We start from the raw sequence: 60,948 nt of genomic DNA, 5'->3' as shown, positions 1-60,948 counted from the left end.
CTCAGCTGATGTTACTGGTCTAGACTGACAAAAAAAGGGATCGAAATCAGTCATTACTGTAATAATATGATAAATCCTTTTTGTAGCGTTTCTCATACAAATAAATGTTTAAATTTGACGCTTCCGAAGCGGTTTTCCAGATTTGCATCCATTTAGGTCTATCAATACTACATTGAAAAATTACTTTTTTAAAGACAAAATCATATGAGGCTTTATTTGCATTAGGAGTTGGAACCTTAGTGTTTTAGCAGACTACAAGAACGCATAGTTACAGGAAATTCACGATACTGCACAAACAAAAATGGGGAATTTATAAACGCTTTTCAAATTTCTTACTTATTATAAATTGATTGGGTTTTACAAATATTAACAATTTTCACGCGTATTATTCAAATATGGGAATATATGTCTATTTAATTGATTGCTAATCACCTCCGTCGCCCATGACACTGGTTGATTCACTTTCATGACCTTGAAACTTACTTAAACAGATACCACCAAAATTGAAAGCATTATCAAATCATTGTAACATATATAACCTTAGAAGCAGGAGGTACCAGATTAACTTTAACAACTAATAATATATAAGATATGATCACTACATGTATGATCATAAAAATCATCTTAAAACGTAAAATTTGTTATTTCTCTATGTACATATATATATATAGTTTTTATATGACTGGATGAATAAAACATTTTTTAATACGAATCAAGATCCTGTTTCTTTGTGACTTGTGATTTATTAGATCACGCATACAATCAGATATAATTTAGATAACGACAGGATTATTCCATTCTCAATCTGATTCTGATTCGATTTGTATCTTTCGAAGGGTCCAAATTCCCCCTTACGACTGAACAGCGAACCAACACAGCAAATTATAACGATTTTGATTTGATAGAACAGAATCTGTTATAAGATAGTTGCGTTTGTAATCCAAAAAGACAAAACTATCCGGTGAATTTCCAAAATACAAAGAACGAAGTGATATACAGACATGTGGAGCAGGATCTGCTTACCCTTTCGGTGCACCTGAGATCACCTGTTTGTCTATTTGTCGTTTTCATTTTTAGCCATGGCGTTGTCAGTTTATTTTCGATTTATGAGTTTGACTGTCCCTTTGGTATCTTTTGTCCTTCTTTTTCCAGATCAAGATTTCTGAGAAACTGCACCGTATTATATCAAATTAATATGATTTTAATTGTTGGGGATGTTCCAGGCAAAACTGAGCTATAAGAAATGAAAAAACTTTCAAGTGTGATCAAGTAAGCTTTTTTTGATAAATATGCAGAGTCTGTAACATCGAAAAACTCGGTTTTAAATCACACCATCACTCCCTATATAATGTATTTCCCTCTTTCAAAATATGTCTGATCAAACATTTACGTGCAATAAGTTCCTATTTCTGGACCATTTCTATCTGCATTAAATGTAAGCTTACCTCAAGTAGCAAAAAAAAAAGGTGAAGTTTGTATCCTTTTATTCAAATTTTGAATTCCCTTGTGGCGACATTTGTCTTACATGTGTATTTTATATGTGTCTTTTCGATAAAAAATCATTTAATTATTTTTTCTTTTATATATCTGAACACATTTCATTTTATCTTTTATCCATGAAATAAAAACCGGTCATTTTATCCTTTTTTTAATCTGTACAATTTAAACAATCAACCATAGTTTTATAAGATATGATACAACTCTTTAGGCCAAGTGACCATAAATCGGTGATGTCAAAGAGTTTGATCAAATTTCACTTTCACTGTGGTATTTTAAATTTGAATAGAAATCGAAAAAATGATGACATATTGCTGAATAAATTCTTTCAAATGGGTACATTTGTACAGAAAGCACGTAAAAGCTGTTCATGGGGTACTTAAGGTAAGGGAAAATAAGAAACAACAAATACGTTTTGAATTCAATTCATCATGAAATCAGTGTAAATTATTCTTAGAGGTAATATAAAACTACAAATCGTCAGATCGACGCAATCTATAAATTTTAAATAAATAAGTGGGTCTAACATCCCATAGTTATTGATGAAAGGGTGGAAAAAATTTCGACATATATCACAGTCTTTAACGTTTGTATATGTAATAGTAAACGGTATTGCGAGGATTCACGGAATAACATTAAACGATAGGGTGACAGTTATTATATCAAATTATATGCGATGTACATAACGACCTTTTTTTTTTCTTTTTTTTTTTTTTTTTTTTTTTTTTTTTTTTTCAAAGTATTCAAAATTTGGTTGTGTCTGTTTCCCTGTAAACACATTTTTTGAGATTATACAGAGTAACATTTACTGAAGGAGACGAATTCAATCGGTAAAATCTTGGTAGTCGCCCTCAGGTGAAGTTACAGCTTTAGACTGAAAAGAAAATGGTTCGAAAGCAGTATTGCTGTAATAATATGATAAGTCAATTTTTCAGCTTTTCTCATACAAATAAATGTTTAAATTTAACGCTTCTGAAGCGGTTTTCCAGATTTGCATCAATTTAGGCCTATCAATACTACAATAATTTGTTCAAAGCCAAAACCATCTGAGGCTTTAATTGCCTTAGGAGTTGGAACCTTAGTGTGTTAGCAGACTACCAGAACGCATAATTTCAGGAAATTTACGATACTACACAAACAAAAATGTGGAATTCGTAAACGCTTTTTTGAAATTCTTACTTCTTAGAAATTAAATGTGTCTTACCAATTGTTACAATTTCTACGCGTATTATTCAATTGAAATATGTGAATATATGACTATTTAATTGAATGTTAATCTCCATCGTCGCCCATGACACTGGTTAATTCACTTTCATGACCTTGAAACTTACTTAAACAGATACCACCAAATTTGATAGCAATATCATATCATTGTAACATATACACCTTTAGAAGCAGGAGCTACCATATTGAATTTTTAAACATCTTATAATAGATAAGATATGATCATTACATGTACGATGATAAAAACCATCTTAAAACGTAAATTTTGTTATTTCTCTATATACATGAATAGGTGCACTTTATTATCATTCAAATAAGATCCTGTTATATTGAATTTTGTGAACTGTGACGAGGTCCAGTCAATGATAAACTAACCAATCACTCGGGAATTATGAATGTGATGCAAACATTGACATTGTACATACGTTTACAGTAACATCCGTTTAACTGGGACGTTAAGACATATGTCATGTTCTTATTAATGTTCATTTCACTTTTGTTGTCATGTTCAGGTCAGTAATATAATTCTATTTAACAAATGAATTAACATGATGAGAAAATATATATGTATATGTATATGTGTGCCTTTTAGTCAGCTTGAAACGTCTCACTTGTTTAAAAGTATGTTTTTGTAGACGAAACGCGCGTCTGGCGTAAATACAAAATTTAATCCTGGCTTCTATGATGAGTTTTGTTTACAACCAATCAATGCCACTGCTGGTGGAGTTTTAATTTCCCGATATATCACCAGCCCAGTAGTCAGCACAGAAGTGATGACATGAATTATTATTTATATGGTCATATTTATAAATTCACTGTTTACAAAACTTTTGAATTTTTGAAATACTAATGCTTTTCTACATTAAGAATAAATTACCGTAGCTGCATTTGGCAAAACATTTAGGAATTTGATTTCTCAATGCTCTTCAACTTCGTAATTTGTTTGCCATTTTCAACTTTTTGGATTTGAGCGTCACTGATAAGTCTTTTGTAGACGAAACGCGCGTCTGGCGTAAATACAAAAGTCTATCTAGGTGTCTATAATGAGATTATTTAGGTTCCCAAAATCAACATACAAATGCAATTTGTATATTATAATTTAAACTTTCTTTATTTTAAACAAGCATTTTTTCAGACTAATATGAAAAGGATACCATAATTATCAATACCTGACTTATAGTTATTTTCTGTGTCATTTTGGTCATAGTTAGAAAGACAAACAAGTACAGATTTGAACAGCACTGGGGACTCAAAATTCCCTAAAGGTGATCTACGTCTGGGATAAGAAAATCCTTAGTAATTCGAATAATTCCAGCTTTGTCAAACAGTAAATTTATAAAAATTACCATATAATTGATATGCTTGTCAACACCGAAGGGTGGACTGTTGGTGATAACTTCGGGAACGAAACATGAACCAGCAGAGGCATCGACCCACTGGTGTAAGTATTTAAAAAAGGTACCAAGCTTATTATTTGATACGCCAGACGCGGGTTTTGTCTACATAAGACTCAGCAGTGAGGGTCATATTAAAATAATAAGTACAATGTTGAAGAGCATTGAGGTCCCAAAATTCCAAAACGTCGTGCCAAATACGGCTAAGGTAATCATTGCCTGGGATAAGAAAATTCTCAATGTTTCGAATAATTCTCACTTTTGCAAATAGTAAATTTATAAAAACGACAATATAATTGATATTTATGTCAACACTGAAGTGTCACAAAAACGGGCTTTCTTTCTTTTTTATCATGCTTATTATTGGGTTGATAAACAGTAGATGTTATATCGGTTTTGAGGTGATTTTCATTGTTTCCTGTTTTTAACTCTTATGTTCATGTTACTCACCAGTAAGGTTAAAATTGGTTCTTCTATCATAATGCAATGCTTTTTTAACTGATAGTAATAGCAAAAGTGTAAAATTAATCATGACATAACTTGAGTAACTTAAGTATACATTGCATACAAAGAAATTAACAGTATGGCCATTGTCAATATTAATTAAACCTGTGATTCTGCTACCCTATGAATAAACTATTTTAGCCGTAATTGACAAAAGACTATCGGGATATTTGAAATGTTTAAGTTATATTATATCCGAGCGTCACTGGTGAGTCTTGATAGTACTTATTTGTTTAGTATTTTAAGATGATTACTTAATAAACAATGATATTACAAAGCGATGTGAACTTACAATTGAAAGATGTCTTTATTCCTTTATTTTATATACACTGTCGGTATAAAAGGACATGTTGTTATAAGCTTTAATCGGCCTAATTCTTCATTGAATTATTTTATTACATGTATGTCCATTATGATGTTTTTAAGTTTTGTTAGTATATACAAAATTGATAATCAACAAAATGCCAATTATATTTAGTGTTCTAAAAAAGGCAGATAATCAATTTTTAGATCCCCGAAAGCCAATGTACCGAAATGTCATTTTCTTAACACTTCTTTAAAAAAAATCCAAAGAAAGTCTGCATAATGCAATCCAGATCATGTTACGCATGTCTTAATATCTCTTAGCGCAAAGCGGTATGGCCCGATTTCTACAAGTAGACAAAACAATTATTTCAACTAGATTTAATTTGTATCAAGACCTTGATAGGACCATTCCCATTAAACAATTTTCAAATAAAAAAAGGATCCTGTTTTTGTGGTTACAATCACGCTTACAATCAGATTTTATTCAGATAACGACCGGATTATTCCATGCTCATGCTGTTTCTGATTCGATTTGTATCTTTCGAAGGCTCTCTATTCCTCTGCATACGACCCAACAATGAACCGCCACAAGAAATTACAACGATTTATCTGCTTCAATATAATCTGTTATAAGATAGTTGCGTTTGTAATCCAACAGACAAAACAACTCGCTGAATTTTCAGAATACCACAGAACGAAGTGCTTTACCGAACAGGTAATTCCTGATGCAGAGGACATTTAAAAAAAACCAACCGTTTAGACGCTAACAGAACATTAGAGATTTTGTATTGAGGACATTAGTCCTGCTTTTACACTTTTCCCTCTTCGTGATGTAGCACAGTTTGATTTCATATGATATTCAAAATCCGGAGATATGTGTGAATTTCTATTTCTATCAGAAGATATTTGAATTCCTTTAGTAATCGCAATATACTGAACGTAATACAATATTCTAATTTGTTTTGTAATTGTTAGAGTCAACATTATTTTGAGATCAACCTTATAATTTACCTGTAAGATAGGTAGTCTTTATTCGTATTCTGATTTAGAGTCCGGCGGTTATAGAAAATCTTTTGTTAATATCTTTTGAGGATGAAAATCTGTTCACATGGATTTGGTATTAAGCTTCATAGTCTATCGATGATGTTATTAACGTGTATGTTATTTCTACTGTCTTTATCGTCAGGTCAGTAACACATTTTACAAATGATTTATGTTGAACATGCTTGTAAATGTACATTGCTTTCCTTTTTCATATGCATGTTTCCGGTCAAACAATATCTGATTAAAATAGACATCTTTTTACTTCTCAGGCTTCATTTTGTATATTGTGTTATTGAGTACTGTTTTGTTTGTCCTTCGGTAATTGATTTTATGCAATTGTCAGACTAATGAGATTGAATATCCCTTTCGTATCTTTTGCCTTACTTTGATGAAAAACGTCTTTTTATTTCCATATAGATGTTAGAAGGACATTCACAAGTCGAAAAAAAAACTGACAACGCCATTTCTAAAAAAAGAAAAAAAACAACAACAGGCAAACTATAGGAAACAAAACATAACATGGAAAACTAAAGTCTGAGCAACACGAAGCCCCCCAAAAAAAAACTGAGCGGGGGGAGTTGGGGGGTTGGGGGGATGTGATCCGGAAGAGTAAACAGATCTTTTTCTGCATTTGGCACCCGTTGTTTTGCCTCATGTTAGTATTCTGTGTGTCATATTCGAGAAAACGGGATGGAATAGTAGTAAAGAACTATTCGTTATCTTCTGTAAAATGGATATTCCATAACTGCCAACCAACTCATGATGGCGTCCGTAAAACTAAAAAAAGGGATGTCCACAAGAACTTCTGGGTTAACCATATAGAGAAAATGTTAAGACGCACAAATTGTACAAAGTATGATTGTAATTTTTTAAGTATCCAACAAAACACATATACAAATTTTTACATATAAGACAAATCTTGATAATAATAATCTGTCTGTGAGGTCCTTAAACTTAAGGAAAATTTTAAGAATACTTTCGCAAATTACTAGAATTTAAAATGAGTTGGTTGATGGAATTAAACAGCACAAAGTATTGTTTTCCAGAGAAGAAATCAACATAATAATGATTCAAACTGGATTTAAATTTGTATCAAATCTCAAATACACATACAGATTTTTTCCGCGAAGTATAATCGCCTCAACACTCCGCAGAAATCAGAATTTTACCAAAACACATTGAAGTTTAAGTAAGAGTCAGGAGAATTTTGAACCTTACCGAATTCTAATATATACTGTTACAGTTAAATTAATTAGTGTAAACATTATTTTGAAATCCCCCTTATAGTTTATTTGTATGATTGTAGTAGCTAGTTTTGTATTAAAGTCCGGTGGTAATAGTAAATAATTCTTATATGATTTGTATATTAGGGAATACTTTGATATGATTGGTCGAGAGGACTTCCGGTTGTTGATCTTGACGTTGTTTATTTTTCGATAGACGATGTTGACCGAACTTCTTTTCGTAACCAATGAAATCAGGTGGCGGCGATAATAACACCTACGTTAACCGTTCAATGAAATAATAAACATAAAAAAATTGTTTGAATGATAATAAGAGTTTTTGTAGGTTTTTTTCACATAGCATATTTCATTGAGTACATATGTTTGTGTTAACTAACAAATATATTCCTGGCCAGGCCTATTCAATGACATAAATATATAATTTACGTGTGATAGAGGTTACGGGTGTTGAAAAATATATTTCATAGATCTAATTTTAAAGAATTATAAGGATTAAACGCCTATTTAACGGAATTTCTTGGTGTATAAGCTGTACCAAGTCACTCACACACATATCATAAGAGTCCTGTGCATTTTTTTTTGTGTGAATGAATTTGTATACTTTATACATCAATAAATTCTTTTAAACAGGCGTTTAATCCTATAATATCTACTTGAACGTTTCGAATATATTAACATCCTTTAGTAACCTTGAAGGCTTAAAATCAGTTCAAATACATATGGTTATACGCTCCATTGTCTAACGATGTTGTTATTAATGTGCATATCAATTCTTATGTCTTTTTCGTCAGGTCAGTAACACATTTGACGAATGATTTATGTTGAACATGCTTGTAAATATACATTTGTTTCCATTTCACGTGCATGTTTCCGGTAAAAAATTATTTAATTTGAATATGAGTCTTATTTTATTAATATCAGTCGGTATTTTCAATGTTGAAATTTTTTTAGTGGTTTTTTTTGTCGACTGTTGTTGCATTACCTTTGTTTTTGACATGTAAGCGAAATAAAGGCAACAGTAGTATACCGCTGTTCGAAATTCATTAATCGATTGAGAAAAAAAATCCGTGTTACAAACTAAAACTGAGGGGAACGCATCAAATATAAGAGAACTATGACACAACAGAAACACAACATTAAAATGTAAAACCCACATAAACGAACTAATATAACTATGGCCATTTTCCTGACTTGGTACAGGACATTTCAAGAAAAAAAAGGTGGGTTGAACCTGGTTTTGTGGCAGGCCAAACCTCCCGCTTTAATGGCAAGGTTACATATAATATTAAAATGACAACATTACATGACAGGACATTTCAAATAAATGGAAGAAAATATAGTACAGAGAAACACACGAATAATAGCTAACAAAAGGTACCAGGTTTAAAATTTCATACGCCAGACGCGCGTTTCGTCCACCCAAGACTTACCAGTGACACTAAATTCATTACAAAAGAAAATCGACATGGAATAACGTTATTATTATTATCTTTTAGCAGGGGGAAAAGACGGCAGATAAAACATGTTTTATATTCTCAAATTGTCTTTTTTAAAGTTTTTCACCTTTGCTCTAATTACAATACAATTTAAAATTTACCTGAAGGTTAGAAGTCGAAATTCATAAACATAAACGCTAAAGACTTTACTTTAAGCAAAAAATTATGCCCTAGGAAAAACGTTACATAAAATTTTATCAAAGACATTTATAATTTATTTATTTTAAATAAAGATCACTTGAATTAAGCATTAACATTAGGAACTTCAACTTATAAATAAAGGCAACAGTAGTATACCGCTGTTCAAAACTCATAAATCCATGGACAAAATCGGGGTAACAAACTAAAACCGAGGGAAACGCATTAAATATAAGAGGAGAACAACGACATAACACCGAAACGTAACACACACAGAAACGGACCAAGCATCAGACAAAACACCACGAGAATAACAAATATAACATGAAAACCAAATACATGAATTTGGGATAGACAAGTACCGTGCCACGTCTTATCTCAATTTCTCAAAAATAAGAGAAAACACAAACGACTCAACGTTAAAATGCAACACACACAGAAACGAACAATAATATAACAATGGCCATCTTCCTGACTTGGTACAGTACACTTTTAAAGGGGAATAAAAGTGGTGGGTTGAACCTGGTTTTGTGGCAAGCCAAACCTCGCACTTTAATGGCAAAGTTAAATATAACATTGAAATGACAACATAATATTACAGGACTACAATACAAATTAATAGAACATATTAGACAAAGAAAAACATGATTAATAGATAACAAAAAGCATCAGGTTTAAAATTCAATACGCCAAAAACGCGCCTTGTCCACACAAGACTTACAAGTGACGCCCAGATATAAAAGATCGAAAGTGAAAAAAGTACAAAGTTGTACAACACTGAAGATCAAAAGTTGAAAAGGTTTCGCCAAATACGGCATTGTTTTAATGCCCGGGATAAGAACATTCTTATTATATAGAACAATTCATGCTATTACAAACAGTAAATTTTATCAAATGAATATGAAAGAGATATACATAAAGAAACTGAAGTATTTACTAATTACAGAAAACTAAACCCGAATACATAACGCCCAGATATAAAAGATCGAAAGTGAAAAAGGTACAAAGTTGTACAGCACTGAAGATAAAAAGTTGAAAAGGTTTTGCCAAATACGGCATTGTTTTTATGCCCGGGATAAGAACATCCTTATTATATAGAACAATTCATGCTATTGCAAACAGTAAATTTTAACAAATGAATATGAAAGAGATATACATAATGAAACTGAAGTATTAACTAATTACAGAAAACTAAACCCGAATACATAATGCTATTAAAGTTTAACACAGAATAGACACACCCGAATCAGTCCAGGCGTCAACGTAATTAAAAAAATGTGACGTCACATACGATGGCGAAAAGGCACAAACGTTATGCCACATTTGAATTTATGAAATTTAGAAACAGCATGACGTCACATATGAAAAACTATCAAAGTGAGATAGAATTAGGATTGATTTAAGATTATATTAGAACTAAATACTGATAATTCATTTAAACAAAATGCATATTGCAATACTTATTAATAACAATTAACAATAAACCATTCGTTCTTTATGTCAATGTGTGTAGTGATGTAATAGATTTTAACAAACGTAATCAATTGCATCACTGGTAATTTATGAAGTCAGGGATTTTCCTTACCAAAAACTTTTACTAAATTCTTTACTAGATACAAACATTTGATGAGTAAATTTGAGTGTACCAAGAAAACTGATTAAAAGCAGTATTTTACCATTCTAACTTTTACGGTAACATTGTAATAAAACCGCGGGAATTACTATGTGATCCGTGCAAAGTCATCAAGCCATTAAACAAACTTATTATAAAAAAGAAGATGTGGTATGCTTGCCAATGAGACCACTCTCAACAAGAGACAAAATGACACAGACCTTATTAGCAACTATAGGTCACCGTAAGTCCTCCAGCACTGACCAAAGCCAATACTGCATTGTCTTAAACAACTTAAAACCTAACTAAATTTGGATTCTTTTCGAATGATATTTTGAGATGTATCAATATACATCCACTTTTAATTACTCTATAGAATTTGCTTTATCTATGTATACCATTATACATGTATATAGAACTTGACAAGATAAAACTCTACTTACGCCAAGTAATTTATTATTTAAAACAAAGATAAATTGTTACGCCAGAAGCGCGTTTCGTCTACATATGACTCTTCAGTGACGCTCGAATAAGACAATTTGATTGTATTGAAATAAAAGACAGAACTGTTTTACATAAAAGAGTAGGGTTTAAAATAAAGCCTAGTAAAAAGGTAAATCTAATTCAGAAAAAAAGGATACTTATTTTATGGGATACTTTATTTCGCGTTAAACACTTTCTATTCCTTTTCGTGGCGATTTAACATAACAATTTTCAAAATCGCTGGAATTGGTTAAATAATGAATGATCTCAGTTTTACATGTTCGCTTTATTTTTCTACTCGGGAAAATAGATCGCTCGCGAAAATAAGTGGGTTTACAGTTATTCAAATGATCGACATATTAACCCGGATTTTATTTCAATTTCCGGGCTCTGTAGACAACAGTTCCGTAAAACAATGATGTGTTATCCCGTCTTAAGAAAGTTTTCTACTGGTAGATCCAAACTTCCACATAAGTTTTCCCTACATGGAAGATTTAGGTTAAGTAAGTCATTTGTGATAACGAAATCTCTAACTTTATAATTAATCAGGAATACATATATATTACGTTCATTGAAAATAAAAGTACAGACACTGTCATAGCAAAAGGTTTGGGATATATAAACATGACAAAACTTTGTTTTTAAACGTAACGCTAACGATCAAAATGGTCATAAATATGGATAAGATAATAGTTCTAGTACAGCACTCATTTTAAAAGACTAAAATATGGATATTAAATAAGTAAATGTGTTTTTTTTTTATTTCCCGAAAAGCTTGTGATAATGAATCAGTGATGCAAATATTGTATATATTTTTTCTCGATATCTGAATTTGACATGTTTGGAATTGAACAAGAAATTTGAAATGAAGACAGCTATATACAATTCCTGTGTAGTGAGAGAAAACATATACGCCAAGGCAAATGCAATGACATTTGATAAACATTATTTTATTGAAGTACACAAACAATTTTTTTTCTCAATGTAGCCACAGACTGGAACAAGATTGCAAAAGACAGCCTCAAATCAGCAATAAAACGTGATATCAACACCAATGTTGCCAAAAATATCATCCTGTTTATCGGAGATGGTATGGGTATGTCTACCATAACTGCATCTAGAATATACAAAGGCCAAAAACAAGGACGTCCTGGGGAAGAAACCGTTCTAAAATTTGAAGAATTTCCACATGTTGCGTTGTCTAAGGTAAAAACTAAATTATGAAATATACTATAAAAGGATTTTAGGTAAAATATCAAAATAATTGCAATTAATTCTAACACTATTCGACAAAACAATGAAGTTGACATGAACACAATGTATTAGGTTGATGTTTAATAAAATGAGACTCACAAATAGCTATGATCGTCTTTGACAATATTAATACCAATATCAGATACTACATGTATGTAAATATGGCAAGTTTTGAAAGCAGATATTTGAACATGGGTTAAAATTTACCTAAATAAAGGCGTTTTCGTTTCCTAATGAATACTCAAGTTCAATATTTAGGTACTGATATATTGCTTTATCTTGATCTCAGAGCAAACCACATGTTAAACAAAATCAAACCTGGCGTGATTAATTCAACTATCGAGCTGAAAAACTATATTAAAACGATGAGGTGATGAATGATAATTACATTAATATCTGTATATTTCTAAATTTTTCTATTTGAAAATTAAAATTGAACAAACTTATAGCTCCTGTTGCCCGTCTGTATTTGTCATTCGATGTTCCCGTTCTTCGTTGTTTATAATCTTTTACATATTATTGATAGGTTTTTGATATTGATCGACAAGTGTGTATATGTCATTTCATGTTAACGTTTTTAATTGTTCTTAATCTTTTACATGTTGTTCTTAGGTTTGTGGTGTTGATCGACAAGTCTGTATATGTCATTTTATGTTCACGTTGTTCGTTGTTGCTCATCTTTTACATATTGTTCGTAGGTTAATGGAATTGATCGACAAGTCTGTATATGTCATTTTATGTTCACGTTTTTCGTTGTTGCTAATCTTTTACATATTGTTCTTAGGTTTATGGAGTTGATCGACAAGTCTGTGTATGTCATTTTAGGTTCACGTTTTTCGTTGTTACTAATCTTTTACATATTGTTCTTAGGTTTATGGTGTTGATCGACAAGTTCCAGATTCTGCACAGACAGCTACAGCGTTGATGGGCGGGGTGAAGACAAACGTTAAAGTGCTTGGATATACTGAAGATGTGAAAACTGACAACTGTTCCACGGAATCGATATCTAAAAGGGTGTATACTATTTTAGATCACTTCCAAAATGCAGGTATACATATATACCAATTGTAAATGAGTTTGAACGTGTTTGGTTTTTTTCTTCAAATAATACTGTAATTTGTATTGACTAATAATCGATAGTTTCTAACACTCAACATATACTAGTATACAATATTAGGTCAATGTCAGAAAAATATAAACTTTTTTGTATGAGGCTGGGAAACTTGGGAAGGGCGAGGTTCTACCGAGCCCTTCACAGTTTTGTGCCGAGTGCAAACAAGTCAGTCATATTTTTATGACATTGACCTAATATTGTTTTTTATACTGCAACTTAAATCAATACATTGATAGCTATTTAAATTGAAACACAAATTTCAAACTTAAATTCATCCCTTAATGAACCCCTGGCTGTGGAAAAAGTGTTCCATGATGAAATTGACATTGCACAAAATATAGCTGTGTTACAATGTTTAGGAACTATTTGCAGTATAAATATAATTTACTTTGTTATCTTAATATTGTACGTTTTCTCAAGATCTAAATTTAGTTTTTAAAGTATTAACTTTAACTTTTCATTATATACCAGTGTACGTTCTTGGGTTCACGTTCAACTCCACATCACGTACTTGAACGTAATGATACTGTTATGATGTATGTAAATTTTGTAAATGTAAGAATGACTATATCTTTACAGAATTTTAATAAGTGGTTTTAAGTTAGTAGGATATTGTAAATGTTTGAAAAATAATGAAAAGAAAAGGTAGTTTCCCCAAAAATTTAGAAGGGAAACATGTATTAACAGTTGTTGTTATAACATAAACTCATCATAGATATCAGGATTAAATCTCGCTAGATGTGCGTTTCGTCTACAAAAAACTCATCAGAGACGCTCGAATCCACAAAAGTTAAAAATGCCAAATAAAGTACGAGGTTAAAGAGTATTGAGGACAAATATTCCTAAATGTTTTGCCAAATACAGCTAAGGTAATCTATTCACCTGTATAAACTTTTAAAGGAAGAGGAACGGGGATAGTGACAACAGCTAGACTGACTCATGCTACACCTGCTGCAGCATATGCCCACACCTCACAGAGAAACTGGGAGAATGATAACGACATGATTAAGGCAGGAGTGATAGGGGATTGTACCGACATTGCTTATCAACTTGTCAATGATAATTATGATATACAGGTGAGATTAAGGCGGGAGTGACAGGGGATTGTACCGACATTGCTTATCAACTTGTCAACGACAAATACAATATACAGGTGAGATTAAGGCGGGAGTAATAGGGGATTGTACCGACATTGCTTTTCAACTTGTCAACGGTATTTATGATATACAGGTGAGATTAAGGCGGGAGTAATAGGGGATTGTACCGACATTGCTTATCAACTTGTCAACAATAATAATGATATACAGGTGAGATTAAGGCGGGAGTAACAGGGGATTGTACCGACATTGCTTATCAACTTTTCAACGATAGTTACAATATACAGTATCTTTCGTCCCTCTTTTATTGAAGTCGTTGTTCCTCATTACCCTATTTGAGTAGTTTTTGCGTTATTAACTCACAACACCCTATTACTAATCAGTGATCTGATCAAGACATCAATTTGTCACTTTGAACAAACTTTTTTAAACCCCTCAGTGAATGTTACATGTAATTTGTAACAAAAATAGGTAATGAAAACATGTAAAACAAATACATATCGTTATGACATCGTTCAGCAAATACGTCATCAAATGTATGTTGTGTTGTTTAAAGATGTGGCGAGGATTGAGTCATACAGTTGAAGAGGGAAAACCGCATTAAAAAACAAGCATCTTAAATCTGTATTTTTTATTCATAGTTTTTTTTAAATTGAACATTTCAAATTGAATTGTGTTATCAATTTAAATTATGTATATAAAAAAAAAGTTGATTGTTGGAATCAGCTCGACCACGCAATTAAGAACTGCTACTATTTGATATATACTGAAAGGTAAGGAAGAACGTATTATACATTTTGTATCAAGAAATTGTCCTAAAGAAAACTTAAATAAATCATGTAAATAGAGAAAATGCTAAAAGATATTGTATTTAAACATTGTGATCTATAACTAGATATATCTTACTAGTGTGGTCTATAACTTGATATATTTTAATATTGTGGTCTATAACTTGATATATTTTAATATTGTGGTCTATAACTTGATATATTTTAATGTTGTGGTCTATAACTTGATATACTTTTATATTGTGGTATTTAACTTAATGTATTTTTAAATTGTGGTCTATAACTTGATATATTTTGATATTGTGGTCTATAACCTGATATATTTTAATGTTGTGGTCTATAACTTCTTCAATTTGATTTCTATCAGGTAGCAATGGGAGGTGGAAGACGAAACTTTCTACCGAACACAACATTCGACCCGGAGTATGATAGACTGGGTACACGACAGGACGGGATTGACCTTATTGAGGTATGGTCCTTTTATTTTGATAATTATATATTTTTTTCTCTATTCTATTTTCAATTGACCCATATTTATTCTTTGGAGGTTTTATAACAATCCATCATATTTAGAAAAAAGCAGTTAGGAATTAAAAGAGGGACGAAAGATACCAAAGGGACAGTCAAACTCATAAATCTAAAACAAACTGACAACGCCATGGCTAAAAATGAAAAAGACAAACAGAAAAACAATAGTACACACGACACAACATAGAAAACTAAAGAATAAACAACACGAACCCCACCAAAAACTAGGGGTGATCTCAGGTGCTCCGGAAGGGTAAGCAGATCCTGCTCCACATGTGGCACCCGTTAACTTAATTAAGTAACACCAATCAAAACAGTACTACAATACATTAGTCTTCATATCAATTATATTTTCACACGAAAAATTATTATACTTGTCATGACCTCAGACTATAATTGTTGTATTAGTAGTAGTATTAGTAGTAGTAGCAGTATTAGTATTATTAGTCTGAAAATTGTTTGATAGACAGAATATTACTTTTATAGTTACATGTTTAGTTTTTCAGGTTGTTTCAGTTCAAAGTAACCATTGCAGTCAAAAATATATTTACTAGTTTATAGATATTTATACATGTATTCATCTATTTATCCATTTTTAAATATTGTCGACTTTATTTTCGATTTATAGATCTAATTTTCCTTGTACGCTTATCTATAATTTTAAAGAAATAATATATGACTAAATATAGTTCCAATTTGTAATCAGATGTCTTGCCTAGGAATATAACACCAATCCTGCACTTTTTTTTTATCATTTGCTCGGGGGGAACCGTTAAGGTAAGTATCGATATTGTAATGAGAAAGTGCTCTAATCATTCTGATCTTTTATGTCTTATGCTCTCGAAAATATGTCAAGCACCGCTCATGATTGAGGGTAGTCCAGACACAAGTACTGTTGAACATACTGAAATGAAATTGTTTTTTTTTATGACTATTATTAAAGAGATGGAAAGAAATGCAATCGGCAAGAAATCGAAGTCACCGATACGTGTGGAACAATCAACAATTTGATAGCATAAACCCAAAGACTACTGATTATGTACTAGGTATGTATGAAAACTGAAAATATATCGATACATTTTTATCATGAGTGTGTAACACGTTGGTGGTATTAGAATTTTGTACTGTATTCTAACATGGACAGGTTAATGTTTATGTTTTTTTTTTTTTTTTTTTATTATATTTTCTTTCGGTGGAGTTTAGGGGTGATAGGGGATGGAGGGTGGACGTTCATAAAGACAATCGTCAAAGTCAAAAGTTGGCATCATTAAAATTTCAAATGAAAAAAAGAAACTCAAAATACTATATGCGAAATAATCACAGTCCTATAAAATGTAGACAACGATGGTATACATGTAATTGGTTTATATTGTAACTAGTCATCATTGATGAATAGCACAACAATGTTCATGAGTACCAGACAACCAAAAGGGATAGAGCCAGTGTCAAAAACAAGTGAAATCCATACTGTTATATATAGTTTGCTCGCTGATTAGTTTCAAGATAAGGAGAATATTGTTGTTTGCATTAATCTCATTCAACGAGAATCGGCTGAGACCTTTAATTCCCGACAAAAGAGAATACTTAAACTTTGCCAATTGCGATTTTCCATTTAATTAATTTCTAATAAGATCCATTCGCATATATCTTTTCTTTATTGAATCAATAAATATAATCGGTGAACGCATATTTCCAATCAAGCAAACCTTTGTTCTACTGCATTATTTATTTGAACTTACGGAATACCATTACGCATTCTCTTTCAGGATACCATTCATGGGAACGTCTTATTTTATGAATTCCTTATGTTTTTGTTTTATTGTGGTATGTCATACACCTTTTTGTATAAATTTAAGATTTCTGAAGGATTATATTTTAATACTTTCATAGGTTTGTTTGAAAATTCACACATGCAGTATGAGGTAGATCGTAATAGAAGTTTAAATGGGGAACCAAGTATATCTGAAATGACAGGAAAGGCTATAAATATACTAAAGAGAAACACGAATGGATTCTTCTTAATGGTTGAGGGTAAGTTAAAATAATACATTATATTTTAAAAAAAAATTGAAAATATTATCACAATCGGTTAAATGATTGAACGTTTCAAAGTTGATATCAAGAAAATGCCTGGTTTTGAAATAGTAATCCGACTTTAAAATAAGTTTATTGAACAATGAAATAACAGTTGTCCATTAATATTGTAAATCAAAACTTTTTTTGTTCAGGTGGTCGAATTGATCACGCACATCATGACACAAAAGGAGCTCTAGCACTAGAGGAAACCTTAGCTTTTGAGGAGGCAATATCAACAGCTTTAGAAATGACTGACAAGAGAGAGACGTTAATCATTGTAACAGCTGACCATTCACACGTCTTCACGATTGGTGGATACAATAACAGAGGCAATGATATTCTAGGTATGATATTATAGAATTATTGACCGTTGATTACTCACATGTGTTCACGATTGGTGGATACACTAACAGAGGTAATGATATCCTAGGTATGATATTATAGAATTATTGACTGTTGATTACTCACATGTGTTCACGATTGGTGGATACACTAACAGAGGTAATGATATCCTAGGTATGATATTATAGAATTATTGACTGTTGATTACTCACATGTGTTCACGATTGGTGTTTCACCAACGGAGGCAATGATATTCTAGGTATGATATTATAGAATTATTGACTGTTGATTACTCACATGTGTTCACGATTGGTGGATACACCAACGGAGGCAATGATGTTCTAGGTATGATATTATAGAATTATTTATTGTTGATTACTCACATGTGTTCACGATTGGCGGATACACCAACAGAGGCAATGATATTCTAGGTATGATATTATAGAATTATAATTGACCGTTGATTACTCACATGTGCTCACGATTGGTGGATACACCAACAGAGGCATTGATATTCTAGGTATGATATTATAGAATTATTGACCGTTGATTACTCACATGTGTTCACGATTGGTGGATACACCAACAGAGGCATTGATATTCTAGGTACGATATTATACAATTATTGGCCGTTGATGAGGTTGAATAATAAATGTATCAACTGATGTCAAGTCAATAATTGTTTTATTATATGGCTTCAGGACCAATACCAAATTTTCTTACATTTCTTGAAATAGTTGAACACCTTGCTTTTATACTTAATACGCCATTTGCATCTGTAGTTTGATATAGCTATGATGGATTTTATGGACCAGATATATTTGAAGTCTATTACACCAAATTAGAATCGTGGATTCAATTGTTACCAAATATCTTGATAAATATAGTAAAGCTAAACGACATGTCAGGCGCCACATGTGGAGCAGCATATCCTTACCCTTCCGTAGCATATAAGATTACCCTGGACTATGGTTGGTGTTGATCAGTCTCTTGTTTTCTATGTTGTGTTTTTCTATACTCTTGTGTTTAAAACAGAAGATGTGGTATGATTGCCAATGAGACAACTGTGTCTGTTTCTCCTTTTTCTTTTCCCCATGGTGTGTATAGTTTGTCTTTGATTTGTGATTTGAATGTCCCTTCTGCGTCTCATATAAAACAGGATAATAATTATATTTCTTGTGATCTTATAGAGCCAATTATTTAAAGTTGTATGTAAAATTGAGAAAGGAAATGGGGAATGTGTCAAAACGACAACAACCCGACCATAGAGCAGACAACAGCCGAAGACGACCAATGGGTCTTCAATGTAGCGAGAATTCCCGCACCCGTAGGTGTCCTTCAGCTGGCCCCTAAAAATATGTATACTAGTACAGTGATAATGGACGTCATACTAAACTCCGAATTATACACAAGAAACTAAATATAAAAATTATACAAGACTAACAAAGGTCCTGACTTGGGACAGGCGCAAAATTGCGGCGGGGTTAAACATGTTTATGAGATCTCAACCCTTACATTTTAAAACAAATCTACACTTTATATTTAACATTCTTTTCTTTAGGACTAGTGGACCCATTTGATGCCGAGCCTACTCTGGACGGAATGCCATATACGACTTTATCATACGGTAATGGTCCAGGAACTAATTTTACAGCAGGCCGACAAAATCTAAGTGATATCGATACAAGTAAGTTCGAAACTATTGTTCTTATATAACATCTATTTTTTTTTATTCAAATAGCCAAAGCAATATTTAGAATAACTTGCATAATATGACGCCAAGCTCTATATTGCGACGAGCTTAAACTAAAAATGAAATGAATAGAGTTCGTAGAATTGATGATATATCACTACCAACACCAGGAAAAGTTTTGCAACAACCAATTGTCAATTTAATATACACACCCGCGTGCTTATCCTGAGTCCTCGAGGTTGTCTGATGGTATTTAAATGGGTTTTTTTTTTGTTAAAAAAAATATATGATGGCTTAACTTTGATTCATTGTGTCTGTTTTATTCATTTTTAACATTTTAGACTATTGACTTTTAATGGCTGATTGTATTGTACAGACACCTGTATATCTCTAGATGTTTCTGGTGATATGTGATCGCCTTTGATTCATGCTAGAACATTTAGATTGTATATGACACTCATGCTAGTGCTCCTTAGGTCTTACCATTATCTTTTGGCTCCAAAAAGGTTGGACTTTTTTTTTTATCCTGCATATGCGGTCTCATATTTTTTTCAACCATAGAAATTTTATTCTAGAAGCTTTTTATCAACAGAACCAAAATAAAAAATATACGAAGATATGGTTTTATTGTTAATGATATCTGTTCTTCTAACTATCCACTAGAGATATGTATCTCCTCGTAAGCACTTCAGCATTGAGCAAAACAATGCCGAATAGCAAGCAATGAAAGGCAAGATCATTGATCTAGGCTTTCAAGTGTTACTGTATAACTCAAATATCTATGTTCGAAGTAGCTTAGAATATTTAAAAACGAATAAAAGAGGGGCGAAAGATACCAGAGGGACAGTCAAACTCATAGATCGAAAATAAACTGACAACGCCATGGCTAAAAAAGAAAAATAATACAACCAGATATATGATAGTACTCAAGACACAACATAGAAAACTAAAGACCAAGCAACACAGATACCATCAAAAACTGGAGGAGATCGCAGGTGCTTCGGAAGGGTAAGCAGATCCTGCTCCACATATGACACCCGTCGTGTTGCTCATGTTATGAATAAATCGCACGAAATAAAATGAGAAGATGAATAATATCAAAGAATTGTGTAAAAACATCCGTTTTTGCTCCTTTGCGATATTGTAATCCATTCTAACAGTCGGGTTACAGTTTTATATGTAATGCCAATTATCTCAAAATGATGAGAACATGAATGAAAGTATGCTGCATACATACCCTTGTCTTACAATTTCGTTCCAATAATTTTATTGGGTTTTTTTTGTTGTTTTTTTTTATAGAATCGTTTGATTACATCCAACAAAGTGCTGTGCCATTGAAATACGAAACTCACAGTGGAGAAGATGTTCCAATATTTGCTTCCGGTCCTGTTTCGTACTTAATTCATGGCGTCCAAGAACAACATTACGTGGCTCACGTTATGCAGTATGCTGCTTGCGTTGGCGATTATGCTAATGACTGTGATAGACAAATTGAAACTGTTCAAACTTGTGCCGCTTTTCATATATCTTACAAAAATAGTATTTTATTTATATCGTTTCTGATTTTTTTAGTCGTTTCGTGATTTTAATATATAGAGGCTAATAAGATCTATGAAAATCAGTGAGGTATGGATTTTCCCCGTCGAAATACAATTTCATCATTTGTGATTAACATATGCTCAAGTTGTCATTAGTTGCCATTTTTTTTTAGTATTATATTCACGTTGTTCAATATTCACTTCTATTGGTTTCAAATATTCGGCTTTGCTTCGGACGCATGAAATTAATTAAGTGTTGTTTCATTTTTGTTTTTGTATGCTTAAAAGATAAAAAAAAAAAAAACCACATTGATTTCAATAATGAATAAGTTAATCAGTTTGATAATATCAACGACTATTCAATTGACCGCATATTTATGTATTTTGGCAAACTGATATTCCAAATCGGGAAACTAATGGGTACTTATTGTCCACTGAAAGCAACCAATTATTTTCTGAAATAAATGGAAGTAGTAGAATTAACATAAATACATATAACATACAGGGAGAGAAGTTTTATTTTTTTTCAAAGATTCATAAATATCGTATTACATTGTTGTTGTTATTAAAATTGTTATTAAATTTGATGACTGTCTTTTGCTTTATGAACAAGGCAATATACTAGACCTTAACATCGTTCGCGACCGAGAGTTAAAATCATTCCTCAGTAAAGGACCTAAATATCGTCCCCCGTCAACTATTAACTGGAATGAGTGTCGTAATATCATCAACGACTCACTCCGCGCCTACTGTTTGAAATGGGTAAAACGGGAAAAAGCTGACAAAAAATCTTTGGACTCTTTTATTAATTCAGTAATGAAGATAGTTGATATTCGAATACAACATTTTAAAGAACATTTTACCCTCAACAAAAACTATAAAAACCCTATTTCGCGTATCAAAAATAAACTAACAGAACTAGCCAAGGAATTTGTTTTTGTCCCGGCTGATAAAGCTGCTAATAATATCATTATTGTTTGACGTAAATTTTATATAGAGGTTCTGCAAAAGGAAATCACGAATTCACCAACATTCCAACTGACTTCATTTTCAGAAAACGACATCTGTAACAAACATAAACTTTTAGCGACTTCTTTACAAGCAGAACCAAACACAATGAAAGTCCCAACTATGTACTGGCTTCCGAAGCTGCACAAAAAACCTTACAAATATAGATTTATTTCATCTTCCAGCCATTGTTCAACTACTAAATTGTCTGTTTTACTTACTAGTACACTTGGTACAATAAAAAACCTGATAATAAATTGTTCAAATAAGGCCTTTGAAAATAGTGGAATTAATTACTTTTGGAGTGTCAAAAACTCGTTGGAAGTACTTGATAAATTGCATGCATATATTGGTGATTTTGAATCTGTTCAAAGTTTTGATTTTTCTACCCTATATACCACTTTGCCTCATATTCTTATTAAGAAAAAATTCACATCCCTAATTAACTGGGCATTTAAAAAGTCGGAATGCGAGTACATATGTTCAAACTCTTTTAGATAATTTTAGTAGCAATAAACAAAAGAACTATGTCAATTGGACATGCTTTGATACTATTTATGCACTTGAATTTTTACTTGATAACATTTTTGTTCGCTTTGGAGATTCCGTATATCGTCAAGTTATTGGAATTCCAATGGGGACTAACTGTGCACCACTTATTGCGGACCTGTTTTTGTATTGTTATGAGTTACAATTTATGACTAAAATTAGCAAAGACCCATCAAAACAACATTTGATACACAAATTTAACAATACTTTTAGATATTTGGATGATATATTGGCTCTAAATAATGACGACTTCAGTATGTATACTAAAGAAATTTATCCTGTAGAACTTACTTTAAATAAAGCTAATGATAACAATGACCACTGCCCTTTCCTCGATCTTGATATCTATATCATAAACGGGAAGCTTAATACAAAAATTTATGATAAAAGAGATGATTTTTCATTTCCTATTGTTAATTATCCATTTTTAGATGGTGACGTTCCCTTGTCACCATCTTATGGTGTTTATATATTTCAACTTGTACGATTCGCTCGTGTATGTAACAATGTATTAGATTTTAGCGAGAGAAATTTATGTATTACTGAAAAATTATTACACCAGGGTTTTCGATATCACAAACTGGTCAAAACATTTACTAAATTTTATCACCGGTATAAGGAAATAATTCGTAAATATAACTCAACATGCAGACATCTTATACGTTCAGGTATTTCACATCCAAAATTTTATGGAAATATTCTTTATAAAGCACAAAAATGTCAGTATTCTCCTCAGAAACTAACAAAACCTTTAAATAGACTTATTAAAAGGGGATATAGTTACGATACTGTTGTCAGGTCATTAAAGATTGCATATTTTGGCTTTAACATTGATTCACTGATAGGGTCTTTGCATCGGAACTAAACACATTTACTTCTAAAAAAACAGTTGTTGACATGACACGGGTTATGTTCTTCTCATATATTTTATGATAGTATGATACTAAACCCCTAACGGGAGGGATTGTACCTGATATTCATATGATGAAGACATAATCTTTCAATCATTTTAATTGAGGTCTGGAGCTGGCATGTCAGTTAACTGCTAGTAGTCTGTTGTTATTTATGTATTATTGTCATTTTATTTATTTTCTTTTGTTACATCTTTTGACATCAGACTCGGACTTCTCTTGAACTGAATTTTAATGTGCGTATTGTTATTCTTTTACTTTTCTACATTGGCTAGAGGTATAGGGGGAGGGTTGAGATCTCATAAACATGTTTAACCCCGCCGCAATTTTGCGCCTGTCCCAAGTCAGGAGCCTCTGGCCTTTGTTAGTCTTGTATGATTTTAAATTTTAGTTTCTTGTGTATAATTCGGAGTTTAGTATGACGTCCATTATCACTGTACTATTATGCATATTTTAGGGGCCAGCTGAAGGACACCTACGGGTGCGGGAATTCTCGCTACATTGAAGACCCATTGGTTGCCTTCGGCTGTTGTTTGCTCTATGGTCGGGTGGTTGTCGCTTTGACATATTCACCATTTCCTTTCTCAATTTTAACTCTAATACAACATATATTATAGGTTCAAACCGTTGCACGTGCTTGCCACCTTAATTCCATTTGCAGCGTTATCGAAGTTGAAAGACTATCGAGAATACAATTAACATTTCTATGAGAGGGGCTTGTCGTGAAATAACATGCCAAGCAAGCCTTATTTAAAATTATTAAACGGTTGATTTTCCAGAAATATTCGGTAGAATTTAAAGTCATATGAAACCTCAAATTAAAAAAAAAATATGCACATGTTTTTTTATAACTAAATGGATAGTTTTCATAATAAAACCTATGCAAATATACTTTTTTCTGAAGAAAATTCTTTGATTTGTCCACATTTAGATAAAGTTTCCTTTTATTTTAATTAGTGCTTTTAAGCAATTCACCTACATATTTTCCGTATGCAAAGTGACCTTAGCGTGACTCGTCTCATAAAAATCCGGTGATCGCAATACGCATGGATCTCTCATTGAAATAAACTATTATCTGATTGTACATGTTGTACACGTGCTCAATATCCATGCGTCTTTGTTGATTGCTTAGTATACGGTGACAATCGGTAAACTTCGGCTTCAAAACACGACAAATAATTAGCCGCCATATTTTCACATCTTAACAGAGAGAGAGAGAAAATAACGCTTATACAATATATTTGCGTTAAAAATGACAAAATCGTGCACAGAAGACTAAGTTTATGAGGAATATATGCATTGGTTTCCGAATTGAATGAACATTATTTTTCACCAGTCACTCGTTTCATATTACTTTAATCTAGATGATGAATTCTGAATGTGCCATACTGCTTCTAACGAAAACGAAGTTTTAAATTTCCCCTTTTGAATCGAATTAAAAAAAAATGTTCGAATTTAAATTAAATATAAACTCAACAACTGGAACTAAAATCTCTAATGTTCAATGTTACAGACACTTATCTACTGTAGAATCATTAATATTCGTTAGATACTAATTGTCGTGGGTTTCGTAGGTACATGTGAACCCCGAATTCAAATGTTCGACGAAGAACATAGTTTCAATAGGCTTTGTATACAGAGATTAGCAAAACTATGAAATCAAATACCCACGAATATGCTAACCCGAATAATGTCAATCGTTATATTCCGCTGATCTCCGTCTAATCTCCGATTGCTACACTAACCTCGATAGGCTATAGGCCGCTAGAGGGCGCAGAATTATTCGAGTTACGAATATGCAAGTTTTCAGCAATCCACGAAAATTGATACACACAAATATAAATGAACCCACAGTATTAAATAAACTGTACTAACTCCTACCGCGAATTTTAATGTTTTAGTTATGTGATTAGTGTGTCTATGAGTTCAAATGTTCATCTGTCTGCCCTAGCTTTGACCCTTTTTACACGTTTGTTTTAATATTTCACACAGTAGTCTTCATACTTTGTTTGTACTTTGACAGATAGGCGACCATCTCTTTCTTTTGTGATAATGTTCCGTTCTCTCCTCATTGCTTATATAAGAATAACAAGATGTGGTAAATTGTCAAGGAAACAACTCTGCACAACAGATCAAATGACATAGTAATTAACAACTAGAATATATCACCGAACGGCTTTAACAATTAAAGCCAAACCCATACCGTTACCTATAAAAAGGCCCAAAAATAACAAAATGTAAAACGAATGGCTGATCTATTTGCAACATAATGAACGAAAAACAAATATGATATAGAGCAACGAACGACAACTTTGGAAAATAAAATAATTAGCCAATATACAATAATGATTACAGAAATGGACGATGTACAGAATAAAAAATCATCCACTAACAAAAAAATAAAGAATACAGAAATTATAGACCCTCATTAAGACCCTCATACATGTACTATCAATGATTATAATATACAGATATATTTGATGTTTTTTTACTGATTTAAATGCACAAAAATAGATATATTTACATGCACTTGGTGATAAACTTGACATTTAAATTTATTAACTTCTATTCTATGTAAAGTAAAGGTTATTATATAATCATCAATCATTTTCATATCTTCTCCTCCACGGCTGAATAACTCTTTCCACAACCTGTTTGTGACCACTTAGAATAGCACGCTAGTGAAAAGTAATAAATAGGCCATTGGCTGTCATATCATATTTCATTAGCCTTGTATATATGATGAGGTTGCTTTCAATACATGATCACCTATGTCAATTCAACATGGTATCTCTTGTGGCTCTTCTGTTGCTGTCAATAGTACATGCAGGTAAGGGTTATACGATAAACTTACACATAATGGACTCAAATAACATGTTAACCTAATAGATCACTTTCGAGTTCATCCGTCACCGGAAAAAACTCGTCAATTATACGCGCCTTTATCATCGTCATTTGTGCGTTTGGGGGCGTCGTCACTTCCTTCCAATGTTGAGCGAGTGGTTGGAAAACTATAATTCTATATTGTACGAATTATTCGGCAAATTGAATTCTCAAAATTGACAATCAACACTGCTGTCATTAGGGAAATGTCAGTAAGTACCTACAGAGCAACCATTATTTCTAGTTTATCCTGCACAAAGACGATCACTAAGACGCTTGATGAACGTAAATAGTGCAGGGATACAGGCGAGCCCCTCTATCTGGTAAATGACGTCATAAAGGCGTGTATAATTGACGAGTTTTTGCCGGTGACGGATGAACTCGAAAGTGGTCTATTGAATTAGAATTAGAATAGGCTTCTGTATAAAATTCTTCTGATATAAAAAGTAACGGTCTTTTTTCAGCTATAAGATATACAATGTGTTAGCAATTAAAAACTTGACTGGTTACCTTTAAACTTGTATCTAAAGTGAGAAGCGAGTTACTTTCAAACAGATGCTGAGATGTAGTATGATTGCCAAAAGACAACTAGAAGGTTCAGTATAAGGGTTTCTTATATTATATGCACTTTAAGTGGTGGTACAAATAAATTATGGATGTCTGTGAAAAAATGAACCTACAGGAAATCCAGAAATTTAGAACACCGATGTATTTATACCAAGTCTTACCCGTGATAAATAGATAAAAAACGCCAGTTATTTAGCAATTGTCTCAATTCCGAGATGAGTATAAATATTTTTACCAAAGTACATTACCCCAAAAGAAAAGAAAAAGAAGAAAACTGAATAATTCCAACACACAACATAATCTTCAACAGTGATTGTTTTATAAAGCCGAAATACTCCAAATGTACTAATCTTTTCAGGAAAATATTTGAGAGATTTATTTCCACTTTTGATTCAGATATTTAAATAATTATGCAGTTAGAATGCATGTTTCTAACCAATTTTATTTGCTAATTGAAAATTAAGCTGATTAAAAAACAAATAGCAGACAGGATAATTCTTCATTAATTGTGTATTACTAAGACTTAAATATAGAGTGAGCTATTTATACTGTAAATGTATGATGTTAAGACTCTAGTCTGACCAAAGGGTAAGAGTTGACCTACTAAATTAAATGCTAAATTGTTGAAATTTTATAACATGCTTTACGTACAGAGAAATTTCACCTATGGCAAGTCCATGATTGGATTACATCTTTCTTATTGGTAAATGATCTTGCGGGGTCAGCAACAGTTCACGTGTAAGTGTGTTGTGGTCACGATTCCAAATCTTGCAACATCTAAATATAATTCAGCACTGGTTGTAAATTACTCCTTTTCCCACCACTTTGGATACTGAATAGCGTTTTGGTCTTCGCAATCTTAGTTCAATTTAAGATTATCATTAGGTTGGTCCCCTCCGTAAAACATTCAGTATGCCTTCGGAATATACAAGTATTGTCAAGAATTTCAATAACGGCCGGGAAACAGACTAATTAAAGACGGACCATAACTCGAGATTCTGAAATAAGTATCTGCTTCTTTTCCAATATCTAATAAAGAATATGAGCAAACTTACACTAGTCGCCTCGGCGATAAATCTGAGTAATTGACAACATTTGATTTTTTCGTAATTCATCTCCTTGATCTTGCATTTGTGTAACTTTAAAGATACCCTGAATATCATAGTAATAAATACCGCAGGACAATAAATCATTCATTCATGTTTTAAATCAATCTATACTATATTCAACTTTTGTTTAATAAAAGTCTTCCGAAGGATATTATTTGAGTAAATATATATGAGATCAAAGTCCTATGAACGAATCAAATGAGACGTGCTTGCAATGAGACGTCAAACATTTTGTAATCTTAAAATTTACATCCTGCAATCTCGTAGGAAAATTTACAAACATTTACAATGTTTCCATTTTATACAAATATACATTGACCTTCAATTATATATGTAAATATTATATAACAACAATTAATATCTCAAATGGAATGTTTTGTCACAGTTTAACAGGCAGCTAATTTAATTTCATATGTAATATATAAAAATGCTTTGAGTTTTCTGTTACAAATCATGATGTATTGTTTTATGTGTACATGTTATGCTGCCCATCAAGGGCCCTTGATTGGAATAATAAAACTTAATATTCTTATTCTTATTCCTATGTTCTTTCTTCTTCTTTGCTTCCTTTTTAATTTCATATTTAGCATGTTTGATTTTCAACAAAGATAAAATTATTTCCTATTTTTTATTTTCTGTCACTTCTAAAATGCGGAGTAATCCAGTTTACACAGTTTTTATTTCCAAACATAAACAACATTGTGTTTATGAATATTTATGAGGTGTTATTCTGCGTTGTCAAATTCATACGTATTAAAGTAATGCACTAGTAGTTTAAGATATCATCAAGATTCAGAGCTCAATCATATATATGAAGTAAATTAAAGTACGTCTGTCAGGTAATGTTGTTGCTATTTACATAAAATATTGTAACCCTTTACATTCCGCAAAGTGGAAAGGGATTATAATATATAAGTTGCAAAATTTGTTTCCCAATCCAGTATAAATAAATATGTTTAAACTAAACTTTACATTTCTACTCTGTCGAATCAAATGTAATATGTGTTAATATTTTCAAAACATATATCTTTTCTACACATGGTACGCTTTTGTCATGAAACTTAGTTTTTATACAGTACGACCGCAAAAATTGAAAATTTTTTGGTCGTATATTGGTATCACGTTGGCGTCGTCGTCGTCGTCGGCGTCCGAAGACTTTTGGTTTTCGCACTATAACTTTAGTATAAGTGAATAGAAATCTATGAAATTTAAACACAAGGTTTATGACCATAAAAGGAAGGTTGGGATTGAGTTTGGAAGTTTTGGTCCCAACAGTTTGGGAATTAGGGGCCAAAAAGGGCTCAAATAAGCATTTTCTTGGTTTTCCCACTATAACTTTAGTTTAAGTTAATAGAAATCTATGAAATTTAAACACAAGGTTTATGACAATAAAAGGAAGGTTTGGATTGATTTTGAGAGTTTTTGTCCCAACAGTCTAGGAATAAGGGGCCCAAAGGGTCCAAAATTAAACTTGAATAATTGGGGTTCTTTGATATGTCGAATCTAACTGTGTATGTAGATTTTTTATTTTTGGTCCCATTTTCAACTACATTAAGGTCCAAAGGGTCTAAAATTAAACTAAGTTTGATAATAACAAAAAAGGAATTCTTGGGGTTCTTTGATATGCCGAATCTAAACATGTACTTATATTTTTTATTATGGGCCCAGTTTTCAAGTTGGTCCAAATCGTGGTCCAAAATTAAACTTTGTTTGATATCAACAGAAATTGAATCCTTAGGGTTCTTTGATATGCCGAATCTAAACCTGTGTTAAGATTTTTGATTATAGGCCCAGTTTTCAAGTTGGTCCAAATTGCGGTCCAAAATTAAACTTTGTTTGATATCAACAGAAATTGAATCCTTGGGGTTCTTTGATATGCTGAATCTAAACTTGTACTTATATGTTTTATTATGGGCCCAGTTTTTAAGTCGGTCCAAATTGGGGTCCAAAATTAAACTTTGTTTGATATCAACAGAAATTGAATCCTTGGGTTTCTTTGATATGCTGAATCTAAACTTGTATTTGGATTTTTGATTATAGGCCCAGTTTTCAAGTTGGTCAAAATTGCGGTCCAAAATTAAACTTTGTTTGATTTCAACAAAAATTGTATATATGGGGTTCTTTGATATATGCTTAATCTAACCATGTATTTAGATTTTTGATGTTTGGGCTCGGTTATCAGATTGGTCCACATTGAGGTCTAAAGGGTCCAAAATTGAACTTTATTTGATTTCATCGAAAATTGAATTCTTGGGGTTCTTTGATATGCTGAATCTAACCATGTATTTAGATTTTGGATATTGGACCATAATAGGTAATGTCCAAGTTTAAAACTTAAAGTTTTTGGAAAGATTAGAACTTGTTCTAAATCTTTACTTAGGCACTGGCCTCCATAACAACAGGACAGGTTAGCTACTGTTACTGAATGTATTCACACTGAAATATAGTTCCCTATGGTTCTCATGTATGTGCACATAAAACACATATAAACTGAAAAAAACTGGGTATATTATTGGAGCAGTTCATTCAAGAATGTATGTCATTAATGTGTGTTGATGTACAGGCTTTTAAAAAAAACCCATATTGATTAGGTAACTGGGTATTGATTCAACTAGAAGTATGATTGACAACTGTCATTATCACTAAACAATCAGAGACAAGGTGGACTTTTAATTACAATGCCCCACCTCCTAAACTGCCAATCAAATTGACCACATTACCTATCAACCTCAGTCTTACATAATTATACAGACCACTAAATATACATATAATTCTTAATACACAAGTATTTGACCTCATAATTGAATCCACAAATGTGTATATTAGATGTTTGATATTTATAAGGATGATAGATTTATTTATTGCCAATTACTTTTGATCTACATTACATATAGTGATTCTGTAAATTATATCTGAAAGATAAATTATTAATGGATTAACAAGATCTTAAAAAAATGAGATATGAATATAAATATGAATAAATAAAAGGTATTCAAATAAGGCCTTATAATTTACTTGATAAATTTCTAATAATCATCTGTAATTAATCAACAATTAAATTAGTACACTTTTTTTTTTATCAGGAATTGGCTTGAAACAGTTTTAAAATTTTAAAACTTTTAATTATAACAAACCATTATTATTAGTTTATTTCCCATCAATCAGTATGTCTATTTTAGTCATTTGAATTTTTATTAGAAGTGAATATATATTTTTACAATCGAGAAAGAATCCACATTTCAATAAGATAAGTTTTTTAATTGGTTAACGTTGAAAAAGTACATTTTCAATGCCCTGTGTTGAAAAATACTTTAAAAAATGATCAAAAGGCACTCTAAAACTTTTAATCTTCAATGCCATATAACCTCTGTTTCAACTTACAAAATGCCCCAAGACAACATTTTTCAATTTTTTTTGTTGACACTTGAAAGTTTTAAGATGTTGGTCCAGATTTATGTCTTACAAGGATAGTTGGTAACATTTACTAGAAGAATTTTTGCATTTTTTTGTTTTTTTGAAACATGTTCAGAACAGGCAACATAATTTCGATAAGATATAAACTGCAGTTTAAATAAAATTGTGCAAATTAAGAGACCCATATTATTTAATTTGAGCTTGTTTTATCCTCATACTGGAAAAGCAAGTTTCCGTCTAAAGACCTGCTGTAAATGCAATTTTCAGTAAAAGTGCTTTATAAATGTTCATTTTTCCCAACCATACCTTAATATGAAATAATTCAAACTACTCTTCTAATCTTTCCATGAGTGATTTCCATCACTTTGATTAAGTTTAAGTTCTTAGACCACATTCATTATGTGTCAGAAACCTGTGTTGTGTCAACTATTTAATCACAATCCAAATTCAGAGCTGTATCAAGCTTGCATGTTGTGTCCATACTTGCCCCAATGTTCAGGGTTCGAACTCTGCGGTCGTATAAAGCTGCGCCTTGCGGAGCATCTGGTTCAAATTAGTGTAGTTTGTATACATCCTTTAATTTTGCAATTAGTCTGAAAAACATTTCACGTGTACAAACCCAAGATATTCTTTTTTCTATAAAATAATCTTTTTTTTTCTCCCGAAACAAGGCCTTTCTTCGTTTTGTCATATTTAATTTAACATTCGTTATATAATATGTATATACATACTTAGCTTTTTTAAAAATATTCGACTATGACATAAAAGCGCTAAGGACATATGAACTTAAGAATCTACACCTCTGAGGAGCCAAAAATTTCTTGAATTAAACTTTTTTCTTCACCTGATTTTTGGGTTTATATGACAAATAATTGGTGAAAAAAAAACATATGGGGTTGCACTTCTTTTTTTGCTACGGCCCTTTGAAAAGACCCAATTTTGATGATTTTTCCAATTTTTCATCGATTTTTGCCTATTTTTGCGCTATTATCGTGAAAAAAATTACAGTTCCACAAATAAACTTTTTTTCATACTTTCAATAAAGACGAAGTGGACCAATCTGAATAAATTTAACTTAAAAAAAACTGAAGGTAGGTGTTAAATATAAGAAAGTTTTATCATATTTTGATGGTTTTTTTTTGTCAAATTTACCATGCTGTCAATTTTGTAAATTTGTGATTTTTCTCAGTTTTAAGAACAAAATGCATGTTATTTCATCTTTTTTTTATTTTTATAAATGATTAAAAAAATACATATCTACCAAGGAATTTTAAAGACAAAAATTATATGTGATGTACATGATTCTTGTAAAATCATTATTTGTTCCCCTCACCCATTTCCTCGAAATTTTGGCTAAAAAGACTGACTAGATTGGTCATAAAATTTGAAAACTGGATTACTCAAAAACCGTTCATTGTAATTACACAATTTTTTCACAGAGTTATGTTTGATTATGATATTTTATAAATTCATTCATCTTTTCCACTTGTATCACATGATTTGGAAAAAGTTCAAAAACGAGATTTCAACGAGACTGAATGAGACTGAAAATTCCGAAAAATACATCATTAAATCATTTTTACGGCTGGCAAAATAATGCATCTTCAGTTTACAGTAGCAGTAGTAGTGTCTTTTTTTCACGGGGGGGGGGGGGGGGGGGGTAACTTCCTATTATTGGGTATACGGGGATGTGCCAAAAATATGGGTCATAATTTTGCGAGATTTTATATAAAAATGACCCTCCTTTTTAATGACATCCTATATTAAAATGCATTTACGTTTGATAACTGTATATTGATTTGGGGTATGATCTACATATCATATATAAATATGCTATTGAGAATCTTACATTATTAATGGTCAATATATAACGATAAAATATATGTGCACCAAACGATGTCAATTCATATATAAAAACTTAAGGGTAGCTGGTATATTTATGAATTATGAGTGATGCTGAGTTAGTGCTTATATAAGCAATGGGTCATATTTTAAATATTGTATATAAGTAAAGGTCATTCTTTCTTAAATATTTATATAACTATAGGTACTGAATTTCAGTGAATGTTATATTAAAATGGGTACGTTTTTTGAGGCAAAAATGGCACACCCCTACCCAAAAAAATATCGAAGTTACCCCCCCCCCCCGTGCTTTTTTTGTTATCCCTTTGTTAGGTTTAATTTGAAAACACAATCGAATGATATACTAGTATGCTTTGGTAACAACGAAAGTCCTAGTACTTAGATGTTCTGTCAAATTATATCACTAGAACTGACTATAACGAGAATGACCTTCACTAGAACTGACTATAACGAGAATGGCCTTCACTAGAACTGACTATAACGAGAATGGCCTTCACTAGAACTAACTATAACGAGAATGGCCTTCACTAGAACTGACTATAACGAGAATGGCCTTCACTAGAACTGACTATAACGAGAATGGCCTTCACTAGAACTGACTATAACGAGAATGGCCTTCACTAGAACTGACTATAACGAGAATGGCCTTCACTAGAACTGACTATAACGAGAATGGCCTTGTGAGTCTTGTCAATTCATAAAATCTCAACTCTTGACTAAAGTAGAGATTTACATCTTACATTAATATTTACTTAACAATGTTGTTAGATATTTGGTGCTCGGGGCTGTATGTACAATCTGGAGGTCAACATATTATAATTACACATTTTTTTGTTATATCAACATGTTTTGTAATGATATCAGACAAGTGCCATATATCCATTCATAATATAAAGTCTATGTACATATTTACATGTCTGTTTTAATTTAATGCATATTCAAACCTTTTATACAGTGTTAGTTAAAATTAAATATTTTTGAAGCGAGAACTTGATGTGTAATACATACAGACCTATCAGCTACTAGTAATACGCATATAATGTATGATACTTATCATGCTTATGTTCAGTGGCAATCTTTATCTACAAATATAAAAAGAAGATGTGGTATGATTGCCAATGAGACATATCTCCACAAGAGACCAAAATGACACAGAAATTAACAACTATAGGTCACTAGTCAGCTATAAAAGGCCCCGAAATGACAAGGTAAAACGATTCAAACGAGAAAACTGACGGCCTTATTTATGTACCAAAATGAACTGAATTACAGGCTCCTGATATGGGACAGGCACTTCTTATCGAGACTAAGTTAATTGAGACAGATTTTGTAGTATGTCCTAATGTTGAGCTGTAAAAGCACTGTCCAAGGTAAAGGGAAAAAAAGCCGCTCACAATCGTGTTAACCCCACCTCATTATTTATGTGCTTCAAGTCAGGAGCCTGTTGAGAGGTTGTTGTTGGTTGATGTCTGTCATATTTGTTGTTTTTTTTCGTATATTGTTTCTTTATAAATGAGGGCAATAGTTTTTTAGTTGAATGTTTCATATTTTTCATGTCGAGGCCTTTTATAATATAAGCACCTATACGATATTAATTTTTTTTTCTGATTGTTTAATGCCGTACGGTTGCCTATAAATGCAATCCTACTGCATCTCCTTATTTTTATATTACTAAGAGGAAATCTTCCCAAGAGTGAGGTTGTATTTATTTGTAGCATTGCAATAGCTGACAAAAGGTCGAGGTTCGTTGGAGGAAATGCGACTCCTTTGATTTTCGCTATAAGCCCCTTAAAATAAAAATGCCAATATGCCAATACTTATGTCGAATGAACAATTTGTTCGCATATAGGTGAATTATACATGTTTTAGGCTCCTGTCCGTGTACAAATGAACATTGTCTACTCTGAAATCTTTCGGCCTTTTTATTTTAAAAATCGGAAGCGTAACCATAGTATATTTGCTACATAAGATCATATAAAATGACGGAAAATCGTAAAATAGCAAGATTCAAAACAGAAATACATATGCAAGAATATATTGTTCATGATTTGTTCGCATGAGACACACGCCACTAGCTTCTGTTATTATGAAGACACATAGGAAAACTACCTTGAAACAAATCATCAGTTTTGTACTCGCTGTTTGATATTTTAGGTACTGAAGACTGGCATACGATTGCAAGAGATCTATTGAAAGAACAGCTAAAAATCCAAACCAATACAAACAAAGCTAAGAACATAATATTGTTTATCGGTGATGGGATGGGTATACCTACCATAACCTCTGCCAGGATATATAAAGGTCAACAGATGAACAAGACCGGCGAAGAAACGGTATTCAAATTTGAGGAATTTCCAAATGTAGCCTTGTCAAAGGTAAGGAACAATCATTTCCCCATATAATGAAACAGACACTTACATTACCAATGTGTCATCTACAATGACACAGGCACTAACACTGCTAATGTGTCTTCAACAATGACACAGACACACACAAACTTACACTACCAATGTGTCATCTACATAGACACACTCACTCACACTGGCAATGGGTCATCTACAATGACACAGACACATATACTTGCTCTGGCTAATGTGTCCTCTACAATAACACATATAGACACACACACACACACTTACACTGCTAAAGTGTCCTCTACTATACGATACACATACACAGCTTACCAATGTGTACTCTACAATGCCACAATCACACACAAACTTACACTGCTCATGTTTTCTCTCTACCATGTCACACACACACACAATTTCGTACACTGGCAAATGTACATGTGTCCTCTACACAGACACGCTTTCATTATAAGTTTTGTATGATGCTGAAGATATGCATATCTTTCAATTCGATAGATTTTACGATTATACGTATGGTTGAGGTGAACTAATTAATTTCCAGCACTTCTTATATTTCTGTATGTCCCTTCCATGAAATTTAACTCGCATACATGTTAAATTTATCATATAGGATATTTTGGGTTTTCTGAATCTCGGATAAATAATAATCTTTATTGTCAAATAAACAAATTTAAACATATTTGTGACACATTAAAAAAAAACCCCAGAAAATACACTCTTAATTACATATAATATATATATATATGTATTAATAGTTGCATATGTATATAAAAAAGGAACACATCAAAATACAAAGTACAACATATTATACCACAAAACTTTTAACCATGGTATATTAAGAGTCCATTGTCCTCAGTTCCATTGACTGTTTTCAAAAGGAACCTAAACGTTTTATAAGTTGAAAATTTGATGGATTGAGTATATTATATTGTAGCTTTTTTTTTGTCAGTGTAACTCATAAAGTTAGTATGTTGAGAAGCAATTTCAGAGGAGTGATTATTTCTTACATTGTTATTTACTTCACAATGAAAGAAGAAATGAAATTCATTATCTATATCTTTATAGAGCTAAAAATTAATTAAACTGTAAACAATATTTATTTTTATAATTTTGTGATAAACGATCAGTTTTTAAAAATGCAAACTTTCTTGTCACATTAACCAACGTGCAAGAGAGTGTCAAAAAGTTTGACTGAATAAGTTGGGTTTTTCAGACTTACGGAAGTGATAGACAAATACCGGACTCATCACAAACAGCAACGGCCCTAATGTGTGGAGAGAAGGCAAATTTCTATACTATTGGTGTCAATGACAAGGTGTCACAAGGAGACTGTGCGTCGGAAATACCCAGTAATAAATTGACATCTATATTAGACCATTTCATTGCAGATGGTAAGAAATAAACAAGTAAAATGTTGTCTTTAAAATTTGTTCATGAGAGTTAGAAAATATACCTATTTTTAGATGGCTAAGTTTAATATATAATTAGACAAATGGAATCTTTCCATTCCTAATACTGTTTAAAGACTTAACACTGTCCGATAAGACTGAACATTACTTCATACAGAATCAAGTATGTGCTTGCTGCAAAAATATAAACATAATATCAACTTAATCAAGGTAACAGTTGAAATATAAAACCATACTTGGAAGTACATTTAGCAACTATACCCATAGAAACGAGATTGGTTTCTTGTCATATTGTAAGATTTTAAAAGTTTTGAAAAAGTATATATGAAACTTAAGAGACTCAGCTATACTGCTTCTTTTTTCTCTGACACGGTTTATATGAGACCAGATGCCAGCCGAAAGCAAATGTCCTGGAAAATCGCTGACATGGCTTTTAATGTAGTCGTAGCGGTTATCTACGGAAACTTTATTTCATTTTTTTTTATTTACCTACGATTAAGGACTTTGCTTTGAATAGTATGTTCCAATATTTACATATATTTAAGTATTTTTTATTACTGCAATCTATATTACTTTTCTATTAGGACGATCTGGAGGGTTCGTTACAACATCAAGACTGACGCACGCAACGCCAGGCTCGTCTTATGCACATACAGCTAATCGTGCATGGGAATCAAACGAGAAAATGAAAGATATTCCCGAGAAATGTAAAGACATCGCTTACCAGTTTGTATACGATAATACAAAAATTCAGGTTAACTTTTTGTTAATTACAATATTACGTCCAATATACATGTAGTATTTTAACTTATTACACCGAAAAAAATAGTGAAAAATAAAATTGTATCTTAAATTACCTTGTATGTTTCGGACATCTTTTCAAATACTATGCCAAATATTAACAAAAATTACACCTTCTGTATGCACCATTGTTTGGCAGATTCGGTCAGAGCTTCTCTTGTAATGATCGATGTTCCAAATCTAATTATTTATAATAAAACACAAAAACATAAAAAAATCAAACATCCAAAAATACTATCCACACTGATATGTGTCCACACTTGTTATTTATAAAAATGAAAATAAATAAAATCCTCAGAAAGTGTTATTCTTCATAAAATTATTATTCTATTCATACATTTTAAACTTGATGATTTTTACTACATTATTTTGAATTATTGGGCTTGCATTTATTTGGAAAATGTTATATTGGATACTGTACAGTCTTTACAGACATTTAAAAAACATAGAAACAATAATAAAAATCAGTATGATATATTGTGACGTATGTGCGTCCTTCACACTGTTCTACGTCTATTGAGCATGCGTCGAAATAAATTAAAAATAAAATTGGTACAAATTTTACGACTTTTATTGTATTCATACTTTAAAAATACATCTAATCTCTATGCACCAACAAATATATAAAAAAAGGTTCATCAAAACACTATGAAGTTATTCAATTTTAAACTATTGTAAAGGGATTTTAAAAGCCTTGAACCATTATGTTACAGTTTTAACACGATGTCAATATTATGCTACGTTTACCGACCCTTTTACCATGTTTACAGTAGGTTTTTATCAGGTTTCATTAACAATGTAAAATATTGACACAGATCGCACTCCATGTCCTTAAACCCAGATATTAAACTTTATACTGTGTTAAATGAACGTCTAAACGAGCGGCAAAAGATACCAGAGGGACAGTCAAACTCATAAATCAAAAATAAACTGAAAACGCCATGGCTAAAAATGAAAAAGACAAACAGACAAATAATAGTACACATGAAACACAACATAAAAAACTAAAGACTAAGCAACACAAACCCCACCAAAACTTGAAGATGATCTCAGATACTCCAGAATGATAAGCAGATCCTGCACCACATGTGGCACCCATTGTGTTGCTCCTGTTATTACAAATCCGGTAAATACTCTAATTCGGTAGGTTACATTCGTTGTGAAAGGGAAGTGGATTGTAGTTACGACATAAGCTAAAACTACTGATACTGCTAGATATGAGATTTATTCTATGTCAAAATGGCTATCTTCTCGGTTAAAACTGTAATCGTAAGATAAGGAAAACATTTTTATAAAAGAACACTGCGGTCCTAAAGTTTAGGCCTTTAGGTTAAATTAAGAAGAGGGTGGTAAAGGGTTATTTTCGTGCAACGTGTTTTTGCCATTTTTTTTTTCACGTGAAGCCGTGAAAAATGTTCGTTATTCACCGTGTTTCATGATATCGGTAAAAAGATCAACGTACAAGAGATGTATAATTGTTCGTTCATCTTGAAATGGCAATTTGATTTCCCGTTTTCCCGTGCTTATACTCCCCCTTTTACGCCCCTCCTTGAACATTGTACTTTACATTTTTCTGTTTTAATAGGTAGCAATGGGCGGGGGAAGACGACATTTCTTACCTAACACCACAAAAGACCCGGAGTATAGCACCAAGTATGGACGAAGAGTAGACGGTCAAAACCTGATAACAGTAGGTGTAATTGACTATCGATTGTGTGAAGTTAAGACACATCACACTATACTGTAGACATGCAAAGTTTAAGCACAATGCATGATTGTCTCTCCTGATTTATTCTTTGTGATGTTTTTTTCCTCTTCTTTTACGTTTTTCCCTTTTACCTGTAAAATCAAGGGCTACAGACGTGACTGAGTCACTAATTTAATAAAAATGGTTCTTGCTGCTAGTCAATTGTAAATAGTCGACTTTCACTACTATAAGAAAAAAAATTACAACCATATTTTCATAGATTCGAATAGAAAGAAAGATTTAATATTACACACACAAAAAATAATAATTACTTATAACCATCGTTGTTTAAATAAATGTTCGTATATATACACTTCAAGTTAAGCTATATTTTGACATTGGAAATGACTTTGAGCAAACTAGAACATACTATTTGTAATGAAATCGTATCTGAAGAAAACTAAAAGAAAAAAGCTATATAATTTTTAGGTCAGCTTCGTTTAAGTACAACCTCTTCATATGTCAACCTCTTCATATTTCATTGCACATATCAGATACACTTGAAGTGAATTTGAAGGTGGAAAGACTGTAACTTACACAAAGAGAATATATTTAATACCCAAGATTGAAATTTGTTTTTTTAGGAATGGCAACATAAACAAGGTGCTAAAGGACGGAATCACAGATATGTTTGGAATAAAGGAGAGTTTGATTCTGTTGACCCTCAAACTACAGATTATTTACTTGGTTTGTGAATTTATAAAAAATCAAATAATCTAAATATTACACAAATGCGAAATGAGGGTTGTTCAAAATATATTCTGATCCATTTAGGGTCAAACTATATGTCCCACGTAAAAAGTAAAATCACAAAAATAATGAACTCCGCGGAAAATTCAAAACGGAAAGTCCCTAATCAAATGGATAAATCAAATGATATAACACATCAAACGAATAGACAACAACTGTCATATTCCTGACTTGGTATGGCGTCAAAACTGTTCAGAGCCGAATGTATGTGAAATAAAGACATACATAAAGTATCACGCTTTGTTTGTCAATTATCATACCTCTAAAATACATGATATATAAACAGAAGATTTGAAAATTGAAGGATATATTAGAGTATGGTTAATGTATGAATTTCTGCCATTTTATATAATGAATGTAGAAAGTAAAATCACAAAAATACTGAACTCCGAGAAAAATTCAATACGGAAAGTCCCTAATCAAATGGCAAAATCAAATGATAAAACACATCAAACGAATGAACAACAACTGTCTTATTCCTGACTTGGTACAAGCATTTTCAAATGTAGAAAATGGTGGATTGAACCTGGGTTTATAGAACTAAACCTTTCACTTTTATGACAATCGCATCAAATTCAATTATATTTACAACGATGCGTGAACAAAACAGATATAAAAGGTAACATTGTCAAAATAAGGGTACAGCAAACTAGTCATCACTGTGCCACAATCTCAATTAGAACAAAATCAAACAATTATAGTCAGTTTGCAAGACGTATGGCCAGTATTTTTGATATTACCGTTCAAAAATTTTCGGGCGATCATCAATGCCAATACTACATTCTCTTATTATTTTCTTGTGCATTTTAGGTCTTTTTGAATACAGTCATATGCAGTATGAAGTTGACCGTGACACATCAAGTAATGGAGAACCTAGCATTACTGAAATGGTAGAAAAGGCTATTAGAATACTTAAAAAGAATTCAAACGGATTTTTCCTTTTAGTCGAAGGTTTGCAGTAAACTATAAGGATGTTTCTACATTGATTTTACCATGTCATATTTTTATTTTTCAATATTTGATAATCTCCTTGGGTTTACCAACAATTTGATGCGACGGTTGTTTTAATGTTCTAATCTCTTATAGTGGTCATGAAAGGCATGGTTACAAATAACAGCAGAGGGAATCGAATGCACTCCCTATTATTAAAGTATAAAAGAAACTTTTGTGTCGACAGGATAAGCGTAAACTACATCATCTGCCGTTCTAATCCACACTAATTTATTATTTCTGATGTTATAAGTTGATTTAATTAACAAATTTCAATGCAATTCCTTAACTGGTTATAATCTGATTTAATGCTTACATTCCAATTCCTTTTGCTGGTTGTATATTATTCTGCCTCTGCCTATTACTCTAACTATGCCTTGTTGACTGATGGACTTATTTTTTAGTATTGCAAGTCAGTTACTCTAAACAACTGTAAATTAATAACCTTACATTAAATCGAGGAAATATCAGAACAATATGAATTGACAAAATTTATGTAATTTTTATTTTATTTTGTATCTTTCATCCTTTTCAACTAATATAAAAATTAAGTGAATTCCTCTGCTTTATAATCCTGATAACTATTTACACAGTTGGGTTGATGCCACTGTTGGTGGACGTTTCGTCCCAGAGGGTATCACCAGCCAAGTTGTCAGCACTTCGGTGTTGATATGGATATCGATTATGTGGTCATTTTATAAATATTCTGTTTACAAAAGTTTAATTTTTCGAAGTACTAAGGATTTTCTTATCCCAGGCAGAAATAACCTCTCCGTTTTTGGCACAACTTTTTGGAATTTTGGGTCCTCAATAATCTTCAACTTTGTACCTGTTTAGCTTAATAAATATTTTGATCTGAACGTCACTGATGAGTCATACGTAGACGAAACGCGCGTCCAGCTTATCACATTTTAATCCTGGTACCTTTGATAACTATTTACACGACTGGGTCGATGCCACTGCTGGTAGACGTTTGGAATGCAAGAAGTTAATAATAAATACAAAACTACTGGATGACTGAACACCAATCTCAGTTCCATCTATTTAAAAATGTTTCTTCATGTGTGTTAATACACTTAATAGCGGGGCGTCCTTTGGCTATGCAGAATTCTACGCTAAACCTAACAAAGAACATTCGATACAATGTTTCGTGCAGGAATAGTGCATCGTTCTCTGCAAGTTAAATAGCATTTGCAACAGTTATTTGAGGTGTTTGTTTAAAGTGACATTTGCCAAGCAAAATATTCAACGATATTGAACAGCCACATTTTTTTTCTCGAAGAAATGATTTTTGATTGTATCAAATATGTAAAGTCATACATCATGTTTAAACTGTCTAAACAATATGTGAAAAATAACCAAATAATGTCTATATTCAAGCACTAGTTTATTTGAGATCTAAATCATTTAAACACAACAGTAAGAATGAAATTTGTTTGAAGATTTTTTATCAAAATCCTTGGAGAGACAAAATTTAAGAAAACATGAAAATCTTAGCAGTGCAAATCTATTAATCGAAGTTCGTTTTTTTTCAGGGAGTAACATCGATATTGCCCACCATGATTCGCTTGCTGCTAAAGCTTTAACAGAAACAGTTTCATTGGATAAAGCTGTCACCAAAGCACTTGAATTGACCAATGAAGAGGATACACTGGTAATAGTGACAGCTGATCATTCTCACGTGTTCAGTATGGGCGGATACAACTACAGGGGAAACGACATTCTAGGTATGTTAATAAATTCACTGCTACAAAATAAAATATTTACAGTACTGATTGAATAGAACGAAATCATTATGTTGCACAACCAAGCAATGTTAAGCTGCGTTTAAAAATACGATAAAAACTGCTGCATTAACACACAATTAAAGATTGAACTTAATTTTACAATTGCCTCCCTTCTAATGTTTTTTTTAATTGTTTATAGTTGATTTCTACACATTAAATCGGTAGATTATCCTTTAAACTATTTAAGATGATAGATAAAGGAAGATGTGGTATGAGTGCCAATGAGACAACTATCCATCCAAGTAACAATTTATAAAAGTAAACCACTATAGGTCAAGGAACGGCATCAACACAGACCCTCGACTCACTCCAAACAGTAAACTATAAAGGGCCCCCAAAATTACTAGTGTAAAACCACTTAAACGAGGAAACCAACGAACTAATCAATATGGAAACGAGAAAAGAGAAATACTTATAAACCACATAAACAGACGACAACCACTGAACACCAGATTCCTGACATAGGACAGTGCAAACAATTGTAGCGGGATTAAACGTTTTAATGGTACCTAACCTTTTCCCTGTTCTGAAACAATAGTATAACATCACAACATAGATTTATAAAATATCAATTGGAAGGCTGTACTATTATGCATATTTTAGGGGCCAGCTGAAGGACACCTACGGGTGCGGGAATTCTCGCTACATTGAAGACCCATTGGTTGCCTTCGGCTGTTGTTTGCTCTATGGTCGGGTGGTTGTCGCTTTGACATATTCACCATTTCCTTTCTCAATTTTAGCTCAATCAAAAAACGAAGTAACTCAAACGGTTTCATTTTGTAAAACATTAATATGCCGGAGAACAATCTGCGAAGACAAAAACATTAAGACCTGGAATCAAATTGATTAAAAAAATACTGTGTTGTAAAAACGGTTATATTTCAGTATTGATGAATTGATTTTTGGTTTGTGAAAGTCTTGTAAATAACCAATCAGTTAGATTGTAAATATGTCTGTCCGACGCGGTTCTTACTATTACACGCAAATGGAGATCTATTTTATATTCATTTTGAAAGGGTTTTGAATATTGACAGTGCAAATAAAGTCAATCTTAATTCCAAGAATATGTTTGTCTTTTTATTGTAGGACTAGCAAACCCAATTGACTATGAACCACCGTTAGATGGAATGCCATATACAACTCTTAATTATGCAAACGGACCTGGTGTTAATTTCACAAGTGGAAAAAGACCTAATCTGACAAACGTTGATACAAGTGAGTCAGATATTTTTGAAGTTGTACGTTTCGAATCTGATATATAGCTTTGTCAAGTGCAGATAAATGGAAGACAATAAAAAAAAGAAAAAAAGGAGAGAAGGACTGAAGGGAAACATGCAAATACTACAAATAAACATATTTCTTTAATATGCATACCCCTTTTAGTATGTCTTTGATGATTGTAGACAATAAGGTTAAAACATAGCTCATGGTATATAGAGATCATACTCAAATCTGACCAGTCAAACTATACCTTATTTATGAAGAAGATCACGGTTTTGCATCACAAACATATTACGAGGATTTTAATCAAGAAAGAACAGGGATAATGAGCCACAAAATACGTATTGTGTTAATATTAATTTTCTAATAAGTATACTGCAGTGATACTATATAAATAAGGCTGAACTTTGACTTCTATCTGTCTTCACATTTTGTAAGTTGCTGACAGCTTCTCGACAGAATTTAAGCGTCATAAAAACCTGCTTCAATTTTCATTTTTACTCTGTTATGTTTGAATAAAAAATAAATTCAAGTCGATGCGTCCGTAGTGGCTTTATATATTTAATATTATAAGAAACGCCCAACCCCTTCCACAAAACCACACAAAAATAAAAGATATGGAATGTATAAATGATTATTAATAAATACTTGAGGTGCTTTATGACCAATGGACCTCAACAGATAACCAAATTCAGCGTGGGTCAACTTTGCCTGAAGGAGTTGATCAACAGAAAATTAAATAAAACATGTTATAAATCGTACAAAGCAGCATTGTTGTACTAACTACCTAATAGATTAACGTACATCAGTTATAGTGTCGACTTAGTGTCAGAAGTGGAAGGAAAACTTTTCATAAATTTGGTGCATCCGAAGTTAAGTTTCAGTTGAAAATCTAGATTAATCGCTCTTTCTACAGATGCGTAAAAATAAAAAGTGACGGTGAATTAGAGTGCATTTCTTTCTAACAAACGATGCAAACGGCTAAGCGCGCACATGGTTTGATAATTTCTTTCAAACATACGTTTGCAAAGTTTACATAACTTTTGACAAACTATGCAAACGCTACATTTGTTTCTTACTTTAACCTGATTAAATAAAGTATTTGTTTCTACGTTTGTAAAAAGTCTGTTTACCAACAACATGTGCATGCATTATTGAAAGTTCAAACAAGGTCATTAAAGACCTTTGTAGCGTTGAGAAAACAACAACAAACGCAAGACAACGTTTACAAAATTTGGGTTAGAAAGAAGTGCGGCCTTCGATAGTAAACGAGCTTAATGCCTTAAGGACAAAATAAAAAAATAAGGAAATAGTTGATCTAATACATGAAACGAGGCAATTCTCGGATAACGAACAAGAACATCTAAATAAAAGGGACCAAAAAGTAAACATATATAAAGCAATAGTTCACGCAATGTGACACCAATCATAATTAATTTTCTTATAGGGTGAAAATAATCTGTTTTGCATTTTATATAACTTCCAATTTCTTTCTATTGTCAAATATTCAATATCGATAAGGATTTAAAATAAATATGCCTAGAGGTAAAATCAGACTAAACTCATATTCTTCGTTTAAAATCAGACTAGGTAGAATATCTATTTTTTCAGAACAAGAATGACAATAAAAACATGTTAAACTTGTCAATACAGTTAAATTTTATGCGACTGTCCTAAAAGTGAGCGGTTTAGCTAGCTATAAAACAGGTTTGATCCACTATTTTTAACATAAGAAAAAGCATGTTCAAAGTCGGGAATGTGACAGTTGTTATCAATTCGACTCGTTTGATGTGTTTGAGGTTTTGATTTTGCTATTGGATTAAGACTTTTTCCTGGAAGTTCAGTATATAATGTAATTTTTTTTTATACTAGTAATTACACACGCTGGATATTTTTGTGTATTTTAAGATATATACCTTTATAACATTGTAGCTTCCTTCGATTACATACCTCAAGCTGCCGTCCCAGTAGAATATGAAACACATGGAGGTGAGGATGTACCTATATACTCCAAAGGACCAATGTCACACTTGCTAAACGGTGTAAAGGAACAGCATTATGTTGCCCATGTGATGCAATATGCAGCTTGTGTGGGAGACTTTAAAGATGACAGTCATTGTAAAAATACGGAACCTAAACCAACGTGTTCTGCTTGTTTAATTACATGGGATCGAGTCACATTATTCCTGAGTTTAATAGGGATTTACCTCAAACAGTTCTGTTTTAAGTGATTGTTTTTTTTTACTTTGTGTCATTTAATAACATACAAAAGTTTCATTCATTACATTGTTCATTTGTCACAACTCTTAGTGACAACCAGTATTTTACCCATTTGTAGGTTTTTTTGTATTTTGTTTTTCAATTGTTACGCTTGCATATCATCTGAAACCAAACAAAAACATGCATTTGACAACATATGTGATTAAACGTGTAATCAACCAAAAAGAAATGCAGAGTTTGCAGCAAAAAATTCAGGAATATGGCAGCTGTTTTTCACTTGTTCCATTGATTGATAACGTTTGATTTTGTCAGGTTTTATGGACTTCTCCTTTTTGAATTGGCCTAGAAGCTCGGTAGTTTTATATACTTTATTTTTCCATGTAAATAGCAACACCAACTTTTGTACCATACGAACTTCTGCATGAATTGAAGTCTTCTGCAGAAATATTAGCTTTCAATTATTTTATAAATATACACTATATATCTCTATATATATATATTATATAAGTCTGAAAATTACACCAAACAGTGTTAGAGTTAGATTTTATACTGACAAATTTTTGTCCGTCCCTCAGCGGGATTCGAACTCACACCTTTGATACACTACAGCACCAATCGCTTAGCCTCATGTCCAGCGCTCTAGACCACTCGACCACATCCGCTATATAAAAATATAACTTCAATAGTCGTAGTGTTACCTTGTCACGGAAGGTGAATCTAGAGATAGACATGAGACACGTGTTTTTTAAGCGTGTGTAGATGTTGTATTATTATTTTCATACACAATGTATTTATTATTTGTCAACAATTTTTATATATATATAACTCGCATATATATGTTTAAATGTTTGGTTAAACATGGTGAGATGCAAAAGCGCAATAACTGTTCAAGAACATAAAATTGAGAATGGAAATGGGGAATGTGCCAAAGAGACAACAACCCGACCATAGAAAAAACAACAGCAGAAGGTCACCAACAGGTCTTAAATGTAGCGAGAAATTCCCGCACCCGGAGGCGTCCTTCAACTGGCCCCTAAACAAATATATACTAGTTCAGTGATAATGAACGCCATACTAATTTCCAAATTGTACACAAGAAACTAAAATTAAAATAATACAAGACTAACAAAGGCCAGAGGCTCCTGACTTGGGACAGGCGCACAAATGCGGCGGGGTTAAACATGTTTGTGAGATCTCAACCCTCCCCCTATACCTCTAGCCAATGTAGAAAAGTAAACGCATAACAATACGCACATTAAAATTCAGTTCAAGAGAAGTCCGAGTCTGATGTCAGAAGATGTAACCAAAGAAAATAAACAAAATGACAATAATACATAAATAACAACAGACTACTAGCAGTTAACTGACATGGCAGCTCCAGACTTCAATTAAAATGACTGAAAGATTATGATTTCATCATATGAACATCAGGCACAATCCTTCCCGTTAGGGGTTTAGTATCATACCATCATAACATATATGAGAAGAACATAACCCGTGTCATGCCAACATCTGGTTTTTGAATAAATATATCTTTTTATAACCAATTCTTTATCTTTTAAATATTTACTTCCTACGGCTTTTGAACTATATCACCATACAGCCTTTTAATACGTCCGTCAGTATTTTGTCTGGATGTATTATGGTATACAAATGTCCGGCGTCCATATGTCTGTCTGTCCGGCGTAAACATGTCGCACCATAACTAGAGAATAACTTGTATCCTAATTTCAAGAAATTCGAAATAGTTGTTTCGTATGCTGGTCAAACGATCTGTATACTTTTTGTTGAAAATAAGATTAAAACGTTTTGAGTTGAGAACTTTGTAACTAAAAAAGGGGTGTTTTATTTTTTACATGTCGCGCCGTATCTCAAAACCAATTTATGATTATTGCTTAAAACTTTACACATTCCTTATCTATATTAATCTTATAAGATCTGTATACTTTTTGGCGATGATTCAAAATTTTCTTTTTAGAGTTTTGTTGTAGAAACACAAGAGAGGGTGTACCACATGTCGCGACATATCTCAGAAACGATTTATGATTATTGCTTGAAACTTTAAAATAAATTGAAATTCACATTAATACGGATTCAATGAGGTAACATTATTCAATTGTAAGTGAATAATTCATAATCAATGCTTTTTAGCTTATTTTAGCTATACATATTATATATATAATGATTGAGCAAAACAATGATATATTAGATTTTTAATATATATCTCGTAGCTAGTGTCCCTTTAAGAGCAAAACAAATAAATAAAAGTGTAGCCTGTTTCTTTAAGAAAATCTGTAATGCTAGGCAAAAGAGAGACAACAACGTTTCTGTATAAGATTCTTTCAATTGTTGAAAAAATATTTTGTGCTAAAATGTCTCAAAATTGGAGAAATCATGTAACACCCCTTTTTAAGTTACTTATTCAAGGTCATGAATCGAAAATAAACTGACAACGCCATGGCTTAAAAAGAATAAGACAAATAGACATACAGTAGTATACAAATCACAAAATAAAAAATAAGGACTAAGCAACACGAACCCCACCAAAATTTAGGGGTTGTACGAGTGCCCCGGAAGGGTAAGCAGATTTTGCTGCACATGTGGCACACGTCGTGCCGTAGAAGGTGAGTTGTATACTGGTATTTTATATACTGAAACAATTGTTTTATATCTTGATGTATGACTTTCAGTTCGCATGAAAAAGACAAAAATATCAAATACGGTAAGTCGATCAAAAATATTGATGGATGAAAAATCGTATGCTTTCATTGGTCATTTTCATACGTACAGGCTTAAGAAACGAAAATCAAACATTACTGTGATCGTTATAATGTATTTCAGAAAATGATAAATTACGGCGATATATAAGTCAGAGTTTGTCTATTTAAGGGTTTTTATTGTCGTATGACACATCTCGCGGTCAGGATTGCCACTCGAAAAATTCGAACATTTAAATGTGTGTTACACGTCAACAAGTATACTTTTACTATAACTTAATGTTATACCTGTGTTTATACTCTACCTTTGACATGTACAATTTTAAATCTCATGGGATATTTAGCTTTATTGAACTCACATTAGATTTCGTTCTTTTACGAAGTGTGAGCTAATCAATAAATTTAATGGAAGGGATACACATACAATAGGCTGACGAAGGATTGACAATTAATTATAAAAAAGACAATAGGTGAGTATTTTAACTTTTAATCTCCTTCGAAAAGCTAGAATACTAAAATGCGGTAGGACGGTTCAACCGGTTAGTGAAAAATAAAGGCAACAGTAGTATACCGCTGTTCAAAACTCGTAAATCTATGGACAAAAAACAAAATTGGGGTAACAAACTAAAACTGAGGGAAACGCATTAAATATGACAGGAGAAAACGACACAACATTAAAATGTAACATACACAGAAACGGACTAAGCATTAGACAAAATCCGATGAGAATAACAAATATAACATCAAAACTCGTATACTGTCATTCAAATAACAGTATATATAAAGACTACGTGTAACTGTTTATGTGTTCTAGTGTTTAGAGGTAGTCCAGTTGAAAAACTTTATCGACATTTAACTTTGTCTTAAAGTTTTAAGATCTGTTTATTTTGTCATTTTTTAACTACATACTTTTTTGTTTGGGTGGATTTATATTACAACAAAAATAGAAGTTAGAAAAAAACTTAAAATATCAATTTGTGAAATAACATAAAGGTTTCATTTTGTGGTTCATAATTTTGCTTTGAATATTTGTCAATACCTTTTGTTAAAACTGTCCAATTTAAAAACAAAAAGACAGAAGACACAATATGGAAATTTTTTCACTATTTTCTAAAGAATACTTGGTTTTTAAATATTATTAGTAAAAAGTAGGTTAAGGTTTAAAAATCTATAGAATCTTTAAATATTTTGCTGATATGTTGATTACATTCTTCTTCTTTTTTCAAAATTAAAATTAAAAAAAATGGATTATTTGACTTTTATCCAAGGTACGTTTGAAGCAAAGAAGTGTTGGAATGTTTATTCTAACAACATAGTGTTTATAAAGAAAAAATCCAGGTCTTTGTGATTTTTAGACACTTATAAATTAAAATTAGCTACGCAATACATTATAAATTAAAGTTCTGATTTGTTTTGTTTGATCAATAATGAAAGTGAATTATTAATTCTCTTTGAGCAGCCAGTACTGTTCAATTTTATAAAAATAAAGGAAGAAACATCAATAGTTAATTATTCACTTGCACGTGAGTAATCCGACCTCATTGAATCCCTATTCATGTGAACTTCAATTAAAAATTCCTAAGCTAGAGATTGATTACCCATGAATGTTCGGTAAAACAAAGGAAATTCATTTGGTTGACTGATTAGATCCACAAAAGAATCATCATTATACAGGTAAAATCGAAAATTTACTTTTCCTTAACTGTGAAGACGAGTACAATTTTAAATCTCATGGGATATTTAGCTTTATTGAACTCACATTAGATTTCGTTCTTTTGCGAAGTGTGAGATAATCAATAAATTCAATGGAAGGGATAAACAGATACAATAGACTGACGAAGGATTGACAATTAATTATAAACAAGAATGTGTCCATAGTACATGAATGCCCCACTCGCACTATCATTTTCTATGTTCAATGGACCGTGAAATTGGGGTCAAAACTTTAATTTTGGTATTAAAACTAAAAAAAATAATATCATAGGGAACATGTGTACTAAGTTTCAAGTTGATGTAACTTTAACTTCATCAAAAACTACCTTGACCAAAAACTTTAACCTGAACTTCACACTTTTATTTTTTATGTTCAGTGGACCATGAAATTGGGGTCAAAACTATAATTTGGCTTTAAAATTAAATAGATCATACCATGGGGAACAAGTGTACTAAGTTTCAAGTTGATTGGACTTCAACTTCTTCAAAAACTACCTTGACCAAAAACTTTAACCTGAAGCGGACGGACGAACGGAGGCACAGACCAGAAAACATAATGCCCCTCTACTATCGTAGGAGGGGCATAAAAAGACAATAGGTGAGCATTTTAACTTTTAATCTCCTGGAAAAGCTAGAATACTAAAATACGGTAAGACGATTAAACCGGTTAGTGAAAAATAAAGGCAACAGTAGTATAACGCTGTTCAAAACTCGTAAATCTATGGACAAAAAACAAAATTGGGGTAACAAACTAAAACTTAGGGAAACGCATTAAAAATGAGAGGAGAAAAACGAAACAACATTAAAATATAACATACACAGAAACGGACTAAGCATTAGACAAAATCCGATGAGAATAACAAATATAACATACAAACTCGTATACTGTCATTCAAATAACAGTATATATAAAGACTACGTGTAACTGTTTAATGTGTTCTAGTGTTTAGAGGTAGTCCGGTTGAAAAACTTTATCGACATTTAACTTTGTCTTAAAGTTTGAAGATCTGTTTATTTTGACGTTTTTAAACTAGATACTTTTTTGTTTGGGTGGATTTATATTACAACAAAAATAGAAGTTAGAAAAAAACTTAAAATATCAATTTGTGAAATAACATAAAGGTTTCATCTTGTGGTTCATAATTTTGCGTTGAATATTTGTCGATACCTTTTGTTAAAACTGTCCGATTTAAAAAAAAAAAAAAAAAAAAAAAAGACAGAGGACACAATATGGATATTTTTTCACTATTTTCTAAAGAATACTTTGTTTTTAAATATAATAAGTAAAAGTAGGTTAAGGTTTAAAAATCTATAGAATCTTTAAATATTTTGCCGATATGCTGATTACATTCTTCATCTTTTTTCAAAATTAAAATTAAAAAAAAATGGGTTATTTGACTTTTTTCCAAGGTACGTGTGGAGCAAATAAGTGTTGGAATGTTTATTCTAACAACATCATGAACATAGTGTTTATAAAGAAAAAATCCAGGTTTTTGTGATTTTTAGACACTTATAAATGAAAATTAGCTACGCAATACATTATAAATTTAAGTTCTGATTTGTTTTGTTTGATCAATAATGAAAGTGAATTATTAATTCTCTTTGAGCAGCCAGTATGGTTCAATTTTATAAAAATAAAGGAAGAAACATCAATAGTTAATTATTCACTTGCACGTGAGTAATCCAAACTCATTGAATCCCTATTCATGTGAACTTCAATTAAAAATTCCTAAGCTAGAGATTGATTACCCATGAATGTTCGGTAAAACAAAGGAAATTCATTTGGTTGACTGATTAGATCCACAAAAGAATCATCATTATACAGGTAAAATCGAAAATTTACTTTTTCTTAACCGTGAAGACGTGTACAATTTTAAATCTCATGGGATATTTAGGTTTATTGAACTCACATTAGATTTCGTTCTTTTACGAAGTGTGAGATAATCAATAAATTCAATGGAAGGGATAAACAGATACAATAGGCTGACGAAGGATTGACAATTTATTATAAAAAAGACAATAGGTGAGTATTTTAACTTTTAATCTCCTGGAAAAGCTTGAGTACTAAAATACGGTAGGACGATTAAACCGGTAAGTGAAAAATAAAGGAAACAGTAGTATACCGCTGTTGAAAACTCGTAAATCTATGGACAAAAAACAAAATTGGGGTAACAATTTAAAACTGAGGGAAACGCATTAAATATGAGAAGAGAAAAACGACACAACATTAAAATGTAACATACACAGAAACGGACTAAGCATTAGACAAAATCCGATGAGAATAACAGATATAACATCAAAACTCGTATACTGTCATTTAAATAACAGTATATATAAAGACTACGTGCAACTGTTTATGTGTTCTAGTGTTTAGAGGTAGTCCGGTTGAAAAACTTTATCGACATTTAACTTTGTCTTAAAGTTTTAAGATCTGTTTATTTTGTCGTTTTTAAACTAGATACTTTTTTGTTTGGGTGGATTTATATTACAACAAAAATAGAAATTAGAAAAAAAACTTAAAATATCAATTTGTGAAATAACATAAAGGTTTCATCTTGTGGTTCATAAATTTGCTTTGAATATTTGTCGATACCTTTTGTTAAAACTGTCCGATTTAAAAACAAAAAGACAAAGGACACAATATGGATATTTTTTCACTATTTTCTAAAGAATACTTTGTTTTTAAATATTAGTAGTAAAAAGTAGGTCAAGGTTTAAAAATCTATAGAATCTTTAAATATTTTGCTGATATGTTGATTACATTCTTCTTCTTTTTTCAAAATTAAAATTAAAAAAAATGGATTATTTGACTTTTTCAAGGTACGTGTGGAGCAAAGAAGTGTTGGAATGTTTATTCTAACAACATAGTGTTTATAAAGAAAAAATCCAGGTTTTTGTGATTTTTAGACACTTATAAAATAAAATTAGCTACGCAATACATTATAAATTTAAGTTCTGATTTGTTTTGTTTGATCAATAATGAAAGTGAATTATTAATTCTCTTTGAGCAGCCAGTATGGTTCAATTTTATAAAAATAAAGGAAGAAACATCAATAGTTAATTATTCACTTGCACGTGAGTAATCCGACCTCATTGAATCCCTTTTCATGTGAACTTCAATTAAAAATTCCTAAGCTAGAGATTGATTACCCATAACATCAAAACTCGTATACTGTCATTCAAATAACAGTATATATAAAGACTACGTGTAACTGTTTATGTGTTCTAGTGTTTAGAGGTAGTCCGGTTGAAAAACTTTATCGACAATTAACTTTGTCTTAAAGTTTGAAGATCTGTTTATTTTGTCGTTTTTAAACTAGATACTTTTTTGTTTGGGTGGATTTATATTACAACAAAAATAGAAGTAGAAAAAAACTTAAATTATCGATTTGTGAAATAACATAAAGGTTTCATCTTGTGGTTCATAATTTTGCGTTGAATATTTGTCGATACCTTTTGTTAACACTGTCCGATTTAAAAAAAAAAAAAAAAAAAAGACAGAGGACACAATATGGATATTTTTTCACTATTTTCTAAAGAATACTTCACTATGTCTAAACCACACCGGCAAAAATTGCTCGGACTCGATGGTATCTTACATCCGGCATAATGACGGAACATCAATAGACAAAAGAAAGGTAGGTTTCTCCTTATTCTTTTATTTTTTTATGACATCGAAGAATATATATACATATACAACTATTTTCTATTGTGAGATTCAATATTTTCTACAACCGTTCTATATTAACGGAGAAATAAGTAAAAATGCATGTCAAAATGAAGAATTGAGTGAACCTTGCCTCGAAATTGTTTAATTTCTCGTTAAATTGTTCACATTGTACGGAAAGAAAGGTACGGCAAGATAGATACTGACACGGAGATTGTAAATGTAGTTATTATGAGCATCTCAATACTTGTATTTCTGTGTATGGAACGACAGAAAAGGGTCATGTCATGTCAAAATAAACCGGTTTCGTCCATGTTTTTTACTACACAATCACCCGGTTTGGTCTATATATATCATCCGGTTTTTTTGTTTTTTTTTTAAACAAACAATTTATGAAAAGCAACGTTGACACGGATCTGAACATTGTCTTTCGAGAATTTAGATATATATTTATTGTAAAGTAAACTTTGCGTGTTAAAATCTATTTTAAACGGCAAAAATCATAAATAGGTTTTGAGATACATCGTAATAAGTGACCCCCCTTTTTGTTTTACCAAAAAAAAATTCAATCACTCTAAACCAAAATTTTAAACATCATCAAAAGTAAACAGAAGTTTAAAAGATTTATATAACTGAGAAGTGTGTAAAGTTTGATGCAGTTATAATACTTCGTTTTTGAGATATGGCGCGACATGTTAAAAAAAACAACATTCCTGTTTCACTTACATTTCCTGTAACCCAAAAAGATTTAATTTGATTTTCACTAAAAGGTTTACAGATCGTTTGACCATTATAAGAAATAACTATGTTGAATTTTAAGAAAATAAGATAAACTGTCCTCAAGTTACGGTGCGACATGTTTATGCTGGACAGACGGATAGACGGATAGATAGACGGATGGACGGACCGAATGACTGATAGATGGAGGAATGGATGGATGGAAGGACGGACTGACGGACAGGTGGGCGGACAGACTGACAGACGGATGTATACAATAATACGTCCTGTAAAAATTGTGACGACCGTGTTAAAACCCAAAGAAATGAAGAAAAAAAAATCGTAATTAAAGGTCAATAAGTTTTATTAGGATATCGGCCAAGTCGACTTATTTGTATATTTTGTCTTCCTTATATCATTTTTGCTATATAACTTTTATATATATTTGAAAAAAATGTATAGAAATCGATAAAAAGAACTTGAAATTCGTCGCGTATCTCATAAAGTGTATACCGATTCAAAATATTGTAAGAACTAAGAAAACAGGGACATCCGCGAAATCGGAGTATGTGAGTTGTATTATGTTTATTATAAACAAGAAAGAAATCGTTAGATCTGTGTACCATACTTGTATATGTTCCAATCAAACTTTTTAACTCGATATATGTATCTTTATACAAATAGTTCAAAACGCTGTGAATTCAAATCATTATGTCTCGGTTGTTTAAAAATATCAAGGAGAATGTTTATAATAAACATAATCCAACTCACATAATCCGATTTCCCTGGTGTCCCTGTTTTCTCATTTCTTACAATATTTTAATTCGGTATACTCTTTATAAGATAAGTGGCGAATCAAGAAGACGTATAGGTTGCACGCCCCGACCCCACCATTGGTTGCCAAAACTATATTGATTCGTGTTTTTAACGATTTCGTAAAGCAAAAAATAATCAAAATATTGTTCGACACGCTACGCTCGGCGAAATGTAAAAGCTGTTCGAATTACGTCCACTTTGAAATAAACTGAATCCATCTGTCCGTATATATTGTCAAAATATATTGACCAACGTCAGTGTACGATCATCATAACACAATGGCGACAATGGAACCCCCCTTTTTTGGCCGATCAATGCATTTGAATGGGGACATATAGTTGGACCCCCCCCGTTTTGTCCTGGATTGGGAACCCCCTTTTTAAAATGGCTGGATTCGCTCCTGCATCTATTTTCTATGTCGATTATGCATGCATATACATTTGTCTTATTATCAACGTTTATCCTTTAATAAGAAGATTTATTTTTAACGATGATAGAAAAGATTACATACATAGAATGATTAGATTACTTATAAAGGTGCCCATCCTTATGTGCAAAAAAAATCACATATCAATTGTGTGTTTCGATTTTTAAGACCGTAAACTTTAATTTCAAGTTTAAACATGTTCAACATATTTTCCCATAACTGATATAGAAAACGCATATTTAGAGAGCTTTATTCTCAATCTGCTGTTAAAAAATTTCGGAATGCAAAGTAAAATTAAAATAATAGCGTTCTATAAGAGTAGGAATTCAAGTGTGTGCTTATTATTTATTTGAATCTGAGACTCATATAAATAATAAGCCGTTGTCCGGTGAAAGAATTTGTTTTCCAACGACCCACAAAACTCCTTTTCAACGCTGAAGTTAAATAATCAATTATAATGTAATACGATTATGATTTTTTTTATTTGACCAAACCGGATTATGCATTCTGAAATCTATGACGAAACAGGGTGAACCGGCCAGTTCCATTTTGACATGACCCATTTCTTTCGTTCCATACACTGAGATACAAGTATTGAGATGCTCATAAGGACTAGTTTTGCAATCTGCGTGTCAGGATCTATCTTCCCGTACATTTCTTTCCGTACAATGTGAACAAGTTAACGAGAAATTAAACAATTTCGAGGCAAGGTTCACTCAATTCGTCATTTTGACATGCATTTTTACTTATTTCTCCGTTAATATAGAACGGTTATAGAAAATAGTTGTATATGTATATATATTCTTCGATATCATAAAAAAAATAAAAAAATAAGGAGAAACTTTAGTCTATTGATGTTCCGTCATTGTGCCGGATGTTAGATACCATCGAGTCCGAGCAATTTTTGCCGGTGTGGTTTAGACACAGTGTAATTTGTTTTTGTGCCCCTGAAATGTCTTGATATGAGATTATTTTATTATAACTTCAACTAAGTTCATTATAAAGGCATTTGACCATGTACAAACGGTTAGGTGACAAATGACCTTAAAATGGCTACCGGAAGTGACCTTGAGAAAACCGGAAGTAGCCTTTTTGCAATTTTTTTCATATAAAAGTACTCAGAATCCATATATTTTGTCATATATATATATATATATATACATAAACTGATTACTGAAAACTAAAAATGACTTCCAACAAACCGGAAGTGGCCAATTATCTCCCATTCTACTTACAAAAGTATATAGAAACTATATATTTTTAAAGCATTAAAGGCATACTGGTACTTTTTACGAGTGTTCAGAGAACATGAGCTCAAGCAGTACTTTGGTAATCTAGCTTTTAATTTAGATAGTTCATCCAAAATTACTGAATTCTGTTTTCACCTACCAACTCGAAAAATATCTGAAAAATGTGCAATCGTGAAACAAACATTATAAAATGTCAAAGTATTACAACTTATATACAAGTGAACCATACCACTGTAAAAATAGCAGGACCGTGTCCAATACTTATTTTGACCATGCAAGCTACAATGTTATATACATTTGTGCCATGTTGAATACAACCTTGCTTTCTACAATGTATATACACACTAGGGCCTTATCAACAACAACCGTGCCTGCTACAATACACATTCGTGTACGAGGGCCTCGTTACTTTAACCTCGCCAGCTACAATACACATTCGTGTACTAGGGCCTCGTCACTTTCACCTCGCCAGCTACAATACATATTCGTGTACTAGGGCCTCGCCACTTTAACATCGCCAGCTACGATACACATTAATACACTATGGCCTTGTTATCATTGTCGCATCTAATTTTACTGCCCATACAGGAGCAATAAAAGGCTCATTGCCAAAAAGGTAGAAAAGCCTTAGTATTACAAAAATTCAAAACCCCAAAAGTCGTTAATTAAGTATAGAAAAATTCTGAAACACCCCAGTCTTCATAATCAATGATTTTACTGATATAATCAGCATTCGAATTTTCACCTCTCAGAATCCATTGTATGTTAATGGAGATTCTCTTTTGTAAACAAATAGAAAACAATGGAAATTGCTATATCTTGCAGTTTTTTTTTATCATGCTTCCTGCTTGAACAATTCTGACACAATTTTGATTATCAGTTAGCCATTTTAAGGATTATCCATCAAATGCATGTTGACAAGACATAAACGCCAATTCTACGGCCTTCAGTTCCCTCCACATGGAACTCTTTAACATTTCAGTGGATTTCCATATGGTGTGAATTTTTTTACTCTTTGCTAGCATCAGAATATACCATTACATGCGCTTGACTATATTGATCTAATGTTTTAAAATTTACATTTGCAATGTTATCAAGTCAAAACTTTAATTTTGATATCACAAAACTTTTACTTTCCAAAACTAAATAACTATCCCATGAAAACTTTCTATAGACATATATTAATATCTAGTCATTATTATAGTAATATTTCAGGAGCACAGGAGACATACTTATAATTCTACCCGTTATCTGGGCTACATTTTTGGCAGAAATCTATGGAATTTCTCTGAAAACATTATGAACAGATTGTATTAATTCGTCGATTCTCCTTTGAGGAATGCATAAAGTTAAATTACACAAACCCCAAATGATTTCTTACCACTCCAACTTCTGTACAGGAGTAAAATCTGATTTTTCTTCGATAAGAAGAAGACCTGCACTCTAAGTTATTGTTTCACAAATTCAGCATCTTTGATACATTCATTATTTTCGTTTTTCATACCAAATCCAACATCAAGATATAAAACTATTTTTATACCATTTTTTCGCCAATACATGACTATGTCTGAGACACTTTGTAAATATGTAAGGACCCGTAAAAAGACCAAATGCTAAAACAGTGAAGCAATAAAATTTATCTTCCCACGAAAAACCTAGATACGTGTGCTGCTGTGAACATATATCCAAATGAAAATAACTAGATTTCAAATCAAATTTATAATTATTTTTCTGAAAGTATTGCACAGCTTTTTTCCAATCTTCAAACTTAATCTTTTTCTTTTTCACCGATAAATTCAAAGTGATCAAATCTAAAATTAGACGCCTTTTTCCAGACATTTGAGTAGCTACACTGAGCGGATTGTAAGGACAATGTAAGGTTGAAATGGGACCTTAATGATGCAACCTGAAAGAGCAAGTTCATTTACAGATTTGCTAACAAAATCATCATTCTTAAGAGCAGATTCGTTATTTTTCATGTACATGCTCGAAGGACTATCACTAAATTGAATAAGATAACCATTTTTCAATGGGTCTAAATTATCAGAATTAGCACCAATATGCTCCTAGTACTGAATACTTTTAGCTAACCTTCCCTTTACACCAGAGAAAATATCCGTGTTAGATTTGAAATTTTCAAAAAATCTTACTTGTGTTAGCAAAGAGGGACGAAAGATACCAAAGGGACAGTCAAACTCATAAATCTAAAACAAACTGACAACGCCATGGCTAAAAATGAAAATGACAAACAGAAAAAAATCTCAATATTATGATTTAAACATTGGACATCCTTCTCAATTCTCAGACATACTCAGGTTAAGCACAAGCTTACAACTTTAATGCACCAAAAGCGAAAATGACAATATCTTTTATTTACAAAACCGTCAAAAGTATAGCACGAAATAATTGAAATGACCGTATTCAAATATTATGGTCAGTTCTAACTCGACCAAAGAAATATTTAACCTTTTATATACTTTCAAACACGTGTAAATTTATAAACAAATACACATGGTAATGTTAACATACCGGTGTACATAACTTTAATAAATAGATGTAAGTTTATATCGTGTTTTGTGACCGTCGGTTGTTTTCGGGGTCAGAGATCATCTTGATAGTTAATAAAATGACGTCTAGATTAAAATACTAGTATACAAAAAGTTCGGAC

General features: G+C 31.9%; 2 protein-coding genes across 3 annotated transcripts; both read left to right on the top strand.

The window, feature by feature from the left end:
* The first annotated feature begins 3,091 nt into the window (after positions 1–3,091).
* LOC143056567 (alkaline phosphatase, tissue-nonspecific isozyme-like) lies at positions 3,092–21,967 on the top strand. 2 transcript variants are annotated; one of them, XM_076229670.1, is made up of 10 exons: positions 3,092–3,233; positions 11,931–12,148; positions 13,067–13,244; positions 14,211–14,386; positions 15,563–15,664; positions 16,667–16,769; positions 17,614–17,754; positions 17,952–18,143; positions 19,703–19,828; positions 21,134–21,967. In XM_076229670.1, the coding sequence occupies exons 1-10, from the start codon at positions 3,191–3,193 to the stop codon at positions 21,415–21,417; spliced, it is 1,563 nt and encodes a 520-aa protein (XP_076085785.1). In that variant the 5' UTR covers positions 3,092–3,190; the 3' UTR covers positions 21,418–21,967. The 2 variants fall into 2 exon arrangements, with proteins under 2 accessions (XP_076085785.1, XP_076085784.1); XM_076229669.1 differs by lacking the exon at positions 3,092–3,233 and adding an exon at positions 5,978–6,111.
* Positions 21,968–26,563: 4,596 nt separating this feature from the next.
* LOC143057829 (alkaline phosphatase-like) lies at positions 26,564–47,168 on the top strand. The gene is made up of 10 exons (XM_076231253.1): positions 26,564–26,670; positions 35,831–36,051; positions 37,262–37,439; positions 38,042–38,211; positions 39,844–39,948; positions 40,590–40,692; positions 41,566–41,706; positions 43,281–43,472; positions 44,619–44,747; positions 46,686–47,168. Exons 1-10 carry the CDS (start codon positions 26,580–26,582, stop codon positions 46,982–46,984), a joined length of 1,629 nt encoding a protein of 542 aa, XP_076087368.1. The 5' UTR covers positions 26,564–26,579; the 3' UTR covers positions 46,985–47,168.
* Positions 47,169–60,948: the final 13,780 nt, after the last annotated feature.

This window comes from Mytilus galloprovincialis, chromosome 13, assembly GCF_965363235.1.
Source record: "Mytilus galloprovincialis chromosome 13, xbMytGall1.hap1.1, whole genome shotgun sequence".
Lineage (NCBI taxonomy): Eukaryota > Metazoa > Mollusca > Bivalvia > Mytilida > Mytilidae > Mytilus > Mytilus galloprovincialis.
Note: the sequence above shows the minus strand (reverse complement) of the source record. Positions and strands in the feature narration are given on the sequence as shown.

What these genes read in the sequence shown, in the direction of transcription:
- LOC143057829 (XM_076231253.1), top strand. Translation starts at nt 26,580, where the DNA reads ATGATGAGGTTGCTTTCAATACATGATCACCTATGTCAATTCAACATG. An exon ending in GCTGTCAATAGTACATGCAG is followed by an intron (nt 26,671 to 35,830) that starts GTAAGGGTTATA and finishes TTGATATTTTAG; the next exon opens with GTACTGAAGACTGGCATACG. An exon ending in ACGATAATACAAAAATTCAG is followed by an intron (nt 38,212 to 39,843) that starts GTTAACTTTTTG and finishes CTGTTTTAATAG; the next exon opens with GTAGCAATGGGCGGGGGAAG.
- LOC143056567 (XM_076229669.1), top strand. Translation starts at nt 6,018, where the DNA reads ATGAAAATCTGTTCACATGGATTTGGTATTAAGCTTCATAGTCTATCG. An exon ending in CACATGTTGCGTTGTCTAAG is followed by an intron (nt 12,149 to 13,066) that starts GTAAAAACTAAA and finishes TATTGTTCTTAG; the next exon opens with GTTTATGGTGTTGATCGACA. An exon ending in ATTCTTCTTAATGGTTGAGG is followed by an intron (nt 17,755 to 17,951) that starts GTAAGTTAAAAT and finishes TTTTTTGTTCAG; the next exon opens with GTGGTCGAATTGATCACGCA.